The 60,948-nt window shown below is 52.6% G+C and overlaps 3 protein-coding genes across 4 annotated transcripts in view; 1 reads left to right on the top strand and 2 right to left on the bottom strand.

Annotated features, from left to right (window-relative positions):
* Positions 1 to 1,338: 1,338 nt before the first annotated feature.
* On the bottom strand, positions 1,339 to 25,115 carry TRAM1 (translocation associated membrane protein 1). The gene is made up of 11 exons (XM_029069271.1): positions 24,901 to 25,115; positions 13,120 to 13,183; positions 12,273 to 12,394; positions 11,287 to 11,403; positions 10,393 to 10,451; positions 10,047 to 10,131; positions 4,966 to 5,036; positions 4,724 to 4,828; positions 4,277 to 4,420; positions 3,691 to 3,851; positions 1,339 to 2,204 (listed from the first exon to the last, which is right to left on the bottom strand). The coding sequence occupies exons 1-11, from the start codon at positions 25,021 to 25,023 to the stop codon at positions 2,131 to 2,133; spliced, it is 1,125 nt and encodes a 374-aa protein (XP_028925104.1). The 5' UTR covers positions 25,024 to 25,115; the 3' UTR covers positions 1,339 to 2,130.
* Positions 25,116 to 27,202: 2,087 nt separating this feature from the next.
* LACTB2 (lactamase beta 2) lies at positions 27,203 to 49,421 on the bottom strand. Its single transcript, XM_029069413.2, has 7 exons — positions 49,281 to 49,421; positions 44,084 to 44,247; positions 41,971 to 42,097; positions 34,506 to 34,684; positions 33,496 to 33,644; positions 31,674 to 31,755; positions 27,203 to 27,511 (listed from the first exon to the last, which is right to left on the bottom strand). Exons 1-7 carry the CDS (start codon positions 49,400 to 49,402, stop codon positions 27,468 to 27,470), a joined length of 867 nt encoding a protein of 288 aa, XP_028925246.1. The 5' UTR covers positions 49,403 to 49,421; the 3' UTR covers positions 27,203 to 27,467.
* A 3,129-nt stretch (positions 49,422 to 52,550) lies between these two features.
* The window catches only part of XKR9 (XK related 9), an 8,958-nt gene continuing 560 nt past the window's right edge, over positions 52,551 to 60,948 (top strand). Inside the window, exons 1-4 of one of the 2 annotated variants that reach the window (XM_001520081.4) lie at positions 52,551 to 52,725; positions 56,657 to 57,191; positions 59,569 to 59,759; positions 60,769 to 60,948. The exon at positions 60,769 to 60,948 is cut by the window's right edge and continues 560 nt beyond it. In XM_001520081.4, coding sequence (XP_001520131.1) covers positions 56,929 to 57,191; positions 59,569 to 59,759; positions 60,769 to 60,948 — 634 coding nt within the window. In that variant the 5' untranslated portion in view covers positions 52,551 to 52,725; positions 56,657 to 56,928. The remainder of the gene's footprint in view (positions 52,726 to 56,656; positions 57,192 to 59,568; positions 59,760 to 60,768) is intronic. The other variant, XM_007665810.3, reaches the window with a different exon arrangement.

Raw genomic sequence — 60,948 nt, 5'->3', positions numbered from 1 at the left:
AGTCCAGGGACTTGGCCAGGGTCACCCAGCCGACAAGCGGCGGAGCCGGCATCCGAACCCATGACCCCGACTGCCGGGCCCGGGCTCTATCCCCTACGTACGCCATGCGGTCTCTCTCAAATCGTGATATTGTACTCTTACAAGTGCTTGGTACAGTGGTCTGCACACAGTTAGCGCTCAATATCGATCGCTACCTGTCACTGTATTTATTTCTATTAATGTCTGTCTCCCCTCTAGACTGTAAGCAGCGGGGCTCAGTGGAAAGAGCCCGGGCTTGGGAGTCAGCGGTCGCGGGTTCTGATTCAGCCTCCGCCACTTGTCAGCTGTGTGACCTTGGGCAAGTCACTTCACTTCCCCGGGCCTCAGTTCCCTCATCTGTCCAATGGGGATTAAAACCGTGAGCCCCACGTGGGACAACCTGATCGCCTTGTATCCCCCAGCGCTTAGAACAGTGCTTTGCACATAGGGAGTGCTTAACAAATACCGTTTTTTTTTTTTTAAGCTCGCTGTGGGCAGGGAATGTGCCTGTTATCCTGTTCTCCTGTACTCTCCCATTCATTCAATCGTATTTATTGAGCGCTTACCGTGTGCGGAGCACTGTACTGAGTGCCTGGGAGAGGACGATAGAACAATAAACACATTCCCTACTCACACCGAGTTTTCAGTCTGGAGGGTAGTGCCCGGATCCGTCAGCCCCGCCGGATGCTTACCTTCGAGCCCACGGAACACGCGGCGGTCGCGTGGCGGACGGGGCGCTGCGCCCGCTCGGCGGCTCTCTAAGCGGGCCGGCCCCCCAGAGACAGCGACGCGGCTCGTCGAAGTAAAAACGGTCTTTATTTTGCGTGGGTTTTGTCCCGGCTGGCTCCGCGTGGCCCGCCGTTCCCGACGGCCGGGCCCGGCCCCGTCCGACTCCGCGGGTCAGGGGAGTCGGCAGCGGGCGGGAGCCGAGGCCGGGGAAGCCGGGGGGTGGCTCGTGGGCCACGGCGGGGGCAGGGATTGAAGCCGGGTGCTTTCGCGACCCGCCCGGCCAAGAAACAAACATATTTCATCCAGAAATACCTTTCCTACATATAGAGCGACCTTCTGCGCCTTAAAGAGGAAGCCCGAGCTGCCCTCTCAGGCAACACGACCCACCCGGAGACCCCCCGGCTCGACCCCGGTCCCCCCCTCCCCGGGGCAGGGGCGCGTCCGACGGCGTCACTCTCCAGAACGGCTCCAACGACAAAGGACGCCGACGCTTGCGGCCGGGCTCGGGAAAAGGATTCGTTTACAGTCGGGGCTCGGCTGTCTACCGCGTGCCTCTTAGTTGCTTTTCGGGGCCTGAAGAAAGATCGGATGTTAGCTCCTTACAAATACGCTTTTATTTTGTACACGAAATTTTTCCATTTAGTATAGACGATTTGACTGCACCATTCCAACCATAGGTGTGTTTGGTTTTAAATATGGGGGGACGGGGGGAGCACGGACGACCACTACCTACAAAAAAAAAAATCAAGCACACTTATCCGGATGGTTTTACAAATCTTAGCTTTCCAGTTGCAATTTCTACTTTAAAAAAAAAAAAATCATACTCCTAAAAATTAGAGGCTATCTAAACATATTAGAATTTTTGACTTTCACCTTGGCAATGTTTCCTTTTTTTTTCTTTTTTTGGGGTGGGGGGGAAGAGAAGCTGAACGTGTTCTAGCTGGAACGGGCCTCCCCCCCTGCTTCCCCCAGCCAAGGGGATTAAGGAAAAAGAAAATTAGGTCAGCGGGGGTGGGGAAAGTTGGTTCCTCGGGCAGCCAAGGCAGGGATGTCGTGGCGGAGTGAGGGGTGGCCCTGTCCGGCCCCCCGGCCCCGACCCGCACCCACCCCGGGGAGGGCAGAACTTAAAGGTAAGAAAGTTGAGCGGGCGCGAATGGTCCCCTTGCCACAGTTCCCCCTCCCCCGACTGCCCTTCGAAAGAAGAAGAAGAAACGAACAGAAGACAGAAGGATGCTCAAACAATACGATAGCGAGGATCGGGGAGCAAGGACGGCGGCTTCGGAGACGGAAAGCTCTCGTCTCCAGGGCCGCCGGGCTGCTCGTCGTAAAAAGCGGGTTTCTTTGGGGGCGTTCCGTCGGGCGAGCCTCGGGGCGACGCTGCCGTTATGAGGATTTCTCCTTCCTGTTCCGGGGGGAGTCGGCTCCGTTGGAAGTCACCGCTCCGTTGACGCCGTTTTCTGGAAACGAGAGAATCCTTCGTCGGGGCGCTGATGGATAAACAGAGCGACTGAGCGGAGACCCCGCTCGGCCCTGGCCGGCCGGGTCGCCCGGCGTCGGGCCCTTGGCCCCTCTGGGCCTCGGTCTTCCCCTCTGTCGAATGGGAACGCGGTCCCCCCCGCTCACCCTCCCTCTGCAGCCAGGCGACCCCCGTTCGATGGCAACGCCCCGCCCCCACCTGACTGCCTCACACCTGTCTTCGCACCCGGTAAGCCCCCTCTTTTTATTTTGTTAAATGTTATTTGTTAAGCGCTTACTACGTGCCAGGCACCGTACTAAGCGCGGAGGTAGATACAAGCTGGTTGGACACCAGTCCCTGTCCCACACGGGGCTCACGATCTTAATCCCCGTTTTACAGATAAGGGAACTGGGCTCAGAGAAATGAAGCGACCTGCCCAAGGTCCCACCGCAGCAGACAAGTGACGGAGCCGGGATTAGGAGCCAGGTCCTTCCGACTCCCCGGGCCGGGGTTCGATCCGCTGGGCCACGCTGCCCTCGACACCGTAACGAGGAAGGAAAATGTGAGCGTCGGCTGGGAGGTTTAAAGATCTGGCCCTCGGGTTCAATAACGATAATGTTGGTACCTGTTAAGCGCTTACTATGTGCCGAGCGCCGTTCTAAGCGCTGGGGGAGATACAGGGTCGTCGGGTCGCCCCACGTGAGGCTCACGGTTAATCCCCATTTTACAGATGAGGGAACTGAGGCACAGAGAAGTGAAGCGACTTGCCCACAGTCACCGTAGGATGGGGAAGCGCTGGAGAAACCGGCCTTTCTCCGGGCCTTTTTGCAGGGTCCGTGAGGTCGGACCTGGGCCGTCTGCAATCTTCAGTTTTCGGGAGAGAACGATCCAATCCCCCTTCCCCAGACACCCCCGCCACGCTCCAGACCCCTCCTCCCCCCGTCTGTTCCGCGACAGCATCGACCCCCGCCGCCACATCCCGTCGTTGCCGAGACGATTCGGCTTCCCACGCTCTTCCGGGGCCTTTTTCTTTTTTTTTTAAATATCTGTCAAGCGCTTACCATATGCCAGGCACCGTTGTAAGCGCTGGGGTGGGCATGAGCTAATCGGGTTGGACACAGCCCGTTCCCCACACGGGGCTCACGGTTTTCACCCCATTTGACGGGAGGGAACCGAGGCCCAGGGAAGTGAAGGGACCCGTCCAAGGTCACGCTACAGACGAGTGGCAGAGCCGGGTCCTCTCCCAGGCCAGTGCTCTTTCCACCAGGCCCCGCTGCTTCTCCCACCGTAGCGTATCCGCTTCGTCTTCTTCCTCCTCCTCCTCCTCCTCTCCCCAAACTCCACGCTCTCTTCCTCTCCACGCCGCTCATCTAGACCCAAAACCCTCCCCCGGGCCCATCCACCGCCCCCCGCCCCCACATCCACCAGCCCAACGGGTCCCCGTCCATCACCCCGGCCCGGGGGGGGGGGGGGGCGGCGGCACGGACCTCTGTCTTTTCGGGAAGGTCTGCCTTTCGTGGCCGTGGACTTCTTTTTCACGGTCTGGGGCTGAGAAGAAGAGTGCTCCCGCCACCTCCGGAGTTGGAAGTTGATGAATTTCCACATCATGAACGCTTGGGTGACGCAGACCGACACCAGGACGGTGATTCTGGGGACAGGTTGGCGGCAGCGGACGTGAGTGCCAGGTGCGGCCCGGGCAGGACACCCCGGACACCCCGCGATTTCCCTCTTCCCCCAGAGGACCTTCGATAGACCGCCGCCCCTTCCAGGCCCCCGGAGCCAGCCTCTGCTCCGGCCCTGACTTGCTCTCCATCTCCCTCGGCCTCTCCGAAAAGCCGGACTTTCCCTCCCGATTTCCGGCCGGAGATCCGTCCGGTTGGCTCTACTCGACTCCCCGCTTCGTTTTCGACAAGCGGGAGCCACCGGCCTCGCCGGGGGTGCGGTCCCGGCCCGAGGCGGGCGACGCGGCCGGGGAAACGAGGCCCCGCCCACAGCCCGCTTCACCCAACGCCGCCCAGCCAGCTCCCGTCGGGGGAGAGAGCGCGACCCGGGCCGAAAGGCCGAGGCCCGTACCTGACCGCCAGCACGTTGAAGTTTCCGGCGCTCAAGTCCAGCTCCTGGTTCTCCGCTCGGGCCAGGCCGAAGCCGACGGTGAGGACGGACAGGATGAGAGTCAGGAGCCTGCCCAGAACGAACAGCACTGCCCAGAGGGAGAACCTGCCGAGGAGATACCGAGGCCCCCAGTCGCTCGCGGCCTTTCCCGCGAACGACGGGGAGGGGAGGCCGCGGAGAGCCACCAGGTTCCCGGGGCCTGAGCCCCGGCTTGTCCAGATATGGGAGCGAGAGACGTCCAGATCCCCTCGGCCGCCACCCCACCCCCTCTGGCCTCTTGGCGACAGCTCTCCAGCCCATTCCCCCCCCCCCCCCCAAAATGGTTGTTTCCGTTTGGACCGGACAAAACCGGACGAACACCCGGAGCTGGGAGCGGGCCGGGGTGGCCGGGTCGGAGGATCGACTCACCCCTTCTGGTACTTTTCATCACTGAAGTAGAACAGGCGGGAAGTGTGGAAGAGAAACTCCACAAAATAATGCAGCACCAGCAGCACAAGTCCGAGGCGGTTCAAGCTGTCGAGGCGGAAGCACAGAAGAGGCTGCTTTACGTGTGCTCTTCCAAGTGCTTACCGCAGTGCTCGGCACGCAGTTAGCGTTCCACTGACTGATGGGCTCCGAGTCGGGCCCAGAAGGAAACCAAAGCCACTCACTTGAGAAGGTAAGCTCCGGCAATGTGAAAGAGGTAAAGCCCGATGTAGACCAGCTGCCGAGGAATATCTTCCTGAGAAGCGGAGAGATACGTTAGAGGCTGGGGGCGGCAAGGGGAGAGAAACGCCCGGCGACGAGTTCTCCGGCTCCGGCCGGCGACCACCGCGAGACCCCGAGACTCCGCCGGGGGCCCCCGAGGGGACGGGGGGGGACCTCGGCCCGGCTCCGGAGGCGGAACGCGTATCCCGCCCGGGTTTCGGGGTGTTTCTGGAGAGCGGCGGCATGTGTGCACTGAGCGCAGCATGGCGTAGTGGAAAGAGCCCGGGCCTGGGAGTCAGAGGACCCGGGTTCGAATTTCTGGGTCTGAGGGGGACCCAGGTCCCCGAGGCCTGGAATCTCCCCGCCGCGGACCCAGCTCTCCCGAGAGCGCGTGCCGGGGGCTGCTCTGTCACGGGATACGTGGAATTTGCCCAGTTCCACTTGCTCTGTCTCCTGCTCTGAAATCCCCACCGGCCCCGGCCTGCCGAGAACAGCTCTCGGGCTCTTCCCCTCCCCGCCAGCCCAACTGACTAGAGGGGGAAGAGGGAGAATAAGAATCAGGTCCCTGAGACGGGGGGCAGACGGCAGGCTTCACCGGCTTCTTCCGAGGAACCGAGCCCCGCCAGCCGCCGGCGACTCTGGATCCCGCCCCTCCGCCCCCATCCCTCTAGACTGGAAGCTTCTTGTGGGCAGGGAACACGTCTACCGACCCTTTTATATCATCCTCTCCCGAGCGCTCGGTGCTCGGGCTTGGCAGAGAGTAAGCGCTCCATCGATACCGCTGACCTGACCGGTCGATCCACCCCAAGCCCACCCCCCCCAAGCCCACCCCTCTTACAGTTCACCGCCCCCCGCGCCTGAGGCAGGGCTACGGAGCCCAGAGATTACGCCCAGATACCGGGGAGACTGAGATAAGGCTCCCGCTTCTGCAGTCCGAGAACCAGCCTGCAGGAAAAAAAATATTTCTGCCTTTCCCTTATAACGAGGCAGGCGGGGAACGAAATGAAGAAACTGAGTCCAATTCTAGGGCAGCCAAGCCGGCCATGCGCATTTCTAGACAATCCCAAGGTAGTCTCCGTATAAATCCCAGAAAGGAAATCCACGGGAGAAAGAAGTCCACTTAACCTCACCCCTAGACGCCCGACAATGGAAATACTTTTTTAAAAAAGCCAGCTCCTATGCCTACATTTTACCATTTTGAATTCGTACCTTATTTTAATTAATTACGGTATTTGTTAAGCTCTTATTACGTGCCAGGCGCTGTGGATACAGGTAACTCAGGTTGGACGCAGTCCCCTTCCCGCCTGGGGCTCAGTCTCCATCCCCATTCTCCAGATGAGGTAACTGAGGCCCAGAGAAGTGAAGTGATTTGCCCACGCTTCAGTAGGGTCTTCCAAAAACCCTCCTGAAATCACATCTCCTCCAGGGGATTCGACCCCGATGAATTTCTCATCTCTCCCGTCGGCCCTGTTCAGCACCTCTGCACCAGCTAAGTACTTGATAATTATGCTGCTGACGGGAAGCAGCACGTTCTCGTGGAGAGAGCCGGGCCTGGGAGACAGAAGGACCTGGGTCCTCGACCCGGCTCCGCCATCCGTCTGTTGTGTGACTTCGGGCAAGTCACTTCACCTCTTTACGCCTCAGTTACCTCATCTGTAAAATGGGGACGAAGACCGTGAGCCCCTTGTAGGTCAGGGATTGTGGCCAACCTGATTAGGTTAAATCTACCTCAGTGCTTAGAACAGGGCTTGCCACAGAGCCACTCCCCCTCTCCCATCGCACCCCCTCAGCACTGTACTCGTCGGCTCGACTGTATATATCTTCATTGCCCTATTTATTTTGTTAATGAGATTACCTTGATTCTATTTATTTGCTATTGTTTAATGAGATGTTCTTCCCCTTGATTCTATTTATTGCCACCGTTCTTGTCCGTCTGTCTCCCCCGATTGGACGGTAAGCCCGTCAAAGGGCAGGGACTGTCTCTGTTACCGACTTGTACATTCCAAGCGCTCAGTACAGTGCTCTGCACATAGTTAAGCGCTCAATAAATACTACTGAATTAATGAAAAACCATCATTATATGTACGCCACATGCTGGGGTGGATACATGTTCTCAGATCGCAAGGTCCAGGGCCCAGATGGGATCCATAATCTAGATCGCCTCCCCAGGTTACCGATGAGGAAACTGAGGCCCATAAGGGTCGCAAGAGTTTGTCCAACGTCCACTGTAAGGGAATACTGTCCATCTGCTTTAGCACTTTCATATTAATCTCACCCACACAATCTCTTAACCACTTAATTAGGGCACTGACTCCCTTTTCCTTCTTCCTAGTGGTAATTTATTTTAGGGTCCCTACCCTGCTAGCTTGTAAATTGAGAGTGGGAATTAGGTTGAGGAATTCTAAAAACGCAGTATGGCTTAGTGGAAAGAGCCCATGTCTGGGAGTCAGAGGACCTGGGTTCTAATCCCAGCTCTGCCACCTGTCTGCTGTGTGAGCTTGGGCAGGTCACCTCCCTTCCTCTAGGCCTCATTCCCTCATCTGTAAAATGGGGATGAAACCTGTGAGCTCCAGGGGGGACAGAGACTGGGTGCGACCTGATTTGCTTGTAACTACCCCAGTCCTTAGTATAGTGCCTGGCACCTTGTAAGCGCTTCAATACCTCTCCCAAGTGCTGAGCACAGCGTTGTACGCACAGGAGGTGCGCTAGTGATCGACTGCTCTGAAGTCTCGCAGCCGCCAATTCCAACCCGACACCGTACTACGCACCGACAGGGTAAAGGACACCCCGCTGAGAGAAGTGGGTTTACTTTCACATGGTCCCGCCCCAACACCAGCCCTCCAAACCCGTTCTTCTTCTTTGCCCTCCAGAGCAAACAACAAGATGCCATCTGCACTGGCCCGTCCTGAAGTGCCACTTGCCCCCGGCAGGCTCAGCGAGAGCTGCTGGAACTGATGGCCGCCTACGCTCGTAGTGGTGAGGTTATTCAGTGAGCACTTACTGTGTGCACAGCACTGAACTAAGTGTTGGGAGAGAACACCCGGGGGGGGATTAAGACACGGTCCCTGTCCCTCGGGGGACCCTACGTCCCCCTTAGCCGTGACCACACTGAGTCCTTCCCAAAGCCACACCGCGAGACTCAACTTCGAATCTCCCGTAGGGCACTTGCTATTACAAATCCGGTTAAATTACTCAAAAGAGTTACTTCCAATGGTGACGTTTAGCTGCCAAAGACAGCTCTGAGGTGCAGACATAATAGAAGAACGAAATGATCGCAGGACTGGCTGAAATCCCCCCGCTAGGTGCCTGGGTCAGCTTAAAGAGCAGGCTCCATGGAGGGAGAGGGAGAGGAAAGGAGGAGAGGGAGAGGAAAGGGGGAGAGGGAGAGGAAAGGGGGAGAGGGAGAGGAAAGGGGGAGAGGGAGAGGAAAGGGGGAGAGGGAGAGGAAAGGGGGAGAGGGAGAGGAAAGGGGGAGAGGGAGAGGAAAGGGGGAGAGGAAAGGAGGAGACGGAGAGGAAAGGAGGAGAGGAAAGGAGCAGGGGGAGAGGAAAGGAGAAGAGGAAAGGAGCAGGGGGAGAGGAAAGGAGCAGGGGGAAAGGAGAGGGAGAGGAAAGGAGCAGGGGGAGAGGAAAGGAGCAGGGGGAGAGGAAAGGAGCAGGGGGAGAGGAAAGGAGCAGGGGGAGAGGAAAGGAGCAGGGGGAGAGGAAAGGAGCAGGGGGAGAGGAAAGGAGCAGGGGGAGAGGAAAGGAAGAGGGGGAGAGGAAAGGAGGAGAGGAAAGGAGCAGGGGGAGAGGAAAGGAGCAGGGGGAGAGGAAAGGAGCAGGGGGAGAGGAAAGGAGGAGGGGGAGAGGAAAGGAGGAGGGGAAGAGGAAAGGAGCAGGGGGAGAGGAAAGGAGCAGGGGGAGAGGAAAGGAGCAGGGGGAGAGGAAAGGAGCAGGGGGAGAGGAAAGGAGCAGGGGGAGAGGAAAGGAGCAGGGGGAGAGGAAAGGAGGAGGAGGAGAGGAAAGGAGGAGGGGGAGAGGAGAGGAGGAGGGGGAAAGAAGAGGGAGAGGAAAGGAGGAGAGGAGAGGAGGAGGGGGAGAAGAAAGGAAGAGAGGGGGAGAGAGAGAGAGGAGAGTCGGATCAAGGCGGCCAGGCCCATTAGCGTGACCCACAAGTGCTCAGAAGCGAGGTCTGCAGAAAACCAATTAGGCCACAGACAAATTACCTGGGGAAGGGGTGGCGGGGGGAGGAGGAGGTAGAATCAGGGCAAAACCTTCCACGCTATCTAGTGATGACCTTCCCGACCACTGCAACAACAGCAAGACGAGCAACACCCGAGCGAGGCCTCCCGGGGAAGGGAGGGAGCGCCTGAAGCCCACTCAACTTTTCCACCACTTAGACGTGTGAGGGCTCCAGCTGACCCCTAAGTCTTTTCTGTGCGACTCTCCAGGGAGACTGAACAAAAGTGGGAGACGGAGAGAGAGAGAGAAAGAAATGTGGAGAGACAGAGAAAGCCACACGTTTCTCGCTGATGCCGAAGAGGGAAAACCACTCAACAGGCAATACTCGGGAAAATTCCTCCTACCGCCTGGGGCCGCACAATGCACGTTAAACGGGCAAGCTCACAACAAACAGCAAATATCACCGCCACACACCAACCCACCCACACAGATGAGCGCACAAGCCTAGACCGCGGCGACAAGCCGAGGGAGAACGCACGGAAGGGTTGATGCGATCTGCGGCCTTCGAGAGCTCGCCGTGGCTTCCTGCCGAGGTCCGTGGGGACCCGGGGGCGGAAGCTCACCGGCCCGTGTCGTGGGCCCTCTGGGCGGGACAATCATAATAACCGAGGCATCTGCCAGGCACTTACTCCGTGCCGAGCACTGTAGTAGATACGAGTTAATCCGGTTGGACACAGCCCCTGTCCCACGAGGGGCTCACCTCTTCACCCCCATTTTACAGAGGAGGGAACTGAGGCCCAGAGAAGGAAGGGACCTGCCCAAGGTCACGCAGACACGAGGGCGGGGAGGGACGCCTCGACGGCCCCGGGTGTCGGGTTTACCTTTTTGGTTTTCTGGAAGTAGAGCTCTGGAAAGGCGTGAAACCAGTAAGCCAACTGGGATATGTAGAAGAACTTCATTTGAAATCTGCAGAAAGCGGAAAAGAAGAAAAATAAAAAAAGACTGGGGGAAGATTCCCGAAACAAACTGTAGGCGGGGGTCTTAGGCAGTTTAATTCCAAAGCAGCAGGCCTTCCTGCACTTTTTGGTCACGATTTGACAACGGCCTTTAAAAATACATAAGCAAATACTCACTTGGGCTTAGCGGCGTCAATTCGAGAGGGAAAGGATGACCCCGCTAATTGTTTTTCCCCCTCAAACGAGAAAACCCCATTAAAAAACAACTTACGGCATCAAGGTGTGGGGATAGCCCTTCCACAGTATGGTTGGATCCGATGCATAATTCTCCTGGGGAGGGGAAAGATATAAAAATTAAAATGAAACTCAAGGCAAAGACTAACCTTCGGCTGGTTTTAGTTTAAAGATTAGCATCCCCCCAAAGGTTTAAAACACCAGAGCAAATCAGACCAGATTCCTCGGAACCCTGGGAGGTAGGCTCTTCTGGAAAAACCAAGGCGGGTGGGATGGCGGCCTGGTCTTCCCCAGTCGTCAGACCGTCTCCGAATCGTCTGCACAATCGTGTGGGGCTTTCAAGTTGCCCGGGGTCGTGCTCTAACCCGCGGCTCGGTCCGAGTCGCCGCACGTGAAAAACCCAAGAGAACGTCCTCTGCCCCCTTCCTCGGTCTATTACAGAGTTTTGAGTCGTGCTTTATGTCCGCCGGGTGACCTTGGGCAAATCACTTCGCCTCTCTGGGCCTCAGTTACCTCATCTATCAAACGGGGATTAAGGATGGGAGCCCTGTATGGGACAGCGACTGGGTCCCACCTGATTAACTTTTATCTACCCCAGTGTCAGAACAGTGCTTGGCACAAAATAAGCACTTAACAAGTACCATAATAATTATTATTATTGTGCAATTCATTCTACTCCTAGGGCAGGGAACAACGTCTACCAACTCTTACTGTACTCTCTCACGTGCTCAGTACAGTGCTCTGCACACACCAAGTGCTCAAACCAATACGATCAACTGATCAGATCCCTAAAGTGAGGGGGAATAAAAGGGTATTTAAAGCAGAACTTCCAGTTCAGAGGAAAGCGCAACGCTATCCTGAAATGCTAACGCTCTCCACCTGCATTTTACACGTGGGAATTACGGAGAAGACAGGATGACAAGATACTTACGGAGACCAGAATGCTCGTGCCCCAGACGCAAGAAAAAAGGTAGAATGCGCTGAGCTGACCGGACTCGTTAAACTTGCTGTGCTTGGTTTTGGAGAAGTGCATTCGCCTGTTGATTTTCTGAAACGGAAGAAGTTATTCTGTTACCAGACGACACAGACCCGCCCGCTTCCACGGAGTGGGAGTTAGGACTGGGGGGGGGGGAAAGAAGGCTTCAGGAAGAGGAGACACCAGGAACAATTCTTGGTGATGTTGAGGGCTGTGGGGGAAAAAGGGAGCGGGGAAGACAGGATTCCAGGGGCCGGGGGAAGAAGTCCGGGCAACTCGGAAGAGCCATCGCAAGGCCCGGACTTAGTTTAGGACAGGGCCCTGTCCCGGATGCCAGGCAATGGGCAGCCCAGACCAAAACCCCGAGGGCACCGGGGGCAGGGGGGTTGCACCCCAAAGGAAGGAGGTGGTTGCCATGAAATGAAACAACAGAGTCCCTTTAGCAGGAAAACTTCAATCATGTGAGAGCCCCATTCCCTCAGGGGCTAAGCTCAGTTCCTGCCAGTTTGGTACTTTTGGGAAAGTCTTCATTCTTTCAGACCGTTGAGGAGAGGGCTTAGCAGCAATGCCCTTAGCAGTTCTTGTGGAGCCCAAAGAACCCCATTATATAATAACAGAGTGCTTGTTAAGCGCTTACTATGTGCCAAGCACTGTTCTAAGCACTGGGGTAGATACGAGGTAATCGGGTCGTCCCAATGTGGGGCTCTCGGTCTTAATCCCCATTTTACAGATGAGGTAACCGAGGCACAGAGAAGCGAAGCGATCTGCCCCAGGTCACACGGCAGACGAGTGGCGGAGCCGGGATTAGAACCCATGTCTTCCAACTCCCAAGCCCGGGCTCTTGCCACTAGGCCATGCTGCTTCTCTTATGGCAGGCCCACCCCACAAACAGCCCTTACCCAGACCCTCACCACCTGAAGAAATCACTCGCTGGTACTCACATCCAATCCGTACTCCTGGATTATGGCATGAATAATGATTGCCACTAGCATGTAGAAGAAAACGGTAGCTAAATCTTTGATGCCATAATAGTAGAGAGACATTGCTTCTGGAGCTTGTTCTTCTGAAAACCAAAAATACAAAGAAAAGGTATCGTAAAGCCTTTGGAAGGCAGTTTGCGTCCAAACGGGTTTTTTTTTCCCTCTCAGACCAAGCGAATCCAATGGCTTTAAAGAATTCAAATGCCTAGGTTTTTGAAGGATTCGCTTCAAAAACGCCTTGGGCGCACGGAATAAAATAAGCCATTTAACTCCAACTGTGATAAGTCGAGGACCGCCCGGTGACTGGAAAATACCCCCACGACCCACACACGGATGCAATGCTAAGTCTGGCCTCATTTCCCGAACATTTTCCCCGAATGATTACAGAGAGTTTACTGACCGATTCCCGAAATGGCAAATTTCAAATGAAATGTGAAAAGTGACTCCAGGAGTCTCCCACGTAACCCCCTCGTACGGTCAGAAGTGTTTTTCCGAATGTCCTCGGTTACGGATTCCTGAGCTCCGTTCACATAATGCGGATGATTTAAGTGTTCAAGAAAGGCAATAAAACCCACTGTGTCTTGAGGACTTAGCCTAAAACGACGGGCTTGGTACCAAAGCTTGGGGGGCGCTGAGGGTTGAGGGGGGGAAGAGATCCATAACGGGGCAGGGAAGGAGAGGAAAAAAATAAACCCGTGCTCATTCAGGCCAGGGAAGATCCGTACATCAGGGTTGATCGGAGGGTAGAGATGAGGATATATGGAATTTTCTGCCAAGGACCCCGGGGGAAACTGTCCACGGACTTTACCTGTGGCCGGGATGGTTACGTTGTACTGTAGAGTCACGAAGATGACCGCTGCTTTGGCTGTAATCTGCAAACAAAGAGAACCAAAAATACCCAATGTTCAATCCAGCCAAAGCCTCCAGACTGCTTGGGGTGCTCATGGGGAGGGGGTGCAGAGAAGGGGCAAATTTTGGGTGGGCTCCTTGGCTGACAAACAGGAATCCAGTGGAAGTCATCGGGTCCACGGGGGGGGGGGGGGTGAAACATCAAGTGGCCGCTCCTTTGAAAAGGGAGAAAACCCCGGAGGGGGAAGAAAGAGAGAAAGGAGAGAGCGGGAGAGTGTGAGGTGAGAGGGAAGGGGAGAGGAGGGCTGGGGTTTTTTAAGCATTCCCAAAACTAAGCCTTCTTTTCCTCTTCCCCCCCTCCCTTCTGTGTCACCCTGACCTGCTCCCTTCATTCAACCCCCAACCCCCCAGACCCACAGCACTTATGTTCATATCTTTCATTTATTTATTTGTATTGTATTCCATCTTCTCCTCGGCCACACACTTTCTCTCTCTCCCCTCTCGCCCCCCCAGCCGCCCTTGTCGACTCTTAGCGTTTCGAATCCAATTCGGCCAAGCTGTAGAAGATGGTGGCAGGGCTACAATGGCAGTTCTTGTGGCCGGGGGGCTCCCACTTAGGGAGGAAAAGCGGGGTTCCCGAGCCCAGCTGGGCCCGGGACACCCAGAAACCTCCCACGAAGCCCGTCCGGTCTCCGGCCGCGCCTGGGGCGCCTGGATCGCTCGGGCGCTGGACGGGGATCCCCCTCCCCGGAATAAAAGCGGGTCGGGATTTCTCCTGGGCGAGGAGGCCGCCTCAGTGAGCTGCCAGGGCGGCCCCTGGGGAAATCTACACACGGAGACTGCGTGCACACACACACGTATGCCAATATGTGCGTCAGGGTGGATTCTGATAGCCAAATGAGGGCAAGCGACGCAGGTGCCGTGAGCGTGTGTCAAAACAAGGGGGGTGAGGGGATGACGGGAGAGCCAGGTGACGACTCCGCCGGCAATCATGCCGGGTGTTATTTCGGGATGTTTAACCTGCTGCGTGCATTTGCAAGAGCCTCAAATAGAGAGACACTAACTGGCGGGCGGAAGCTGAAGAGAATTTTCCGAGTCCCGGCTGCAAAACTTTACCACCGGAATCGGCCCCTGCCCCGTGGGGGACGGGGGAAATCGGGGAATGACACTCCGGTCCGGTGGATTACAAGGACGGAATTAGGCCGGGAAAAGGGGCAGGTTAGACAGGGGATGGAAAAAAAACCGTGCCATCACTTATATTCATCCTCTGCCTCCTCGTCGGACGCCTGGATGCCCAGGGCTCATAAGCAAGGGGGGCTAAGATCTAGAGGACGACAGAGGTGCCGCTCTAACCAAATTGGGTTTGGATGCCGATCAGTCCGGAGGGATTTACTGAGCGCTTACTGTGTGCACAGCTCTGAACTGAACACTTGAGGGAATACGATAGAAGAGGTGTTCATAAGGGGCATCCAGTCTAGAGCGGTCCACTCGCTCTTTTGTCTTGATGATGAATATGGTCTTTGTTAAGCGCTTACTATGGGTTAAGTGCTGGATTAGATACAAGAAAGTCAGGTTGGACACGGTCCTTGGCTCATGTGGGGCTCACAGTCACAGAGCTGAGAAAACTGAGGGCCAGAGAAGTCAAATGACTTGCCCAAGGGCACACAGCAGGTAAGTGGCGAAACCGGGATGAGAAACCAGATTCTCTGGACTCTCAGGCCTCGGCTCTTTCCACTAGACCACACTGCTTCTCCACCGAGCTCTCCTAAGCTCTTAGACCGAAGACAAAATTCTACGTCTACGCTGCGTTTCCTCTCCAAAAGAAACCGGACGCTACCGTTATTCTGGCCCCACGTGCCGCATCTTGGATAGAGAGGGAGAAGAATGAGTTTAATGGGCAACAAAATAATAATAATAAAAAAAACCAGCCAGAGTCAAAATGAAGCCCCAGGAAAGCACCGGGCTGAGGACAAAGAACTATGAGGGGAGGAAAGTTCATTTGTTCATCCAACGGTATTTATTGAGCCCTTTCCCTGTGCGGAGCACTGTACTAACCGCTTGGGAGACTACGGATACAGCAATAAACAGATATAATCCCTGCCCACAACGAGTTTACAGTCCAGAGGAGGTGGCGAGACGGTTTCACTGGGGAACATTCCCCACACTCGTGTTTTGGTTTGAGAAAGCGGCTTCACGGCTCGAGCGTCTTCTGCCTTTCACCGGGGTGTATCAGGAGGTAATAATAATAATAATAATAATGGCATTTGTTAAGTGCCTACTATGTGCCAAGACTATACTAAGCGCTGGGGGACACACGAGGTGATCAGGTTGTCCCACGTGGGGCTCACACACGTTGCAAAGGTAACTGTAAAGTTACCTCATTTTACAGATGAAGTAACCGAGGCACAGGGAAGTGAAGTGACTCGCCCGACGTCACACAGCTGACTGGTGGCGGAGCCGGGATTAGAACCCACGACCTCTTACTCCCAAGCCCGGGCTCTTTCCACTGAGCCACCCTGCTTAGGAAACCAGGTGCCCGTGTCTCCCCCCACACCGGGCTTAAGGTCACTGGTTCTAATCCCGGCCCACCACTTGGTCCGCTGGGGGAGCTTGGGCAAGTCACTTCGCTGCTCTGTGCCTCAGTTCCCTCATCTGGAGAATGGGGATGGAGACTGTGAGCCCTCGGTAGCACAGGGACTGTGTCCATCCCTCATATCTTGTATTTAGCCCAGCGCTTAGAACAGGGCCTGGTACATAGTAAGCGTTTAAGGAATACCGTAATTATTATTATTATAAGTCATAAAGAGCCAGAGAGGTGCCCTTCCCCACCTGCTCACCCTCTCCACAGAGTCTGGCTCACTGTTTCACCTCCCCTGCTCTTGCCAGTTCCACTTCTGCCCTCGGCTTTGCCCAACCGGGGCCTTCAGAACCCTGTACTGAGCGCTTGGAAGACTGCAAGAATGGCAGAGTTGGCAGACCCGATACCTGTCCTCAAGGACTTTACGATCTAGTCTGCGATCTAGTCTACTACAATCACATCCGCTCCGGCGATTCTTCCCAGTTTAGCCTCTGCTCTTTTTTTAATGGTATTTGTTAAGCAACTCCTATGTGCTAGACACCCTACTAAGCGCCGGGGTGGACAATAGAAGGCAATCTTCATTCCGGTCATCTCCAATACTCAAGTATGTGCATTTATTTCTATTTTGGGCCCCTCGTGTTTCTAAAATTAGTGGCTCACGGAACATCTCTCTCTCTCTCTTTTTTTTTTTTTAAACAAATGGGATTTTCTAAGTGTACCAGGCACTGTACTAAACGCCGGGGCAGATACCAGTTCATCAGGCTGGACACAGTCCATGTCCCTCATGGGGTTTACAGTCTTAATCCCCATTTAATAGATGAGGTCACTGAGGCCCAGAGAAGTGCCTTGCCCAAGGTCACACAGCGGACAAGTGGCGGAGTCAGGATTAGAACCCAGGTCATCCTGTCTCCCGGGCCTGGGGTCTATCCACTAGACCACCCTGCTTCTCACTCCATACGGGCCACAGATAACCGAGGGGAAAGAAGGTGGTAGACAGGGGACATTTTATAGACAATAGAGACTCATTCTCGGTTTCTTTCGTGGGCTCCTCCTCTGCCTCCCACCCTCTGTGAGCCTCACCTGGGACAACCTGACGACCCTGTATCTCCCCCAGCGCTTAGAACGGTGCTCTGCACATAGTAAGCGCTTAACAGATACCAACATTATTAACTGTGGGGGTCCCCCAAGGTTCAATTCTGGGTCCCCTTCTATCCTCCATCTACACCCCCTCCCTTGGAGAACTCATCCGTTCCCAAGGCTTCAACTACCACGTCTAATAATAATAATAATAACGTTGGTATTTGTTAAGCGCTTACTCTGCGCAGAGCACTGTTCTCAGCGCTGGGGTACATACAGGGTAAGCGGGTTGTCCCACGGGAGGCTCCCAGTCTTCATCCCCATTTTCCAGATGAGGGAACTGAGGCCCAGAGAAGTGACTTGCCCACAGTCACCCAGCCGACAGGCGGCAGAGCTGGGATTCGAACCCATGACCTCTGACTCCCAAGCCCGGGCTCCTTCCACTGAGCCACGCTGCTCCTCTGGGCGGATGATTCCCAAATCTCCACCTCCGGCTCCGATCGCTCCTCCCTCTCTGCAGTCTCGCGTCTCCTCCCGCCTTCGAGACGTCTCTGCCCGGACGTCCTGCCGACGCCTCCGACCTCACCCGTCCAAAACGGAACTCATCTTAATAAGGTTGGTATCTGTTAAGCGCTTACTAGGTGCAGAGCACGGTTCTAAGCGCTGGGGGAGATACAGGGTCATCAGGTTGTCCCACGTGAGGCTCACAGTCTTAATCCCCATTTTCCAGATGAGGGAACTGAAGCCCAGAGAAGTGAAGTGACTCGCCCACGGTCACCCAGCTGACAGGCGGCAGAGCTGGGATACGAACCCGTGACCTCTGACTCCCAAGCCCGGGCTCTTTCCCCTGAGCTACGGCGCTTCTTCCCACCCCAACCGAGTCCTCCCCATCCCCGGAGACACCACCGTCGTCCTTCCTGCCTCGCGAGCCTGTAAACTCGGCGTTATCCTCGACTCCCCTCTCTCAGTCGCTAAATCCTCCACGACGTCGCTAGAACCCGTCCTTTCCTCTCCATCCAAACGGCTGCGGCATTAATTCAAGCACTTACTCGATCCCGCCTCCGTCAGCGTATCGGTCTTCTCGCTGACCTCCCCGCCTTCGGCCTCTCGCCGCTCCGGTCCATACTTCACTCTGCTGCCCGCCTCATCTTTCCCCCAAATCGCTCGGTCCGTGTTTCCCCTCTCCTCAAGGACCTCCGGGGTCCGCACAACCAGCTCCGCATCCAACGGAGACTCCTCACCATCACCTCGCTACCGTCTTACTCCCACCCGGCCCACTCACCCGGCTCCTCTATCGCCAACCTTCTCGCTGTTCCGCAATCTCATCGATCTCGCCACCGACCTCTCGCTCACGTCCTGGCCCTGGCCTGGAATGCCCTCCCTTCTCACAGCTGACGACGACTCCCCCGCTTCCAAGTCTTATCGACCTTCCCCGACTGAGCCCCCCTTTCCTCCTTTCCCCATCCTTTCTGCGCTGGTCTAACTTGCTCCCTTTATTCATCACCTCCGCCCCCAGCCCCACATTTATTCATGTTAACGTCCGTTTCCCCCTCAAGACTGCTTGTTGCGGACAGGGAACGTGTCTGTTATATTGTACACTCCCAAACGCTTAGTACGGTGTCCTTCATACAGTAAGTGCTCAGTAAATATGACTGATTGGTTAGGTGGTGGTTCCAAAAGAGGGAAAAAAAACCAACAGAGTTGCTGCCAGAATAACCAGGCGTAGTGGTTACAGCCGGGGCCTGGGAGTCAGAGGTCGTGGGTTCTATTCCCGGCTCCACCACGTGTCCGCTCTGTGACCTTGGGCACGTCATTTCACTTCTCAGGGCCTCAGTTCCCTCGTTTGTAAAATGGGGATGAAGACTGTGAGCCTCACGTGGGTATTGAATGAACAACCTGATGACCCTGGATCTCCCCCGGCGCTTAGAACAGTGCTCCGCACATAGTAAGCGCTTAACAAATACCAACATTATTACTTTCTGGGCCTCATTTCCCTCATCTGTAAAATGGGGGATTGAGACAGTGAGCCCCACATGGTAATAATAATAATAATAATGTTGGTATTTGTTAAGCGCTTACTATGTGCCGAGCACTGTTCTAAGCGCTGGGGTAGACACAGGGGAATCAGGTTGTCCCACGTGGGGCTCACAGTCTTAATCCCCATTTTACAGATGAGGGAACTGAGGCACAGAGAAGTTAAGTGACTTGCCCAAAGTCACACAGCAGACAAGTGGCCGAGCCGGGATTCGAACCCATGAACTCTGACTCCAAAGCCCATGCTCTTTCCACTGAGCCACGCTGCTTCTCAATGGTACAGGGACTGTGTCCACCCCCATTTGCTTGTAACCACCCCAGCGCTCAGTACGGTGCCCGGCACCTAGTCAGCCATTAACGAGTCCCACGGTTATTTCCCCAGGCAGCCGTGGCATCTCCAAGTTCTCTCCAGGTGGAACTACGTATTTAGTTGGGGGAGGGAGGGTAGGAGCTGCATCCTAGGGTGACGATCGAAAGCAAAGACTTCATAAAGTAGAATCACACCTCCACTAGCTGGGCCTTCGTGCTTATCTTTCCTCGGACCCTAAGCTCCGGGCCGGCTCGGGCCCCGTCTCGTCTCGCTCTTCTGAAACCCGGAAAGCCAAACGGCGTTTGGCGCTCACTCGGTGACGACTCCACGGATCCCACTGTCCATTTCGCTGCGAGTTGTCCCTCATGACCATCTCCAAATCTGCACGTTTCTAAGAGTACGGTGGCGTCAGACTATTTAAAAAGAAATCCAACTGGTTCACGGTCCCAACAACAAAGTTGTCACTTCCCATCATTTCTGTCTGCTTTCAAATGTTGAAAGGTTAATAGCTGGGAAGAATAAACGTGCACAAGCCGCACATTTCTTATCTTTATGCTTTCCTTCCTGAATTAGATTTCTAGAACACTGATGCCTGTCCCTTGTGGGCAGAACATGTGCCGCTTCTTTGTCTTATACTTTCCCAAGCCCTTTAGCACATTCACCTAGCGGGCGCTCAATAAATACCCCAACTACAACAAAATACACTCTGCTTCGCCCACACGTTCTTCTTTATTGAAGAGGACCGATGTCTCCCCAGGGCCGAAACACGCCGCAGGGCTCGCTCAGTTTTTAGAGTGACCTCTTGTAACAGAACACAAAACCATGTTTTATGTAAGTGGAAAACTGCAGCGTAGGGGAGAAGCTCCCGATGCCTGAGACCAAGCCCGGGGCAGACTTTTAGATTTTTGCCCTCAAGACCGCTGCCGTGCCGGCTGCTTAACGCTACGCTTGGATATAGCGAGCGGGTCATTCCGCTGGTTGGCTTCTTGATAGGGAAAAGGAGTTTTCTGACCTTTGACTTTAAGGCATCCCATCAGCTCCCTCTACTTTTCCACGCTCTTCTCCCACTACGCCCCAGCTCACGCTCTCTTTGCCCCCCTCAAGCTCACTTCTTCGCTGTGTCTTGCTCTCGCCTCTCCCGCCGGCGACCTCTCCTCCGTCGGGAACCCTCTCCCGCCGCAGATCCGACAGGCTGTTGCTCTCCCCATCCTCGAAGCCCTTCTCAAATCCCCCCCGCCTCCAGGATTTCGGCCCGTCGTTTCTAAATCGGCTCTTCTTCTAACCCCCCCGCGACCGTCACCTCAGCACCGCCCGTACTTACGGACGTACTTGCCTCCCCCAGCCTATTAAGCGCTAACTCGTTTGGATCTGTAATTACAGAGTCTCGTCTCCCCTCCCTCCAGCCCCGGCTCGGTCGCCGGCCCCTTGAGAATGGGGGATCTCGGCAAGCGGCGGAGCCCAACGGCAAGGGCCCGGGGTCTGGGGATCGGAGGACCCGGGTTCTAATCCTGGCCCCGCCACTTGCCTGCTTTGTGGCCTTGGGGAAGTCCCTTCCCTTCGCTTCAGTTTTCTCCACCGTAAATGGGGATCCGATGCCCGCTCTCCCTCCTCCATACACCGAAGGCCCCGTGGAGGGCAGGGACGGGATCTGACCCGATCAAGTGCTGGACCGACACCGTAATGAATCTTGTTTATGAATTCTATTGCGTGCCCCCGTCCAGGTGCTTAGCACAATGCTGTGCACGCAGTAAGCTCTCGACAGCTACTACTGGACTGACCAGCGGGGAAAGCAAAAGGATGGACTAGGAGTCGGGTGGGTGCCTAAGCCCCGCTTTTCCTCAGCTCCCCCCCCATCAACACTTGTGTATATAAGTACATATCTATAATTCTATTTTATATCAATGCCTGTTTACTTGTTTTGATGTGCACAGATCTATAATTCCATTTCTTTCTACTGACGCCTGTTTAGCTGTTTTGATGTCTGCCTCCCCTCTTCTTGACTGTCAGCCCGGTGCGGGCAGGGAGGGCCTCTCTTTATTGCTGAATTGCTTAGTACAGCGCTCTGCCCACGGGAAGCGCTCAATAAATACGACCGAATGCCCGCACGGACGAACGGGGCCCAGGCCGGGACTTGCGGGGAATGACCGGGTAGGGTTTGGGGGAGCAGGGCTTGCTGGCCATGAGAGGAAAGAAGGCCAGCTGTCCCAGGAAGCGGCAAGTCACCAGGTGGGAGGCCAGGACGCCTGGGGCCCTGGAAAGAAAGACAAAAGCCCCGTCAGGCTGGGGGCGCTTGAGGAGGCTGAAGGCTCTTTAGATTTTCAACCACCCCCCATTCCGGTCCCCAGGTCCCCAGAAACCAGGCCTCCTTCCGGGGCTCCCTTCACGGCTGAGGCGCCTCTGCCCTAACGCACGCCGATTTCCTCCTAAGATGGCCTCTACCGCTTGTCTGCCGTGCGTGACCCTGGCCAAGTCGCTTCACTTCTCGGGGGCCTCGGTTCCCTCAACTGGAAAATGGGGACTAAGGCTGTGAGTCCCGCGTAAGGGCAAGGACCGTGTCCGACCCGAATGGCTTGGATCCACCCCCGTGCTACGTGCGGTGCCTTGCGCGTGGCAAGCGCTTAACAAATGTCATTATTAAACAGGCGACAGATAAATTTAAAACCACCGGACAGGCGGACTCGGATATACGCAGGCGGAGATCACCAACCGCGTCCTGTGCAGATACCAAGCTCACCACCCAAACACACAGGCAAGATTCCTCAGGCCAGAAATCCAATCAGATCCCACCGGGGATGTGCAAGGAAGGAAAAAAAACGAATCCTCAAAATAAAGAGCGGCTCCCCTTCCAAAATACGCTCGGTATAGTTCAACACCGGGCCGCGTGTTTAATACGGAGTCGTGCCTTTGTTTTCTTTCGATACAGGTCACGGTTGCTTTACCAAGGCTCCGCTTGGACAGGTGAGGAAGCAAGAAAACTGAACCCATTTCGGGAAAAGCCAGTGTAGATTTTGGGAGGGAAGTGGATCGGTTTGGTCACCCAAAGCGGTGAACGGGGAAACTACGGGGCGAGTGGGTCCGGGGCACGAAACGGACCCCGATTTGGGTTGGCTTTCTGCTATTCGGGGGTCGGTTCTCCTTTCATCGAGCTTTTTGGTTTCAGTTGCCCTGTAAAGCGCTTATAATTAAAGAGCAGCGTGGTGACGGTTGAGATCCCTAACTTGTCCCTCCCCACCCCCACTTTCGCCGAGTCTCATATAAACCAGGTCAGGCACCGCTTGAGTTAAAATTAGCGTCGTGTTTTACAACTCTATTGGCCAGGGTTTATTCGCCGTTTTAGGAGGACTCGCTGCCTTGGGAACAGCCGCTGGGCAAGCCGAAAGCCAACCGCGGACATCTCTGCCACCTCCCCCAGGAAGGGAAAGAAGACTTTTTTTTTTTTTAAAACTGTGATCTGTCAAGCGATTACTATGTGCCGAGCACTGTCCTAAGCGCTGTGATCGATCCAAACTCATCAGACTGGACCAGTCCCGGGCCCCCCCCGGGGCTCACGGTCTTAATTCCCATTTTACGGCCACGGGGAACTGAGGAAATGAAGAGACTTGCCCAAGGTCACCCGAGCAGGCGGACGGCAGGGTCGGGATTAGAACCCAGGTCCTTCTGACTCCCCGAGCCCGAAGGCCACACAGCTTCTCGTCAACTTCTTTTTACATTCCCTGCTCGGTGGCATCTGTGGGTTTTCCAGATGAGGTCAGTGAGGCACCGAGACGTGACGTGACTCGCCCAAAGCCACCCAGCTGACAGGGCCGGGATTAGAACCCACGACCTCTGACTCCCCAGCCCGGGATCTTAATAATAACGCTGGTATTTGTTAAGTGCTTACTATGTGCATAGCATTGTTTAAGCAGTGGGGGAGATATGGGGAGCCGGGGATGGGGAGTCGGAGGTCATGGGTTCGAATCTCACCTCTGCCACTTGTCAGCTGTGTGACTGTGGGCAAGTCGCTTCACTTCTCTGGGCCTCAGTTCCCTCATCTGTAAAATGGGGCTTAACTGTGAGCCTCACGTGGGACAACCTGATGACCCTGTATCTACCCCAGCGCTTAGAACAGTGCTCTGTACATAGTAAGCGCTTAACAAATACCAACATTATTATTATTATTATTGTTAAGTCCAAGGGCAGGGACCGTCTCTATCTCTTACCGATTTATCATTCCTTCAGTAGCATCTGTTAAGCGGTACTATGTGCAGAGCACTGTACTAAGCGCTTGGAATGGACCAATCAAATTCGATTAGACTGGAAGCCCAAGGGCAGGGACCGTGTCTATCTCTTACCGACTTATCATTCCTTCAATAGCATCTATTGAGCGCCTACTATGTGCAGAGCTCTGTACTAAACGCTTGGAATGGACCAATTAAATTCGATTAGACTGGAAGCCCAAGGGCAGGGACCGTATCTATCTCTTACCGATTTATCATTCCTTCAATAGCATCTAGTGAGCGTTTTCTATGTACAGAGCACTGTACTAAGCGCTTGGAATGGACCAATCAAATTCGATTAGACTAGAAGCCCAAGGGCAGGGACCGTCTCTATCTCTTACCGATCTGTCATTCACTCAATAGTATTTACTGAGCGCTCACTATGTGCAGAGCACTGGACTAAGTGCTTGGAATGGACCAATCAAATTCGATTAGACTGGGAGCCCGTCAAGGGCAGGGCCTGTCTCTATCTCCTTCAATAGCATCAATTGAGCGCTTACTATGTGCAGAGCACTGTACTAAACGCTTGGAATGGACCAATTAAATTCGATTAGACTGGAAGCCCAAGGGCAGGGACCGTCTCTATCTCTTACTGATTTATCATTCCTTCAATAGCATCCATTGAGCGCTTATTATGTGCAGAGCACTGTACTAAACGCTTGGAATGGACCAATCAAATTCGATTAGACTGGGAGCCCAAGGGCAGGGACCGTGTCTATCTCTTACGGATTTATCATTCCTTCAGTTGCATCTATTGAGCGCTTACTATGTGCAGAGCACTGGACTAAGCGCTTGGAATCCGTGGCTCAGTGGAAAGAGCACGGGCTTTGGGGTCAGAGGTCATGAGTTCGAATCCCAGCTCTGCCACTTGTCTGCTGTGTGACCGTGGGCGAGTCGCTTCACTTCTCTGGGCCTCAGTTCCCTCATCTGTAAAATGGGGATGAAGACCGTGAGCCTCCCGTGGGACAACCTGATTCCCCTGTGTCTACCCCAGCGCTTAGAACAGTGCTCTGCACATAGTCAGCGCTTAACAAATACCAACATTATTATTATTAATGGGTAAGAGAAGTAGGACTGGCCGGTGTGCGCCAGGGGCCTTGTTTGGTCCTGTCTTGCTTTGCGGCCTCTCCCCGCCCCGGTTGGGACGGTGCCGCTCTCTCTGACCCGCCCAGACGCTCAGTGCAGCGCCGTGCACAGGGTGGGCGCTCACTACGTAGCAGCAGGTCCGGATGGACACGTCTCCCCAGCGGGGGCCCGGGCCGCGGGGGCTTCTGGGACTTGTAGTCCTGGCGGGCCGCGGGGGCCTCTGGGACTCGTAGTCTTGGCGGGCCGCGCGGGGGCTTGTGGGGCCGGGCGGCGAGGACTACATCTCCCAGCATGCCCCGCTCCGCGCCTCTCCCCCCCCCCCCCCCAGCGGGCGCTTCCGGTCGGGCGGCAGAAGCCTCGGAGCCCTCCGCCCCCGGGCGGCGCCCATCCCCCGCTCACCTCGAACATGAGCCCCAGCAGGAAGACCATGGCCACGCACGACACGATGTCGGCGTGGTTCTGCAGGACGAACTCGTGGCTCAGCACCGGCGGGTTCTTGGAGCTCTTCTTGCGGATCGCCATGGCCGGGGGCGGGGGGGAGGGCGCGCCCTCAGGGCGCCCCGAGCCTCCTCTTCGCGCCGCTCGGGCTCCCGCCGAGGAGGAGATGCTGCCGCCGTCGCCGCCGCCGCCGCCTCGCCGGCCCGGCCCAGCCCACCGCCACTGCGCAGGCGCCAAGGGCGGGGCCGCGGGGGAGCGAGCGGCGCAGACGAGCCGAGGGCCTAGAGCGGACGCGGCCGGCGGGAGGGCGGCCGCAGCGCCCCCCGGAGGTCGGAGGCCGGCAAGCCCCCGGGTGCGCGCGCACCCCGCAGCCGTTGAAACGGTTGCCGCCTACCGGAAGTCCCGAGGCGGTGCAGCGCGCATGCGCCCTGGGCTCAGCCCTAGGCGCCCCCCCCCCCCCCGAACGGCGGTTTCCAGGCCTCCCCCGGGCCCTGTCTTTTTCGTGTGTGGTGAAATAATAATAATAATGTTGGTATTTATTCAGCGCTTACTATGTGCAGAGCGCTGTTCTAAGCGCTGGGGGAGATCCAGGGTCATCGGGTTGTCCCACGTGAGGCTCACAGTTAATCCCCATTTTCCAGATGAGGTCACTGCGGCCCAGAGAAGTGACTTGCCCACAGTCACCCAGCTAAGGGGCAGAGTGGGATTCGAACCCATGACCTCTGACTCCCAAGCCCCAGCTCTCTGGTATTTGTGAAGCGCTTACTATGTGCAGAGCACTGTTCTAAGCGGCGCGGGGGGGGGATACAGGGATATCAGGTTGTCCCATGTGAGGCTCCCGGTCTTCATCCCCATTTTCCAGATGAGGGAACTGAGGCCCAGAGAAGTGAAGCGACTTGCCTACAGTCACATAGCTGACAAGTGGTGGAGTTAGAATTCGAACCCATGACCTCGGACTCCCAAGCCTGGGCTCTTTCCTCTGGGCCACGCTGCTTCTCCTAACAATGGTATTTGTTAAGCGCTTACTTAGAAATAAAAAATGACGGCGTTTTAGCAATAAATGAGAAGCAGCGTGGCTCAGTGGAAAGAGCCCTGGCTTGGGAGTCAGGGGTCGTGGGTTCTAATCCCGGCTCCGCCACTTGTCTTCTGGGTGACCTTGGGCCAGTCACTTCACTTCTCTGGGCCTCAGTGTCCTCATCTGCAAAAATGGGGATTAAAAAATGAGCCCCACATGGGACTATCTGATTATCCTGCATCTCCCCCAGCGCTTAGAACAGTGCTCTGCACATAGTCAGCGCTTAACCCATACCGTCATTATTATGAAATCACAGGATTTCTCAGCAGCGGTGTCCAGCAGGCAGCCCCACTGGTCAATGAGGAATCCCTTGGGGGGGGGGGGGATGCAGTTTCACGGGGGGAAATAAAAAGCTGGTTTATGACTTTGGACAAATGGTGTTCAGCTCATCTTTGATACATCACTACCAAAAAAAAAAAATATGTACGAGGCTGCGTCCGTCCTTCCATCCGGGGCCGGATCTGCAGGGAGAGAGAATTCCCCATACAGGTTGAGGTGTCCATCCCCTTGATTCTATTTATCGTGATTAAATGTCTTGTTTTTGTCCATCTGTCTCCCCCGATTAGACTGTGAGCCCGTCACTGGGCAGGGACTGTCTCTATCCGCTACCGATTTGTACATTCCAAGCGTTTAGTACAGTGCTCTGCACATAGTAAGTGCTCAATAAATACTATTGAATGAATATATTTTTATTACCCTATTTATTTGGTTCATGAGGGGTCCATCCCCTCGATTCTATTTACTGCCATTAAGTTGTCTTGTTTTTGTCCGTCTGTCCCCCCCCCCGATTAGACCGTGAGCCCGTCAATGGGCAGGGATGGTCCCTGTTGCCGAAATGTACGTTCCAAGCGCTTAGTACAGTGCTCTGCACAGAGTAAGCGCTCACTAAATACTACTGAATATCCGGGCCCAATGATTTTGGTGGAAAAGAATCCGGAGCCGAAGTAGGGTTTAGAGTGAGGGGAGAGGGGAGGCAGGGAGGTCGGCGAGGAGGCTGATAGAGAAATCAAGGCGGGTTAGGATAAGCGTTTGGGTTAACACGGTAGCTCTTCCACCGATTCCTGGACACGAAGGCAGCATTTCGGAATCACCGCTACGTCGCCGTTTAAAACCCGTCTCCTTTCATTGGGGGGCGGATCCCGGCGTTCCCCTTACCCTGCGAGAACCGCCAAATCCCCAAATTCTCCATTAGGTGATTTTGAGAATTTATTGACGACGACAAAGACCTGCCAGTTATGCCAAGATGCAGTGACCAGCCTGACCCTCGCTCGGGATTAAGTATTTTTCATTCTTTCGGTAAAATACAGCGGAAGGACTTGGGAATCATCCGACGCCTTTAGCTCTGCAGCATCTCTTCTGCATCACGTACCTTCTCGTCAGGGTTTGGAATTAAAAAAGCATTCTTAGACGTGTGCGGGGGGGTGGGGGGGAGAATCTCATCACAATGTGAAGCCTAGAGATTGCTTTTCCATCTGCTACCAGAAGAGTCTTCTTTTACTGGAGGGGGAGATAATGAGAAATAATGAGCAGTTTGCAGCGAATTGCCAAACGCAAATAAATGTAGATAAAACTGCAGCTCCGGTTATTACAGACTCGATTCGGCAACGGAGACCCGACCGCTCAACGTGAAGCTCACGTGGAAACTTGCACCGCGGATTCTGGATGCTCTGCTGCTTTTAGAGCCCGGGCTTGGGAGGCAGAGGTCATGAGTTCGAATCCCGGCCCTGCCCCTTGTCAGCTGTGTGACTGTGGGCGAGTCGCTTCACTTCTCTGGGCCTCAGTGACCTCATCTGGAAAATGGGGATTAACCGTGAGCCTCACGTGGGACAACCTGATTACCCTGTATCTACCCCAGCGCTTGGAACAGTGCTCGGCACATAGTAAGCGCTTAACAAATACCAACGTTATTATTATTTTAAGCATCTGCTAATTTGGGCTGGAAAATGAGGGAACCTTGGCATCGTCTAGGTCATTTAGACGCCGTCAACAATCCAACTGAAGCAGCGGGGCCGAGTGGTTAGAGCCCGGGAGTCAGAAGGACCTGGGTTTTAATCCCGGCTTCGCCACTGGGTGACCTTGGGCGAGTCGCTTCGCTTCCCTGGGCCTCGCTGACCTCATCGGTAAAAATCGATCACGCCACGGTATTTACCGGGCGCTTGCCGTGCGCGGAGTACTGCTCTAAGCGCTTGGGAGAGGACAATACGAGATAAAGGAGCAGAAACGTTCCCTGCCCATAATGAGCTTACAGTCTAGAAAAAGATGGGGATGAAGAATGTAAGTCTCACGCGGGACAGGGACTGTGTCCACCCCAGCGCTTAATATAGGGGCCTGGCACATAATAATAATGTCGGTATCTGTTAAGCGCTTACTATGTGCAGAGCACTGTTCTAAGCGCTGGGGGGAGATACAGGGTCATCGGGTTGTCCCACGTGAGGCTCAGAGTCTTCATCCCCATTTTACAGATGAGGGAACTGAGGCACCGAGAAGTGAAGTGACCTGCCCACAGTCACACAGCCGACAAGTGGCAGAGCTGGGATTCGAACCCACGACCTCGGACTCCCAAGTCCGGCCTCTTTCCACTGAGCCACGCTGCTTCTCTTAGGAAGCGCTTAACAAATGCCACGATTATTATTATTAATACTAATAAACTGATCTCTTGGATCCGTTCCTAGAATTAAGTCTTGCTTCTTGCCAACAACCACGGCACCATCAGCGTGTGCAAACCCACGTTGGAGAGGAATTAAAATCTGAAAAAATCTGCTAGTTTTGCCCTTCCCTTCCGCATTGCTATTCCTTTCTCGTTGTCGTGCCGGGATCCCGGAAGACGCCTACCTGATTGAGAGGGTTTCTGTTTAACGGCACCGTACTAGACGCCAGAGGAGATCCAGACTGATCAGGTTGGGCACAGTCCACGTCCCGCACGGGACACCGGGTCTTAATCCCCATTTTAAGGGAACCGAGGCCCAGAGAAATCAAGTGACTTGCCCGGGGTCGCACAGCAGGCGAGCGGCAGAGCCGGGATTAGAACCCAGGTCCTTCTGACTCCCAGGCCCGGGCTCTACCCACTAAGCCACGCTGCTTCTCCAGAGCGCCCAGCAAGTATTTCCCCAGGGGCCCGGCCCTGTTTTTGGCGTCCCTTGGAAAACAGTTTGTCTCTGAGCAGGGAGGAAAAAAATTTCCACTCTCTCCTCGCAGCTCGTTAGCGGATAAAGAACAATTAGCACGTTGGGGGATTAGCAATAAAAAAATCACAGAAGGATTTCTCAGCGGCGGTGTTAATCGGGGCGGCCCCAGTGGCCAATGAGGAATCCCTTCGGGGGACGCAGTTTCACTGGGGAAAATAAAAAGCTGGTTTTTGACTCTGAACAAATGGTGTTCAGCTCATCTTCGATAAATCGCTACCAAAAAAAAAAATAATAATACGAGGCTGCGTCCGTCCTTCCATCCACTTAGGACACAGTAGCTTTGAGGGGTTTTTTTTTTTGCGCCGGTTTGATTCCAAACACTTAGGCAAAGCCTATATCCACGTCTGAAACCCGAGACGTCGGGGGGAAAGAGGAGGGGTGGGAGGTCAGGCTGAGAGAGTAGTTCTAAAATACACGATTTTGGGGGGTTTTTGTTAAGCACTTACTATTTATTCATTCAGTAGTATTTACTGAGCGCTTTACTACGGGCAGAGCACTGTACTAAGCGCTTGGAATGAACAAGTCGGCAACAGATAGAGACAGTCCCTGCCCTCTGACGGGCTTAGTCTAATCGGGGGAGACGGACAAGAATGGCAATAAATAGAGTCAACGGGAAGAACATCTCGTAAAAACAATGGCAACTACATAGAATTGTGTCAAGCACCGTGCTAAGCCATCAGGTGAGCCACGGTCCCTGTCCGCATGGGGCTTTACATCTAAGTATGAAGAACAAGTCACTGAATCCCCATTTGACAGAGAAGCAGCGCGGCTCAGTGGAATGAGCCCGGGCTTGGGAGTCAGAGGTCGTGAGTTCGAATCCCGGCTCTACCACTCGTCAGCTGTGTGACCGCGGGCGAGTCACCCCACTTCTCTGGGCCTCAGTTCCCTCCTCTGTAAAATGGGGATGAAGACCGTGAGCCTCACGTGGGACAACCTGATTCCCCTGGATCTCCCCCAGCGCTTAGAACAGTGCTCGGCCCGTAGTAAGCGCTCAGCAAGTACCATCATCATTATTATACTAGACCACACCGCGCCCCAATTAACGGAGGGAACCACGTGGAACCATTTCAAACCCGGCACAATCGGAAAACGCCATTTCATCTCTTTGGGGTGGGGGGACTCCATTTGGAGAGGGCCGTGCAGAGCGATTCAAGTTGAATAGATGACTCCAGAATTAATCATCAAATGACTTCAATACAGTGACCCCCCCCCCCCCAATTAATGGGGGGGGGGGTCCAAATGGGTGTCCTCTGCTACCGGCGAGATCGAACGGCCCTGAATTCGGCTCAGTGCTTCGTTTTGCTGCAAAGACCTATTTTTCTTGCCCCTTTCTGATAAAAGTGTTAGGGTTCGAATCTGGTCGAGAAGTGTATTTTAAAATTTTGGTACCTCCTAGCCTCTACGATTAGTTCCCGCGGAAGATCCTGCTCCGGGATCAAATTTAAGCGGATAGACTTCCCACTTGGACGATCTCTGACCAGGTTTGGGTGGGCAGCCTGTAGGTCAGTCGGTCAATCATATTTACCGAGTGCTTACTGTGTGCAGAGCACCGTACTGAGCGCTTGGGAGGGGACGGGAGAACATTATAACAGACGTATTCCCTGCCCACAGAGAGTTCACAGTCCAGAGCTTAACAAATGCCACCATCACCATTCAGCCGGTCACTCATTCATTCAATCGTATTTATCGAGCACTTACTGGGTGCGGAGCACTGTACTAAGCACCCGGGCGAGGACCATATAACGGAACGGACACATTCCCTGCCCACAGTGAACTTACGGTCTAGAGGGGGAGAAGGAGATGACTAGAAATAAACGCAACCACAGGCCCGACTAAAGGAGTCTGTTAGGGCAGACGGGGTGGGGTGACGTCAGGAAAGATGAGAACCTCGGCGTGAAATTTCCCCCCGCGTGGGTTCGTGCCAGAATGCAGCCCCCCTCCTAGGAGACGTTGCGGGGCCTTCCCGGGCACCCAGCGCAGATCGGGGCACCCGAAAAGAGAAGCAGGGCGGTCTGGTGGCTTGAGCCCAGGTCCGGCGGCCAGAAGGACCTGGGTTCTAATCCCGGCTCCGCCGCGCGCCCGCTGGCTGACGCGGGGCACCGCATTTCACTTCTCTGGGCCTCAGTTCCCTCCTCTGTAAAACGGGGATTAAAACCGTGAGCCCCATGTGGGACAGGGACTGGGTTCAACTTGACTAACGCTTACTTCGCGGCAGTAAGCGCTTAACATACCATGAAAAAAGGGCAGATAAAATACCACTGTAATTATTAATATCATCATTGCTGGGCCCAAGGGTGGATTGGTTCACTTTTCCTTACAGAGGTGAGGAAACACGGGCCGTCTGTAGAACGGCAGTGATGGATCAGAACTAGATCGCTCGACGGTACGTGCTGAATGCCTCCTCAGGGCCAAGGACTGTACTGGGCGCCTGGGAGAGACCGCAGGCCCTCCGCCTCAAGGAACTGAACGCTTACCTAGTTTTCCTTCTTTTTCCAATTTCTTCACGTGTTGAGAGAGGTTGTGTTCGGCTGCTTTATGTAAATGCTGCGGAACGCCCTGAGAGAAGAGAGGAGAAAGAGAGGTATTTAGTTGGCCTGAAGCCGTAGCCGGCTTTCCGGAGATAATAGTGATAATAATAATAATGTCGGTACTTGTTAAGCGCTTCCTATGTGCAGAGCACCGTTCCAAGCGCTGGGGGAGATACAGGGTCATCGGGTTGTCCCTCGTGGGGCTCACAGTCTTAATCCCCATTTTACAGATGAGGTCACTGAGGCACAGAGAAGTTAACTGAGTCACACAGCTGGCAAGTGGCGGAGCCGGGATTAGAACCCGTGACCTGACTCCCAAGCTGAGAAGCAGCGTGGCTCAGTGGAAAGAGCACGGGCTTTGGAGTCAGAGGTCATGGGTTCGAATCCCGGCTCGGCCACTTGTCAGCTGTGTGACTTTGGACAAGTCACTTAACTTCTCGGTGCCTCAGTGACCTCATCTGTAAAATGGGGATTAAGACTGTGAGCCCCACGTGGGAGACAACCTGATTCCCCTGTGTCTACCCCAGCGCTTAGAACGGTGCTCGGCACATAGTAAGCGCTTAACAAATAGCAACATCATCATCATCATAGAGTTGGTAGAACCGTTCCCCGCCCAGAAGGAGCTTTCGGTCCCTTCTGCACACAGTAAGCGCTCACTAAATACCACTGAACGATTGAGGAGACAGCTATTCAAATAAATGACAAATAGGAGAAATGGGAGAGTATAAAGATATGGACAGAAGGACCGATGGGCTGGGGGTGGACGGGGTGAATAACGGGGACCCAGCATGGCCTAGTGTTTAGGGCACGGGCCTGGGAGTCAGAAGGACCTGGGTTCTGATCCCGGCTCTGCCACCTGTCTGCTGGGTGACCCCGGTCAAGTCACTTCACTTCTCAGTACCTCGGTTCCCTCATCTGTAAAATGAGGACGGAGACCGTGAGCCCCACGTGGGACAGGGACCGTGTCCAACCGGATTAGCTTGGATCTCCCCCGGCGCTTAGTACAGTGCCTGGCACACAGTGAGCTCTTAATGAGTGCCATAAAAAAAGCACATAGGCGGCATATGCCGTACAGAGGAAATTAGTGCTTTGCACATAGTAAGCGCTTAACAGATACCATCATTATTATTATGATTATTACACTTACAGCTGCCCTTCAGGATTCAGAAACAATCCTTAGCATCTAAGGATTTTTAATACCTATCAATACGACCGAATGATAAATACGATTTGATGAGGCAATTCCCTGCTCATTAAGATATTTTTTTTTTTCCAGTGGAACAAAAATTCATCATTTCGAATACCCAAGGCACTGAAGTCTTTGAGGAAGGTTACACACCATTCTGAAGCGGTACGAGCTTCGGCCTTACGAAGAGAGGCGGAGAAATCCATAGGTCGGTCGATACCTTTCTTGCTGGAAATTTTAGAGCTGAATCGCTAAAATTTAGCTAAAGTGTAAACCAGGTCGGCAAACGGCAGCAAGTAGCCTTTGCACACTTCTATGCTTGCGGACACAGCGCCTCTGACGGGTTACTACTACTAATAGTAACGATTAGACCGTAAGCCCGTCAAAGGGCAGGGACCGTCTCTATCCGTTGCCGATCCGTCCATTCCAAGCGCTTAGTACAGTGCTCTGCACATAGTAAGCGCTCAACAGATACCTCTGAATGAATAATTATGGTATTTGTAAAGCGTTTACTCCGTGCCAAGCACTGTTGTAAGCGCAGGGCAGTGAAACCTGGGGCAATCGGAGCGGAACCAGACTTACCTTATAGATCATCCTCGTGAGCTCGGGGACTGAAAATGCCTGTCCGTCACTCTCAAGAAAAATCCTGATGATTTGCTGTTCCCGGGCATTTCGGTGAGAAATGTACTCTTGGATCCTGGCTTCGGCGTTGTGGATCACTGGTCCGTGTCCTAAATTCCAAGGCGTCGAAAGAACACACTGTCAACTAAAACAAATCGTACTTATCGAGCACTTACCGTGTGCAGTAGGGGAGAGTACAAGAAAACGGACGGACACGTTTCCCCGCCCACGGTGAGTTTAAAGTCGAAAGGTGTTAAAAAGCAGCGTGACTAGCGGGAAGGGCACGGACTTGGGAGTCAGGGGACACGGGTTCCAATCCGGCCTCCGTCTCTTGTCGGCTGTCTGACCTTGGACAAGTCACTTCACTTCTCGGTGCCTCAGTGACCTCGTCTGTAAAATGGGGATGAAGACTGTGAGCCTCACGTGGGCCGACCTGATGACCCCGTATCTCCCCCAGCGCTTAGAACGGTGCTCGGCACACAGCAAGCACTTAACGAATACTACCATTATTATTTCTTTAAATCAATTAGCTCATTTGTTTCTGGCACACCCCCCGAAACCTACCCTCCTTTCCAAGCCTTCCTTTCGGGACGAGCCCCGGTAGGGAACGAGGGAATATTTTCGGATGATGATGCGTATTTGATCAATCGATCGTATTAACCGAGGGCTTACTGTGTGCAGAGCACTCTACTAAGCGCTTGGAAAGCACAATTCGGCACCAGACAGAGACGATCCCTACCCGACGACGGGCTCACGGTCTAGCAGGGGGGAGACGGACAACAAAACCAGTAGACGGGCATCAACAGCACGCCCCAGGCCACACAGCAAACAAGTGGCAGAGCCGAGATCAGAACCCGGGACCTCTCGATTCCCAGACCCGTGCTCTATCCACTGGGCCATACCGTACAGCGCCCTGCACGTAGCGAGTGCTCAATAATTGCAACCAACTGAAAAGCAACAGCAGGACCGACCTGGATAGATCACATCCGCTTTCATTTGCAGGAGCTTATCTAGAGATTTCATGTAATCGAACAGGTCTTCGAAGACCGTGGTTCCTTCCCCAAGGATGCAGTCTCCGGAAAACACGGCGTTCTCCTCTTCCAAGAGAAGAGCCATGTGATCGTCAGTATGTCCCGGGGTGTAGACGACTCTGGTGGAGACACAAAGACGACCACCAGTCCCCGGTTGAGAGACTATACAGAGAAGCGGCGTGGTTCAGTGGTTACAGCACAGGCCGGGGAGTCTTAAGGTCGGGGGTTCTAATCCCGACTCCGCCACTGGTCTGCTGTGTGACCTTGGGCAAGTCACTTCACTTCTCTGGGCCCAAGTTACCTCATCGGTAAAATGGGGACGAAGATTGTGAGCCCGGTGTGGGATAGGGACTGTGTGCAACCTGATTTGCTTGTATTCCCCCAAGCTCTTAGTACAGGGCCTGGCACGTAGTAAGCGCTTCACAACGAACATGATTATTATTATTATTATTATCATTACAGCAGCCAACACTCCTTACGTTCATTCATTCAGTAGTATTTATTGATAAAAATGTTGGTATTTGTTAAGCGCTTACTATGTGCAGAGCACTGTTCTAAGCGCCGGGGTAGATACAGGGTCATCAGGTCGTCCCACGTGAGGCTCACGGTTAATCCCCATTTTACAGATGAGGCAACTGAGGCTCAGAGAAGTGAAGCGACTCGCCCACGGTCACACAGCTGACAAGTGGCAGAGCCGGGAGTCGAACCCACGACCTCTGACTCCAAAGCCCAGGCTCTTTCCACTGAGCCACGCTGCTGTATTGAGCGCTGACTCTGTGCAGAGCACTGGACTAAGCGCTTGGAACGAACAAGTCGGCAACAGATAGAGACGGTCCCTGCCCACTGACGGGCTTACGGTCTAATCGGCGGAGATAGACACACCGGGACGGAAGATTCCTCCCTGGCCCTCTTTTACCTTTTTCTTTTCTTCATGGTACGTGTTCGGCGTTTACTGTGTGCCAGGCGCTGGGGTGGACCCGAGCCAGCCATGTTGGACGCAGTCCGTGTCCCACAGGGGGCTCACAGTCTTAATCTCCATGTTACAGACCAGGTCAGTGGGGCAGAGAGAAGCGACTCGCCCCGGGTCGCGCCGCGTTTGTCCGGAACTCAAACCCCCGACTTGATAGCCGGGCACCCCCGAACCGACGTCGGTGAGGTTGGCTCCTCTCCAGATGAGGGATCGGCCGCCCAAGTGACCTGTGACCCGGGGCCAGCCACTTAACTAATGATAGTAACGTCGGTATTTGTTAAGCGCTTACTAGGTGCAGAGCACTGTTCTAAGCGCTGGGGGAGAGACAGGGTCGTCAGGTGGTCCCACGTGAGGCTCACGGTCTTCATCCCCATTTTCCAGATGAGGGAACTGAGGCCCAGTGAAGTGACTCGCCCGCAGTCACCCAGCTGACAGGTGGCAGAGCCGGGATTCGAACCCACGACCTCTGAGTCCCAAGCCCGGGCTCTTTCCACTGAGCCACGCTGCTTCTCTCGGGGGCCTCAGTTTCCTCACCTGTCAAATGGGGATCCAATGCCTGGTTTCCCCCCCCGGTGAACTCCCTATGGGACAGAGGCTCTGTCTGACCTGATTATCTCACAGCTGGCCCAGCTCCTAGTAGGCAGGGAACGCGTCTGTTCATCGTTGCGCTGTCCTCTCCCAAACGCTTAGTACAGTGCACACAATAAATGCAACCGACAGACTGAGTACAGTGTCTGGCACGTGGCAGGCACTTAAAAAACATCAATATCATTGATTCCTGATTCTTTTTAGGGCCTTGATTCTATTTATTGCTGCCGTTTTTGTCTCTCTCCCCCGATCAGACCGGAAACCCGTCAACGGGCAGGGACCGTCTCTATCTGTTGCCGATTTGTCCATTCCGAGCGCTCAGTACAGTGCTCTGCACAGAGTAAGCGCTCAGTAAATACTACTGAATGAATGAATGAATATTACCATTATTATCACCATCAAAATGCAAAAATTTTGCAAAATGCAAAATGCTTCTGACGGTACTGACTCTGAACCGAAGGTACCTACCGCATTTCGGTCATGTTCTGTTGCCCCGTGAGGCTAAGGGAGGGAAAGGGGAAGTGAAGAACCTCAAAACAAAGGCAAATTCAAAAGAACCTTCTTTTCTGTTGTTGTCCGTCTCCCCGCTTCTAGACCGTGAGCCCGTTGGGTAGGGACTGACTCTATCTGTTGCCGAACTGTACTTTCCAAGCGCTCAGTACGGTGCTCTGCACGCAGTAGGCGCTCAATAAATACGACCGAATGAATGAAAAGCTGCTATTATGACTGTGTTCCATTTAAGTTCCCATTTATTTCCTCTTATCTTCCTTCGACCGAAACGGGATGGCTTAGCGGAGAGAGCACACGGCTGGGAGTCAGAGGACCTGCGTTTCCATCCCGGCTTCGCCACATCCAAGCGGTGGCGCTTACTGCGTGGCGGGCGCTGTGCTAAGCGCTGGGAAGAGTTGGCAGAAATGTTCCCTTCCCCCAGGGAGCTTTCCTTCTAGAGGATGTCCCGCTGTGTGACCTTTTAGGGCATGTCGCTTAGGAGAAAGTGGACCTCGGTTACCTCGTCCGTAAAATGGGGATTAAGACCGGGAGCCCCACGTGGGACAACCCGATTGATTACCTTGTACGTATCCCGGCGCTTAGAACGGGGTCTGGCACATAATAATAATAATACTGGCATTTATTAAGCGCTTACTATGTGTGAAGCACTGTTCCAAGTGCTGGGGGGATACAAGGAGATCAGATTGTCCCACGTGGGGCCCTCGGTCTTAATCCCATTTTCCGGATGAGGTCACTGGGGCCCAGAGAAGTGAAGTGACTCGCCCGCAGTCACACCGCTGACCAGTGGCAGAGCCGGGATTCAAACCCATGACCTCGGACTCCCCAGCCCGGCCTTCTGTGGAAAGAGCCCGGGCTTGGGAGTCAGAGGTCGTGGGTTCGAATCCCGGCTCTGCCACTGGTCAGCGGTGTGACTGCGGGCGAGTCACTTCACTTCTTTCCACTGAGCCACGCCACCGACTGATCTAATCCAATCTCCTCCCGGCCTTCAGGCCCGGCCCTGAATGGACGAACGGGCAACTCTCCTCCTTCCCAAGGGATCCAGAAGAGGAAATTCCCACAACTTCCCGGAAACCCGCATAAGAGCGGGCTCCGTCGGCCGAGACTTTGGCCCTGGCTGAAAATCCCCTCTCCTCCGGGGCCGCCCCGGATGGGGTCTGGAGAACAGCTGGCCTCCGGGCCCCGGGATCGGGGCGTCTCGTTAATCGTCTCGCAGACGTACCACTTCGGCCCTCTCCCTCGCCCACCCCGATAAATCCCGGGTCCTCTATCGGGGCCTCATAAATCCGTGCCGCTCGGACCCTTTCATCATTTCTGGGCCTCTCCTCTGAACTCTCTCCAAGCTTTCCATCATCTCCCTCCAGTCGGGGAACGCGGAAGGGAACGGCCACCCCGGTTCTCCCCCTTCCTTTTTGAAGGCGGACTCATCTGAGTCCAAACCGTAATCAGACGATAAAAATTAAAACCTAAACAAGAGGTTTCTTCATCGATATCGGTTTTATAAGGCGGCCGTTCTCTGAAGAGAATCTCCTGGGGGATAATTGAGTTGCGCTCTGCATTGCGCTTCTTCCTTTCCTCCCAGGCTTGGTAAACAAGCGGAGATCTGCGAGCTGATAGGGAGGGAAAATTGGCCCTAACTGTCTTTTATTTAGCTTCATCATCAAACTGGTTACCACACTTTTCCTTCTCAGTCCATCCCAGATGGCAGGGTGGTTTTTTTTTTTTTGTTTTTAATACGGCTAAATAGTTCTCCTTAATGTTTAACCACCGGCTCGGGGCAGAGGACGGAAAGGGGTGAGGGGAGGAAAGGGAGGCGCGGATCTGCTTTGCAGAGTCTTATCGTATTTCTTGGATTCAACCATGGCTATTTCAACGCAAAAGAAAATGATCAAGGCCAAGAGATCACCGATTTAAGACTCCAACCATCTTCCTACACCTCTCTCCTCCGGCCCGTATGAAACTAGCACAGTAGGAGAGTGGCTGCCTAGGGGAATCTCTCATCGTCGTCAATATTAATCATTAATATTGTTATTAAAATACTTGTTGAGCATTTATGATGTGACTGTGGTATCTGTTAATGATTTTGATATCTGTTACTATGTGCCAAGCACTGCTCTAAGCGCTGGGGGAGATACAAGCCAATCGGACTGGACACAGTCCCTATCCCTCACCGGGCTGACGGTCCTTATCCCCTTTTTACAGATGAGGTAACTGAGGCGCAGAGAGGTGAAACGACTTGCCTCAGGTCTCACGGCAGACGTGATTAGCACCCACATCCTCTTTCCACAACCACGTAAGCCTATTATGGGCAGGGAACTCTGCCAATTCTGCTGTATTGTACTCTCCCAACTGCTCAGTACAGTGCCCCGCACATAGCAAGCACTCAACAGATACCACTGGCCGATTAACGCCGGGGCAGATACGCGCTAATCGGATCAGACACGGTCCCTGTCCCACGCTGCACTTATAATCTAGGTAGAAAGAACAGGAAGTGAATCTTCAATTTACAGATGAGGAGACTGAGGCACAGAGAACTGAAGTGACTTGCCCGGGGTCACACAGCAGGCGAATGGCAGAGTCTGGATTAGAACCCAGGTCCTCTGACTCCCAGGCCCACACTCTTTCCACTACACCATGCTGATTTTCATTTATTCTTGGCTTTCTAACCTACTAGAAAATCTCTTGCAGAGTGATTTATATTTTATCATGCAGAGTGACTTAAGTGCTCTACCGTCGAACAAAAAATACAGAAGAAATGATGCCGGAGGGGAGAAAACCAAAAGCATCGGAGCCATTTTAATGTTTCCTTTGAAAGCTTCGCTCTTGAAAGCTTTTAGGTTTGTCGTCATGGAGGCTTAGAGCATTTCACAGAATTGAGAGATTTAATTCACTTTAGATGACTTCCCCCTCCCGTCATCTATCCATTTTTTCCCCCCAAACATTCGGTAGTTTCTTGACCTTTTCGAGGAACCGGTTCTCAAACAGATGAAAGACTCAGAAAAATGCCAAGATGGAGAGAGAAAGCGTCAAACCTTAATACACTGGGAAGCTGTACGTTATTAGAAAGCGCTTTGGACATATTTTGGAAGTGAGAACCGTTCTAACAATAATCTATTTCTCATAATGAGAATAATGATGGCATTTGTTCATTCATTCATTCAATCGTATTTACTGAGCGTTTACTGTGTGCAGAGCACTGTACTAAGCGCTTGGAAAGTAATATTCGACAACAGATAGAGACGATCCCGACCCAACAACGAGCTCACGGTCTAGAAGGGTTATAGTTACTGAGCGCTTACTGTGTGCAGAACTCTGTACTAAGCGCTTGGGAGAGGGCAACTTAACTCCCTGCTTAGAGAGTCCTAAATGGCCCCCGTAGAGGTTGAAATGAGCTTGTGCTTTTTCCCAAGCGCCAGATTTGTTCTCGGGGAGTCTGCCTGGGGCCTGGGAGCTAATAATAATAATAATGATGATGGTATTCGTTAAGCGCTATGTGCCAAGCACTGTCCTAAGCGCTGGGGGAGACACAGGGTAATCGGGTTGTCCCACATGGGGCTCACAGTTTTAATCCCATTTTACAGATGAGGGAACTGAGGCCCGGAGAAGTGAAGCGACTTGCCCAAAGTCACAGAGCTGACGAGCGGCGGAGCCGGGATTAGAACCCGCGACCTCTGACTCCCAAGCCCGGCCTCTTTCCGCTGAGCCACCCGCCGGAGACGGTCCAGAAAATAGCATTCCGCTGCCATTACAACGCCAAAGCACGCTTTAGCAGAAACTCAGTATTGAAGAACACGTAGAAGTTGTTTTAAAATTTCGACTCCTTCCTTTCCTTGGGAGGTTCACACCAGAACAGGCCCAAAATAGACGAGGGCTAACGCCAGCAGTTTTCAGGGGTTTTTTCCACCTCCTTCTGGGCTGACAAAACGATACAAGGAACGCCTGCCGCTTTCGATTTTTCATGAAAAAAGGGGGAAGTGATTATTTCAGGGCCTGCCAAGCCGTATGAAATCTTACAGACCCGGGCTTTACGATCGCTCGTTTGGAAACCGAAAAATAAGGGACCTCTTTCGGACGCCAGCGTTTTTCTTCCGTCCAAGCCAAGAGGGCAGGTAGATGCATTCAGAGAGTGGACTGGGGAGAAAGGTCTCTGTTCCAATCAATCAGAGGTACTTATTGAGCGTTTACTGTGCGCAGAGCACTGAACGAAGCGCTGAGGAGAGTACAACGGAGTTGGTATGCACGTTCCCTGCTGACAAGGAGCTTAGAGTCTTGGGGGGAGACGGGCATTAATAAATTGCGGATACGGAAATAAGTGTTAAGGGGCTGAGGATGAGGTGAACCTCAAGGGCAACGAGAAGCACTGTGGCCTAACGGATACAGCCCGGGCTTGGAAGTCAAAAGGATCTGGGTTCTAATCCCGGCTCCGCCCCGCGTGACCTTGGGAAAATCACTTTTCGGTGGCTCAGTTCCCTCCCCTGTAAAATGGGGATTCGGACTCATGAGGGACAAGGACCGGGTCTAACCTGTTTAACTCCTCTCTGCCTTAGCACTTAGTACAGTGCCCGGCACATAGTAAGCGCTTAACAAATCCCACAAATCCCAAATGCTCAAGACAAGCAGGCTGGACACAGTCCATACCCCACTGGGGCCGACACTCAATCCCCATTTTACAGTTGAGGTAACTGAGGCCCGGAGAAGTAAAGGGTCTTGCCCACGGTCACCCAGCAGAGGAGTGGTGGAGCCGGAATTAGAACCCTGGTCCTTCTGATTGCCTCAGGCCTGTGCTCTATCCACGAGGCAAGACGCAGCGTGGGCTAGCGGATGCAGCACGGACCTGGGAGTCGGAAGGACCTGGGTTCCAATCCCGGCTCCGCCCCTTGTCTGCTGCGCGACCTTGGGCACGTAACGTAACTTTTCTGTGCTCCAATTACCTCACCTGTAAAATGGCGATTAAGACCGTGAGCCCCATGCGGGACAGGGATCGCGTCCAACGTGAACAGTCTGCATTTACCCCAACGCTTAGAACAACGCCTGGCACGTGGTAAGCGCTTAAATACCATTATTATTAGCAGGCCACGATGCGGTGAAGACAAATCGCCTAGTAGACAGGAGAGCACATTAAGCCTCCCATCACTGAGCAGTGTCCGAGTCGGGTTCGATATCTTGTAGCCTTCAAGGCTTCCGAATCCTGCCTTGTCTTGATAAAAAAGGAAAAGCAAAAAACCGAAAAAGGATCTACAAGGGAACGGGCAGGGGAGAGATTTCACGCAATAAGTGTAAAGAGCTTGGGAGATGGTAAATTTCGGGTGGGGCCTCCGATAACGACTTGGAGACGTCTACCTGAGAGTCGCTCCCTCTGTCTTGATCACATCTCCGTCTCGCAGATAAGCGTATCGCTGCTCTCCGTTTCCTATAACTTCTTCCAGGTGAGGATTACGTGGAAGCTTCTTAATGACATACGCGGTTCCTAGTTGCGGAAAAACACCACGTCAGGTTATAATCCCGGTAGGTGCGAAGCCCTTATTAGGCGGTGCCAAACGCTGTCCTAAGCGCTCAGGGAGATACAAGTTGAACCGGTTGGATACAGTCCCTGTCCCGCACGGGGTTCGCGGTCTAACCAGGAGGGAAGAGGATTTAATCCCCATTTTACAGAGGAGGGAACCGAAGCCCAAAGGGACGTGGCTCAGGGACGCCCGGCAGACGCGTGGAGCCGGGATTAGAACCCGGGTCCTCTGGCCCCACTGGGCCGCGCCGCTCTCAGAGAGTTCGTCACCGTGTGCTGAGCGCCTGGGGGTTTGGCCACCCAGGGATCCCCTGGGTCTGTCTGCTCTGACGAGCTCGTCGTGGGCTGGGAATGTGTCTGTTACACTGCCGTCCTCTCCCAAGCGCTTAGTACAGTGCTCTGCGCGCAGTACGCGCTCAATAAATGCGACTGAATGAACATCCCAGCAGGAGAGCAATGGCCCCAGATGGCCAAGCCCCCTGCCTCTAATTTTTGGTCACACCTTTTTTCTAAACAGTAACAAGCCCAGGATTAAAACTCTTCCAAACACCTTAATTGGGTTAGCACATTTAAAAAAAATGGTATTTAAGCGCTTACTATGTGCCAGGCACTGTACTGAGCACTGGGGTAAATCCAAGCTAATCAGGTCGGACATAGTCCCTGCCTCACATGGGGCTCCCGGTCTTAATCTCCATTTTATGGATGAAGTAACTGAGGCACAGAGAAGCAAAGTGACTTGGCCAAGGTCACACGGCAGACAAGTGATGGAGCCGGGATTAGAACCCAGGTCCTCCTGGCTCTTTCCACTAGGTCACACTGCTTCCCAATTCTGGGTTATATCACTCGGGCCTATTTCCCATTTGAGACGGGTTTCTCGTTTCGGTGGTAAGAGAACGGGACGGCAAGGGATTCTAAGGACCAGAAGTGACTTATTGGGCTAAAATATTGGCCTGGGAATCTTAAACTGGCAGAAATGATTGCGGAATTTATCACAGTATTTTCTCCAGAAAGATAAGACCGCCAACTCTAATCCACCTACCACTAACAGATAGACTGGAAAAACTCAGCTCAGAGGTGGCAGGCTGCAGATGATCTGGCCCTTTTCGGTGGGAGGATACGGAAAAGGGTCATTTCCCTCCTTTCTATCATTAAATCAATCAATGGTATTTACTGAGCGCTTCCCGTGTGCACAGCACTGAACTAAGCGCTTGGGAGAGAAAAATGCAACAGAGGGGAGAGAGATGTTCCCCGTCGAGAAGGAGTGTGGCCTAGGGGGAAGACCACAGGCCTGGGAGTCGGAGGACCTGGGTTCTAATCCTGGCGCCGCCACCTGTCTGGTGTGTGACCTTGGGCAAGTCACTTAAGTTCCCTGTGCCTCAGTTACCTCATCCGTAAAATGGGGATTAAAGCTGAGTCCCATGGACTGTGTCCCGTCTGCTCAGCTTGTAACTACCCCAGTGCTCGGTACGGTTCCTGGTGCAAAATCAGTGCTTAATAAATACCATTAAAAAAGCGGCTTACAGTTTAAAGGGATATAAATGGGGGGGCCCATCTGATTTTCAGGGGGATACTGCAATTTATCACAATTGAAAACGCTGGCCAGTATTTATTAAACCCTTACCGTGTGCAGAGCACTGTACTAAGCGCCTGGGAGAGTATAATGTAACAATAAACAGACACACTCCCTGCCCACAACGAGCTTACAGCCTGGGGCGGGGGAGGCAGACATCAGTAGAAATAAATGCCAAACACGGACACAAGTGCTGTGGGGCCGTGCAGGTATCGATCAATCTGGGGTCCTTACTGAGCGCTTCCTGTGTGCAGAGCTCTGTACTAGGCGCTCGGGAGAGGATGACGACACGGAAGCGCCGAGCAAACCCTTTCTGAGTCTCCCGCGGCCGGACGGAGTGGAGGAAAGCCCGTTCCCGGGCACGCCGCCCCTCTGCTCACCATGGCCGATGTTTTCGCAGATGTCTTGTATTCCTCCGGAGTGATCACGGTGCCAGTGGGTCACTAAGATTTCCTGGATGGAGGTGCTGAACTGAGTCAGGGCCTTCTGGAGACAACTGATGTATTCAGGGATGGCCGGCTGTCCCGTGTCAATGAGGATCCGCCTAAAAAAAAAAGCAGGCCAATGGGCATTTAGGAGGCCGCGGGAGAAAACGGACCAACTATAGCATATCACCCTGGACGTTTACATTGGTTTTTAAGAAAGCCGCGCTTCCCCAGCACGTACGAATCGAGGACAACGAAAACTTTCCCTTCAGAGAAATGATGTACATTCTTCTCCCGACCGGCCCAAAATCTGTGGAAAATCACTATCGCCGGCCCCAAATCTTCAGAAAAATCACTATCGCCGGCCCCAAATCTTCGGAAAAATCACTATCGCCGACCCAAAATCTTCGGAAAAATCACTATCGCCGACCCAAAATCTTCGGAGAAATCACTATCGCCGGCCCCAAAAATCTGTGGAAAAATCACTATCGCCGGCCCAAAATCTTCGGAAAAATCACTGTCGCCGACCCAAAATTTTCGGAAAAATCACTATCGCCGGCCCAAAATCTTCGGAAAAATCACTATCGCCGGCCCCAAAATCTGTGGAAAAATCACTATCGCCGGCCCAAAATCTTCGGAAAAATCACTATCGCCGGCCCCAAAATCTGTGGAAAAATCACCATCGCCGGCCCAAAATCTTCGGAAAAATCACTATCGCCGGCCCCAAAATCTGTGGAAACACTATCGCCGGCCCAAAATCTTGGAAAAATCACTATCGCCGGCCCAAAATCTTCAGAAAAATCACTATCTAAGGGGGTGATTTCATTTCAGATTGACCCCCCACCCCCCGGGCTCTGAGTTCATGGTGAAGAAGATGAGAATAATAATAATAATGTTGTATTTGTTAAGTGCCTACTCTGTGCGAGGCACTGTCGTAAGCGCCGGAGTCGATATGAGCAAACTGAGTCGGACGCAGTCCCCGTCCCATGTGGCTCACAGTCTCAAGTCCCATTTTACAGACGAGGTACCTGAGGTCCAGAGAAGTGACTTGCCCGACGCCACAGAACCGACGAGTGGCAGAGCCAGGATCAGAACCCATGACCTTCTGACTCCCAGGCCCGGGCTCGATCCACGAGGCCATGCCGCTTCTCCGGGATCGAGTCTCCCAGCTCCGTCCTACTGACCTCTCCCAAGCGCTTAGTAGAGTGCTCTGCACATAGTAAGCCCTCAATAAATAGGTCTGATTGATCGACTGCCCACGTCAACTTAACTTCTCTGTGCCTCAGTCACCTCATCTGTAAAAATGGGGATTAAAAAACGTGAGCCTCACGTGGGACAATCTGATGACCCTGTATCTCCCCCAGCGCTTAGAACAGCGCTCAGCACGTAGTAAGCGCTTAATACCATAATTTGGATTATTATCTAAGATCGCCTCTGACAGGTGTCTAATAATGTTGGTGTTTGTTAAGCGCTTACAGAGCACTGTTCTAAGCGCTGGGGGAGATACGGGGTCATCAGATTGTCCCACGTGAGGCTCCCAGTCTTCATCCCCATTTTACAGATGAGGTCACTGAGGCACGGAGAAGGGAAGCGACTCGCCCACAGTCACCCAGCTGCCAAGTGGCAGAGCAGGGATTCGAACCCACGACCTCTGACTCCCCAGCCCGGGCTCTTTCCACTGAGCCAGGCTGCTTGACGACCAGCCCTCACATCAACCGAATCGTTCTTCCCCCCGCCCCCCCCCGCCGTTCCTGCTCATCTACCGACAGCTGATTTTGTGTTTCCCCTGAGATCAGCCACAAGGGACTCAATTCCTCAGCATTAATAAAATAAAAGATAAACGCGGAGCCGAGGGAGAGGCGGACCAGGGGTTGGGAACCCCTCCTTTCCTCTTCTAGGCTCGCGGTGACTAGTATTTGTTACGGAACACGACAGCATTTAACGCAGTCCATCGACGGCATTTAATAATGTGGGTATTTGTGAAGCGCTTCCTCTGGGCAGAGCACTGTTCTAAGCGCCGGGGGAGACCCGGGCCCGTCAGATTGTCCCACGAGAGGCTCCCAGTCTTCATCCCCATTTTACGGATGAGGTAACTGAGGCACGGAGAAGTGACTTGGCCACAGTCACCCGGCTGTATTTCCCGAGTGCTGAACGCTGTACTGAGCGCCTGGGAGAGCACGGCACATCCGGATGGGCGACACGTTCCCCGCCCGAACCGAGACGATTAGGTCCGGAAAAATCGCGGATTCCGGCTGGCCCGGTCGGGGAACGACAGTGTCCGCTGTGACATCCGAGCGCGTTTCGCTCGGCGTAGTTCGGAGCAGCGTGGCCCGGTGGACAGTGCACGGGGCCCGGGTTCGAATGCTGCCTCCGCCACGGGCCTGCGTGTGACCTCGGACAAGTCACTTCTCTGGGCCCCGGTGATCTCGCCTGTAAAATAGGGATCTTTTGCTGTCTCTCTCCCCCGATTAGACCGTGAGCCCGTCGTTGGGCAGGGACGGTCTCTATCCGTTGCCGAACTGTCCAGGCGCTCAGTACAGTGCTCTGCACACAGTACGCGCTCGATAAATACGACTGAACGGAGACAGTGAGCCCCACGTGGGACGGGGACCCACCCGATTTGCTTGTAACCAACGCAGAGTTTATACAGTGCCCGGCACATAGTAAGCGCTTAACAAATACCCTAATTATTATTATTCTGTACATGCCCATAATTTATTTATATTATTTATTTATATTAATACCCGTCTCTCCCTCTAAATACCGTAGGCTCGTTGTGGGCAGGGAAGGTGTCTATCAACGGTGTTATAGTGTGCTCTCCCAAGCGCTTAGTACAGAGCTCTGCACACAGGAAGCGCTCAGCAGTCATGATTGCGTAGATCTTCCACCTCCCAGGCCCGCCGCTTCTACGTTAAATGACCCAACCAAGGTCTCGCACGGCGGACAAGCGGCAGGGAAGGCAGACATAATAATAATGTTAGTATTTGTTAAGCGCTTACTATGTGCAGGGCACTGTTCTAAGCGCTGGGGGGGGGAGATACAGGGTCATCGGGTTGTCCCACGGGAGGCTCCCGGTTAATCCCCATTTTCCAGATGAGGGAACTGAGCCCCAGAGAAGCGAAGTGACTCACCCACAGTCGCCCAGCTGACGAGTGGCAGAGCCGGGATTCGAACCCACGACCTCTGACTCCCAAGCCCGGGCTCTTTCCACCGAGCCACGCCGCTTCCAAACACATAAATGAGAAGCAGCGTGGCTCGGTGGAAAGAGCCCGGGCTTGGGAGTCAGAGGTCAAGGGTTCGAATCCCAACTCTGCCCCCCTTGTCAGCTGGGTGACCTTGGGCGAGTCACTTCACTGGGCCTCAGTGACCTCATCTGGAAAATGGGGATGAAGACTGGGAGCCCCACGTGGGACCACCTGATGACCCTGCATCTCCCCCAGCGCTTAGAACAGTGCTGGGCACATAGTGAGCGCTGAACAAATACCAACGTCATCATTGTGAGCCCGTTGTTGGGTAGGGTCTGTCCCTATCTGTTGCTGAATTGTAATCATAATAATAAAAATGATGACGGCATTTAAGCACTTACTATGTGCAGAGCACTGTTCTAAGCGCTGGGGTAATAACAGTAATAATAACGTTGGTATTTGTTAAGCGCTTCCTATGTGCAGAGCACTGTTCTAAGCACTGGGGTAATTACAGTAATGATCATCATGTTGGTATTTGTTAAGCGCTTACTATGTGCAGAGCACTGTTCTAAGCGCTTGGAATAATAATATTAATGTTGGCATTTGTTAAGCGCTTACTATGTGCAGAGCACTGTTCTAAGCGCTTGGAATAATACTGCTGGTATTTGTTAAACGCTTACTATGTGCAGAGCACTGTGCTAAGCGCTTGGAATAATAGTAATATTGGTATTTGTTAAGCGCTTAGTATGTGCAGAGCACTGTGCTAAGCGCTGGGGTAATTAAAGTAATAATAATGTTGGCATTTGTTAAGCGCTATGTGCAGAGCACTGTGCTAAGCGCTCAGAATAATAATGATGTTGGCATTTGTTAAGCGCTGTGTGCAGAGCACTGTGCTAAGCGCTTGGAATAATAATAATAATGATGTTGGCATTTGTTAAGCGCTATGTGCAGAGCACTGTGCTAAGTGCTCGGAATAATAATAATCATCATGTTGGCATTTGTTAAGCGCTGTGTGCAGAGCACTGTGCTAAGCGCTGGGGTAATAACAGTAATAATCATCATGTTGGCATTTGTTAAGTGCTCTGTGCAGAGCACTGTGCTAAGCGCTCAGAATAATAATCATGATGTTGGCATTTGTTAAGCGCTATGTGCAGAGCACTGTGCTAAGCGCTCAGAATAATAATAATCATGTCGGTATTTGCTAAGCGCTATGTGTAGAGCACTGTGCTAAGCGCTCAGAATAATAATCATGAAGTTGGCATTTAAGCGCTTACTATGTGCCGAGCACTGTGCTACGCGCTCGGAATAATAATCATGAAGTTGGCATTTAAGCGCTTACTATGTGCAGGGCACTGTGCTAAGCGCTCGGAATAATAATCACGAAGTTGGCATTTAAGCGCTTACTATGTGCAGGGCACTGTGCTACGCGCTCGGAATAATAATCACGAAGTTGGCATTTAAGCGCTTACTATGTGCAGGGCACTGTGCTAAGCGCTCGGAATAATAATCACGAAGTTGGCATTTAAGCGCTTACTATGTGCAGGGCACTGTGCTAAGCGCTCGGAATAATAATCACGAAGTTGGCATTTAAGCGCTTACTATGTGCAGGGCACTGTGCTACGCGCTCGGAATAATAATCACGAAGTTGGCATTTAAGCGCTTACTATGTGCAGAGCACTGTGCTACGCGCTCGGAATAATAATCGTGAAATTGGCATTTAAGCGCTTACTATGTGCAGGGCACTGTGCTAAGCGCTCGGAATAATAACAATAATCATTGTTAAGCGCTCACGGTGCTAAGCGCTTGGAAGAATGACGATGATGACGTTGGTATTCGTTAAGCGCTGGGGCCCCCCGCGGGCTGACAGAGGAGGAAACTGAGGCCCGGAGAAGCCACCGGCCCGAGGGGCCGCGGGATTCGAACCCGCGGCCCCCGGCGAGAGCGGGCCCGGCGTGGGTCGTCGTTACCTGGGCCCGGTGCCCACCAGGTAGGTGTTGGTGCCCTGCAGGGTCATGGGCCCCGGGTTGCAGCCCAGCACCCGCACCACGCGCGCCGACAGGCGCTCCACCCGCGGCAGCGCCGCCGCCATGGCGCCTCCCCTCACCCGCCGGGACCGAGCGCCGCGAGGACGGGGAAGGGGGCGCGGGCGCTCCGCCCGCTGCTATTGGCTGCCGGCCCCACACGTGACCCCCCCCTCCCGCGCGGCCTCGCCCAGGCGCGCGCCGCGGAGGCTCCGCCCGCTGCCATTGGCTGCCGACCCGCCCCACGTGACACCCCCACCTCCCCGCGCGGCCCCCGGCCGGGCGCGCGCCGCGGAGGCCCGAGGCTCCGCCCGCTGCCATTGGCTGCCGACCCGCCCCACGTGACCTCCCCCCACTGCGCGGCTCCCGCCCAGGCGCGCGCCGGGGAGGCAGAGGACAGTTCCCGCGGGGGGGGTGAGGTGGGGGAGAGGCCAGTGAAACCGGAAGTGACGCACGGGCCCCCGCCGGCCTGTCCATCATCCCATTCCATGCCCCCTCCCACGGCCTTTTCATTCATTCATTCATTCATTCATTCATTCATTCATTCATTCATTCATTCATTCATTCATTCAACACATAATTATTATCCTTAGAGAAGCCGCGTGGCTCAATGGAAAGAGCCCGGGCTTGGGAGGCAGAGGTCGTGGGTTCGAATCCCCGCTCTGCCACTTAGCTGGGGGACTGTTTTTCTGATTTATGTCCCCTTTTTCCATTTTTAAATGTCTAGTTGGCTGCCCTAGTTTTTCTGCTGAAAACTATGTTGCTCATCATTTGGGGACCCTCCTCTTCACCCCCAGGTGCCTACGAGGAGACCCTGCATCCATGATCTATTTTTCATTACCTCCCTTGGAAGCTTCAGCCCTGCAAAATGAGGCCTCTCAGCCATTATCCATTTTTTGTTGCGACTCCAAATGAAGGAAACTCTTCTTTCACCTGTGTTGCTGGAACACTGTTGTATTGTTAATAATAATGATAATAATGTTGGTATTCAAGCACTTAATAATAATAATGTTGGTATTTGTTAAGCGCTTACTATGTGCCGAGCACCGTTCTAAGCGCTGGGGTAATAATAATAATAATGTTGGCATTTGTTAAGCGCTTACTATGTGCCGAGCACTCTTCTAAGCGCTGGGGGAGACACAGGGGAATCAGGTTGTCCCACGTGGGGCTCACGGTCTTAATCCCCATTTTATTCATTCAATAGTATTTATTGAGCGCTTACTATGTGCAGAGCACTGTACTAAGCGCTTGGGATGAACAAGGCGGCAACAGATAGAGACGGTCCCTGCCGTTTGATGGGCTTACAGTCTAATCTAGTCTAATTACAGTCTAATTTTACAGATGAGGTAACTGAGGCACAGAGAAGTGAAGTGACTTGCCCACAGTCACACAGCTGACAAGTGGCAGAGCCAGGATTCGAACCCATGACCCCTGACTCCAAAGCCCATGCTCTTTCCGCTGAGCCACGCTCCTTCTCCAACACAGGGGAATCAGGTTGTCCCACGTGGGGCTCACCGTCTTAATCCCCATTTTACAGATGAGATAACTGAGGCACAGAGAAGTGAAGTGACTTGCCCACAGTCCCACAGCTGACAAGTGGCAGAGCGGAATTTGAACTCATGACCTCTGACTCCAAAGCCCGTGCTCTTTCCACTGAACCATGCTGCACTTATTATGCGCAGAGCACTGTTCATTCATTCATTCATTCAATAGTATTTATTGAGCGCTTACTATGTGCAGAGCAGTGTACTAAGCGCTTGGAATGAACAAGTCGGCAACAGATAGAGACAGTCCCTGCCGTTTGACGGGCTTACAGTCTGTTCTAAGCGCTGGGGTAGACACAGGGTCATCAGGTTGTCCCACGTGGGGCTCACAGTCTTCATCCCCATTTTACAGATGAGGTCACTGAGGCCCAGAGAAGTGAAGTGACTTGCCCACAGTCCCACAGCTGACAAGTGGCAGAGTGGGAATTCGAACTCATGACCTCTGCCTCCAAAGCCCGGGCTCTTTCCACTGAGCCACGCTGCTTCTCCAATTGTTCTCTCCCAAGCCCTTAGTACAGTGTTCTGCACCCCGTAAGCGTTTAATAAATACGAATGAAGGAATAAAGTTTTGAAGGCCTCCGTGACAGCATTCACTCATTCATGCTTATATTTATTAATATTTATGAATTACATAATACATTATACAATAAATTAATATTTATTGAGTGCTTACTGTGGGCTGAGCTAAGGTGTGGGCCGGATTAAGCTCTTGGGAGACCACAAAATTACAATAAACATTCTTTGCCCATAGTGAGTTTATAATTTAGAGGGGGAAAAACAATTTTAAAGTCTAGGAGCAATGATTTAAAAGGATGACAGCAGTAATTTAAAAGTGTAAGTGCCCTGTCTTTGTGAGTTCAGCCTAATTAGTGGGTATTATCAGAACTGTGAAAGCAGTGTGGTCTAGTGGATAGTGTGGCTCAGTGGAAAGAGCCTGGGCTTCGGAGTCAGAGGTCATGGGTTCGACTCCCGGGTCTGCCACTCGTCAGCTGTGTGACTGGGGGCAAGTCACTTCACTTCTCTGTACCTCAGGCACCTCATCTGGAAAAAGGGGATTAACTGGGAGCCTCACGTGGGACAACCTGATGACCCTGTATCCCCCCCAGCGCTTAGAACAGTGCTCTGCGCATACTAGGCGCTTAATAAATACCAACATTATTATTAAAATGATCCTGGGAGCCGGAGGACCTGGGTTCTAATCCCTACTCCACCACTTGTCTCCTCTGTGACCTTGGGCAAGTCACTTCTCTGCACCTCAGTGATCTCATCTGTAAAATGGGGATTTTAAAACGGTGATCTCCACGCGGGATGGTAACTGTGTCCAGCCCGATTAGCTTGTAACCACCCTAGCACTTAGTACACTGTCTGACGTAGAGTAAGCATTTAATTAATACCATGAAAAAAAAAAAGAAAGGTTATGACCAAAATTACCCTATCAGACAACTGTTAAGTATTTTTCCTGTTGGAAATCTCAAAGCAGTGAAGTAAGGCTACATCTAAAAGCTCTTTTTGCAAAATAGGATCCCTATTCTTCGCTCCTGATGGGCAGTTCTACTTTGCATCTGGGTGTGTTTTAAATATTCTTAATGAGGTTTATCTATAGTGTCACCAATAGTTTGGAGAGCCAATCACATGACCAGCTGGTAATTAGAGTTTCAGTTTTGAATTTGTCCTTTAAAGGACGCGCACACCCTCTAATGCCTCTTGGTCATTATGAACACACAAGGAAAACAAATAAAATCTAACCAACTGGATCTCTCTCCTGGAATTCAAAGCATTCTCTGCTCGCAGTTTCCTGAAGATTTTAATTGCGGTGGAACAGAAACATGTGAGGGGCAAATTTTAAGGTAAGTCTCCTTGTTCCTTAAAAAGTGCTGAATTAGGAAGAGGCTTGGGCTAGACGCCTTTATTACCGCTTTATCTCCCAAGGCCCATGTGTAGTACCAAAGGTTACTTATCTTGGTCTACATGGACTCTGACCTCATCAGCAAACCAAAATAGGGCGAAAGGACAATTTCTTTAGGGACACTTCGCTCCTGAGTTTTGGAAGGGGCAATTTTCTTGTTCATCGACGGATTCATTCATTCGATCTTATTTATTGAGCACTTACTGTGTGCCTCATCAGCAAACCAGAATAGGACGACAGGACAATTTCTTTAGGGACACCTCGCTCCTGAGGTTTGGAAGGGGCAATTTTCTTGTTCATCGATGGATTCATTCATTCGATCTTATTTATTGAGCACTTACTGTGTGCAGAGCACTGTCCTGAGCGCATGGGAAAGTCCGATAACACAATAGACACAGCTCCTGCCCAGACTAGCTCTTGTTGAGCGGCTGCTGGACCGACCCCAAGATAGGATGGTGCTTTCTGAGACATCCTGCCCTGCACATAATAGTCCTTTTTGTAGGCAATTATGTCCATAACTAATTTATTATGTCCCTAGTTTATTTATATTAATGCCCCTCCCCTCTAGACTGTGAGCTCGTTGTGGGCAGGGAATGTGTCTACCAACTCGTTCGCTCAATTGTATATATTTTCATTACCCAATTTATTTTGTTAATGAGATGTACATCACCTTGATTCTATTTATTGCTATTGTTTTAATGAGATGTTCATCCCCTTGATTCCATTTATTGCTTTTGTTTTTGTCTGTCTCCCCCGATTAGACTGTAAGCCCATCAGTGGGCAGGGACTGTCTCTATCTGTGGCCGATTTGTACATTCAAAGCGCTTAGTACAGTGCTCTGCACATAGTAAGCGCTCAATAAACACTATTGAATGAATGAATGACTTTTCATTCAATAGTATTTATTCAATAGTATTTATTGAGCGCTTACTATGTGCAGAGCACTGTACTAAGCGCTTGGAATGAACAAGTCGGCAACAGATAGAGACAGTCCCTGCCGTTTGACGGGCTTACGGTCTAATCGGGGGAGACGGACAGACGAGAATAATTGTATTGTGCTCTCCCAGGCGCTTCATACAGTGCTCTGCACACAGTAAGCGCTCAAAAAATTCAATTGATTGATTCCAAGTGTGGCCCAGGTAAAACTTGGGGTTGTGCTTCCAGTCCAATTCGGGGAATTGCATTCTGCTTACTCAATTAGGTACATATGAGTTGCTTTATCAGATTAGTCAGTTGCTTCTGGTGTCTTGCCAATACTGTAATTCCCCCTCGTTTTGGGCCGAAAAAAATTATTCATTCCCCCCTCTGAAAAATTGAGTGAAGTATTAACGAGTCCGGGTGGTTCCCGTGTACAAGGAAAAGGAGCCCTCTCTTTGGAGAGAAACGTTGCCCAGATCACATCAGTTGTTTCAGAATCTTTGGGGGTAGGAAGTATTTCACCGTGCAAATATTAAATAGTATTAAGTTACAGTCAAGTAGACTGAAATGCTTGGAAACCCCAAATTTAGCCATCTTCTGCAGTCTATAGGAGAGTGTTTGTAAGCTCAATGTAGCCAGGGAACGTGTCTGTTTATTATTGTATTGTACTCTCCCAGGTGTTTAGTACAGTGCTCTGCACATAGGAAGCGCTCAATAAATACGAATGAATGAATGAACCTGCTTAACATATATCTTCCCCACAGTTCAGAACATTGCTTGGCACATAGTAAGCACTTAACAAGTACTATTACTATTATTATCAATAATAAGCACATAGTACAGTGCTCTGCACACAGCAAGTACTCAGTAGCAATGATCAATCATCCTGAAATATTTCCAAGTTCCATGATTTGTACTCAGTGTACAGGAAAAGAATTAAGGAAAACTGGGATTGGGGCATGGAATATTTAATAAAAAACCCCAGCAGGACATGTACTGTTCTCGCTCAGGCAATCAGTACAGTGCTCTGCATACAGTAAGCACTCAATACATACTCTTGATCGATTGAGTCAAAGCTCTTCAAAATCTTCCAAGGCTTCGCCAGGAGACCTTGGGTGAGTTATTTATTAAAGAGCATTTCACCTCAATGCAGTAAAGAAAGGAAGTAGGTTGAGGTTAGCAACTAAACACCCCCCCCCCATTGCTAGTTGATTTAAATACAATATTGAGAGGAAAGAGTTTGTTCATTTTGATTTAACCGGGTTCCCATGGAGGACAATACAATTAGAAAGAGGGTAGGGGGGAACTGCCCCGGAGGAATCATTTTGTTGGGGAAGCAGCGTGGCGCAGTGGAAAGAGCACGGGCTTCGGAGTCAGGGCTCATGAGTTCGAATCCCACTCTGCCACTTGTCGGCTGTGTGACTGTGGGCAAGTCACTTAACTTCTCTGTGCCTCAGTTCCCTCATCTGTAAAATGGGGATTAAGACTGTGAGCCCCACGTGGGACAACCTGATTCCCCTGTGTTTACCCCAGAGCTTAGAACAGTGCTCTGCACATAGTAAGCGCTTAACAAATACCAACATTATTATTTTGTTATCAACTTTCCAAATCATTTAGTTGGGGGGGTGGGGCTTAGTTATTAATCCATCATTGAGGGTGTTGATTCAATGCTTGGTGTATCTCATCTGGGTAATTAGGGAGAGCCAAAGCACTCACCATTTGTGTCAAAGGCAGTAGGGTCTGAAAAAGAGGTAGCAGAGGGAAGAGAGAAAGATGTGACCTTGTGGGGGAAAGGGGCTTTTCCTTCCACACACTTCTCCCCTCTTCCCCCCATCCTTCTCTCCCCCATCCTTCTCTTCTCCATTCTCCTCCTCTCCTCCATTCTCCTCCTGCTCTCCCCATTCTCCTCCTGCTCTCCCCATCCTCCTCTCCCTCTTTCCTCCTCCTCTCCCCATTCTTCTCCTTTCCTTCCATCCTCCTCCTCTCCCCATCCTTCTCTCCCTCTATCCTCCTCCTCTCCCCATTCTCCTCCTTTCCTTCCATGTTCCTCCTCCCCCCATTCTCCTTCTGCTCTTCCCATTCTCCTCCTGCTCCCCCCATCATCCTCTCCCTCCATCTTCCTCTCCCTCCAACCTCTTCCTCTTTCCCATCCTCCTCTTCCTCTCCCCATCCTCTTCCTCTCCCTCCTCCTCCTCCTCTCCCCATCTTCCTCCTCCCCCCATCCTCCTCCTCCCCCCATCCTCCTCCTTTCCCTCCATCTGTCTCCTCTCCCTCCATCCTCCTCCTTTCCCTCCATCCTCCTCCTCTCCCTTCCCTCATCCTCTTCCTTCCCCATCTTCCTCCTCTCCTTCCCCCCACAGTGTGGTGGAAAAACTCCAAGCCCAGAAATTGGCCAGGAAGAAACTGGGGCAGATGGATCAGAACCTCCAGAAAGCTGTAAGAGACCCCAACCCGGTCGATCATCAAAAGGGATGGTGGGCTCCTGGGGCTAAGCACTTCTCGTTGGATTTTGGTGTGGACTTTACATCCCCGGGAACCTAATCCTCTTCAGTGTCCCTGAGAGAGACACCCCCGCTTTTCTTCATCGACCCAATTCCCCATTCATCAGGTGGGGAGGACAAGAGGGACTCATTCCTGGGGCGGGAGGACAAGAAGGGATGTCTCCGGGTGGGCCGGCCGGGGGATGCCGTGAAATCTCCAGTGACCCAAGACCGTTTGCTCCGGAGCGGGGCATTGTAAGTAACTCAATCCATGAGTGGTTGGGAAGCAACGTGGCCTAGTGTTTAGAACTTGGGCCTGGGAGTCAGAAGGATCTGGATTCTAATACCTGCTCTGCCACTTGTCCGCTGCTCTGTAACTACAACTGAAGGAAGGAATGAAAGGCTACACAGCCGACGATATCCAAGAACCTAATCTCGTCCTGGTGATTCCGACGACCCGTTTTTTCTCCTTAGGTTCTCTCGGCCGAGGGAAATGAGCCTTATCTGTATTATTCCAACGCCAAGGGCTCGTTTGGAAGCCTGACTTTTGAATTTACCACCTTCCAGCCTCTACCCTTCCACCAGCGCCTCAGAAAAGAACATAAACGTTAGGACATTTTCCGTTCCATCTCTCCCGCTCGAGCCTCTCTCCGGTGGAAACCGAGTCGAAAATCCAGCCTACGTCAAAGACCCTCCACCCCGATCGTCTTCTCCCTCGCTTGCGGTGAAGGACAGTCCGAGTCACCATGACCCTTTCCAAACCAAATTTTATTTTGCTGGTGTTGGGCATGATCATCTACGTAGCTGATTTGGGAGTGGACTTCTGGGTGACCATCCGTTATTTCCAGAACGGACAGTTGGTCCACGGCTTCCTAACGATGGGCTTCGTGCTGTTGGCATCTCTGGTCGTGCAGTGTTTCAGTTACACGTGGTTCGAGGATGACGGAGATCCGGGCAAACCTCCGTGTTCTCTCTTCCTCCATTGCCTGCAGTGTGGGATCTTTACCAGGTGGGTATGAGCTCTTGGTCGCAGCAGCTGCTTAAAAAAAAGGAAAAAAAGAAAACAAAAGCCCACGTCGCTCTCGGGCACTTCGTTCGTGCTGCTGGAGCACTTATGTCCAGATCTGTAATTTTATTTGTATTGATGTCTGCCTCCCCCACTCTAGATGGTGAGCTTGTTGTGGGCAGGGGATGTCCCTATTTACTGTTGTATTGAACTTTCCCAGGCGCTTAGGACAGTGCTCTGCATGCAGTAAGTGCTCAATAAAAACGATGGAATGAATGAATGAACTCCTTCCAAGAGGTGAAAGAACCTGAAGTGCCAGTTTTTATGATTTGAGCTACCAGGGGTGGCCTTTGGTTGGCACAGGGGTTAAATAAGTGCTTAAATAATAATAAATAAATGCTTAGTAAGGGTTAAGTGATTAGTAAGCGCTTCACATATCCTGCAATTATTATCATTAGTGATAAATTATTCGTCTCAGGCTTCCGATATCCACTCAGCTCAATTCATTGCTGGTGGAAGTTTTTTTATATAAAAAAAGGTATTTCAGTCAGTCAAATGTATTTATTAATAATAATAATAATAATTGTGGTATTTGTTAAGCGCTTACTATATACCAAGCATTTTTTTAAGCAATGGGGTAGATACAATCAGGTTGGACAGAGCCCCTGCCTCACATGGAGCTCACAGACTTAATCCCCGTTTCACAGATGAGGTAACTGAGGGAGAGAGAAGTGAAGTGACTTGCCCAAGATCACAAAGCAGATATGTGGCGGAGCTGGGATTGGAACCCGCACCCTCTGACTCCCAGGCCTGGGCTCTTTCCACTGGGCCATGCTGCTTCTACAGAAGTTTCCATGTTCACCCGGGGAACACTCTTTCTTCAGTGGGAGGCACTTTGTAAGTTTAAAAGGCAGAATATTTGCCCCAATGATCGCGCTTTTTGTTTTGTTTTTGGTGGACTGAAAATGCTCTTACAAGCACGCTGCTCGTCTCAACCGTATTTAGCGAACTGCGCATCTGCTCTATTGTTGCATTAGAATTTTCACTCTGGAGGATCAATACTGAACTTAAAAAATCAAAAAAGGACAGGAAAATGCTGACAGAAGTCACAGGTGTCTGCCCAAGCCGGTATCTGTTTTATGGTTTTTCTTTTCTTTTCTTTTTTTTTTTTTTTGGCCATACCGGACTTTGAACGAAAAGGCTCGTGATATCTGAAGTCTGAATGAATTTCTGAGGTTGTTGTGAAAAACAAGTGGATCAGAAAGGGACGAGGCCGTCCCAGCCTGTCTTTTGTTGTTAGTTTATTTAGCCGCGCGTGCCTTTCATCCAACGCTGCATCTCCCACGCCGGGGGTAGAGTTACAGAGTTCAAGGAAAACATGAAAGTAAGCAGATGAGGTCCAGGTGCGAAGGGGAATATTGACGGCGTGTCTCGTCCAGATGTTTGCGGAGGATGGAAGTTCACCTCTCTGGGATTGAAAGCTGGAAATCTCCGTGGGCTTCTCATTAAGAAGAAGCAGCGCTAAGAAGAAGCAGAGAAGCAACGTGGCTCATTGGAAAGAGCCCGGGCTTAGGAGTCAGAGGTCATGGGTTCGAATCCCGGCTCCGCCACCTGTCAGCTGGGTGACGTTGGGGAAGTCGCTTCACTTCTCGGTGCCTCAGTTACCTCGTCTGTCAAATGGGGATGGAGACTGTGAGCCCCCCGTGGGACAACCTGATCACCTTGTATCCCCCCCAGCGCTTAGAACAGTGCTCGGCACATAGTAAGCGCTTAACAAATACCAACGTGATTGTTAACCCCACGTCACAGACCTGAGTTCACCTTCCCTTCCAAAGAGGATCGAGGGGCGTTTGGAAGTTAGGCATGGGATTCGGGAAAGATGGAGAGAGAGGATTTGGATGGGTGGTGGTTTGGAGGAAGTCCTCAGTCCTCAACGCATTTTTTTGGGATGGTATTTGTTAAGCGCTCACTATGTGCCGGGCACTGTACTAAGCACTGGGGTAGGTACAGCTGTTCACATTGGACATACTCCATCATCCCACGTGGGGCTCACAGTCTTAATTCCCATTTTCCAGATGAGGGAACTGAGGCCCTCAACGCCTTTTGTTTTTTTTTGGTGGGATTTGTTAAGCGCTCACTATGTGCCAGGCACTGTACTAAGCCTTGAATTAGGTTCGGCTGATCATATTGGACACACTCCATCATCCCACGTGGGGCTCACAGTCTTAATTCCCATTTTCCAGATGAGGGAAGGGAAGCGGCCAACCAGCAGACGAGTGGCAGAGCCGGGATGAGCACCCCGGTCCTTCTCGCTCCCCGGCCCCGGGCTCTACCCACCGGGCCGCCCTGCTTTCTCACGCCGCCGCTGTGTGCTTCGCAGGTATTATATCGCTCTGAGAACGGGACACAAGGTGGTCTTCGGCAAACAGAAGGACGACACGCAGGTCGGGGTTCAGGCGGTGACCGATCTGAGCATGCTCCGACTGTTCGAGGCGTACGTGGAGGGGTTACCCCAGCTCGTTCTGCAGGCCTACATCTTGATGGAGAGTCCAGCGGTCAGCTTCAGTCAGTGTAAGTCCGTCTCAGATCCCCCTGAGGATGATTCAGGGGCCGGGGAGGAGGGAGGGAAGGGAGGGAGGGATGGGAGGGAAGAATCAATCGATCGATCGATCGATCAGTGGTACTTATAAGCTCGCTGCGGGCAGGGAATGCGTCCGTTTATTGCTCTATTGTCCTCTCCCAATCGCTCAGTCCAGTGCTCCGCACAGAGAAAGCCCTCAGTAAATCCATTCGTTCATTCAATCGTTTTTATTGAGCGCTTACCGTGTGCAGAGCGCTGGACTGAGCAGTTGGGAGAGGGCAGTATGAGAAGTACAGCATTTGAGTTCAAGGTGAAAAGCAGCGTGGTCTAGTGGATAGAGCCCAGCCTGGGAGTCAGAAGGATCTGACTTCTAATTCTGCGTCTACCGCTTGTCTGCTGTGTGACCTTGGGCAAGTCACTTCGCTTCTCCGGGCCTCAGTTCCCTCATCTGTGAAATGGGGATGAAGACTGTGAGCCCCACGTGGGACAGGGACTGTGTCCAACTCAAGACCATAATACTATACTGTGATATATTATACTCGATACCTATAACGGTAGAGACCTGTATTCATATTAAACGTAATATAGCTAATGGTATTTGTCATTTCTTGATAAATGATATTGCTCCTATAACAGTTATTTATTATCTAAAACTATTAGATAGTTTTTATACGATTAAATAGATTTAAAACGATTAGACTGTAAGCCCGTCCAGGGGCAGGGACTGTCTCTATCTGTTACCGATTTGTACGTTCCAAGCGCTTAGTACAGCGCTCTGCACATAGTAAGCGCTCAATAAATACTATTGAATGAATCTAAAAGAGTTGGTGGACATGTTCTGTGCCCACAGTGAACTTACAGTCTGGAGGAGGAGAGAGATGATTATAGAATGATAATTATAATTTATTCATCACAGTGAATCATTGTTCATAATGGCGATTATTCTCATTATTCTACTCCGGCCTGCCACGCACTCGCCTTTTTCTTTTCTCTCTTTAGACGCCTCGGTGACCATCTCCTGCTGCGCGGTGTCCCTGACGACCGTGGATTACCAGATCTACCTGAGGAAATCGCTGCCCCATAAAGAGAAGCTGGCGGGGCTGCGGCCGAAGCTGACCCTGCTGCTCTACAAGCTGCTGACCCTGACCTCCTGGGCCCTGAGCATCGCCCTCCTGGCCC

The sequence above is a fragment of the Ornithorhynchus anatinus genome, chromosome 7 (genome assembly GCF_004115215.2).
Source record: "Ornithorhynchus anatinus isolate Pmale09 chromosome 7, mOrnAna1.pri.v4, whole genome shotgun sequence".
NCBI classification, from domain to species: Eukaryota; Metazoa; Chordata; class Mammalia; order Monotremata; family Ornithorhynchidae; genus Ornithorhynchus; species Ornithorhynchus anatinus.
The sequence above is the reverse complement of the archived record's forward strand: the minus strand, read 5'-3'. Positions and strand labels throughout refer to the sequence as shown.

What these genes read in the sequence shown, in the direction of transcription:
- TRAM1 (XM_029069271.1), bottom strand. Translation starts at nt 25,023, where the DNA reads ATGGCGATCCGCAAGAAGAGCTCCAAGAACCCGCCGGTGCTGAGCCAC. An exon ending in TGCTGGGGCTCATGTTCGAG is followed by an intron (nt 13,184 to 24,900) that starts GTGAGCGGGGGA and finishes CTTTGTTTGCAG; the next exon opens with ATTACAGCCAAAGCAGCGGT. An exon ending in GCACGAGCATTCTGGTCTCC is followed by an intron (nt 10,452 to 11,286) that starts GTAAGTATCTTG and finishes TCCCCTCCCCAG; the next exon opens with GAGAATTATGCATCGGATCC.
- LACTB2 (XM_029069413.2), bottom strand. Translation starts at nt 49,402, where the DNA reads ATGGCGGCGGCGCTGCCGCGGGTGGAGCGCCTGTCGGCGCGCGTGGTG. An exon ending in ACAGAGGGAGCGACTCTCAG is followed by an intron (nt 34,685 to 41,970) that starts GTAGACGTCTCC and finishes TGTCTCCACCAG; the next exon opens with AGTCGTCTACACCCCGGGAC. An exon ending in GGAAAAAGAAGGAAAACTAG is followed by an intron (nt 27,512 to 31,673) that starts GTAAGCGTTCAG and finishes CTCCCCCTCCAG; the next exon opens with TAAAAGAAGACTCTTCTGGT.